This window comes from Nicotiana tabacum, chromosome 23, assembly GCF_000715075.1.
Source record: "Nicotiana tabacum cultivar K326 chromosome 23, ASM71507v2, whole genome shotgun sequence".
NCBI classification, from domain to species: Eukaryota; Viridiplantae; Streptophyta; class Magnoliopsida; order Solanales; family Solanaceae; genus Nicotiana; species Nicotiana tabacum.
The window spans coordinates 74932990-75005078 of NC_134102.1; the positions used below are offsets into that span (position 1 = coordinate 74932990).

At 38.2% G+C, this 72089-nt stretch overlaps 1 protein-coding gene and 1 long non-coding RNA gene across 2 annotated transcripts; one reads left to right on the forward strand and one right to left on the reverse strand.

The window, feature by feature from the left end:
• Positions 1 to 44064: 44064 nt before the first annotated feature.
• Positions 44065 to 46710, forward strand: LOC142177539 (uncharacterized). Its single transcript, XR_012706058.1, has 2 exons — positions 44065 to 44168; positions 44310 to 46710. It is a non-coding gene; the product is annotated as an uncharacterized LOC142177539 (long non-coding RNA).
• Positions 44967 to 51485, reverse strand: LOC107772444 (long-chain-alcohol oxidase FAO4A). Its single transcript, XM_016591952.2, has 3 exons — positions 51197 to 51485; positions 50647 to 50916; positions 44967 to 47099 (listed from the first exon to the last, which is right to left on the reverse strand). Exons 1-3 carry the CDS (start codon positions 51431 to 51433, stop codon positions 45285 to 45287), a joined length of 2322 nt encoding a protein of 773 aa, XP_016447438.2. The 5' UTR covers positions 51434 to 51485; the 3' UTR covers positions 44967 to 45284.
• Between the last annotated feature and the right edge of the window lie 20604 nt (positions 51486 to 72089).

Sequence of the window (72089 nt, forward strand, 5' to 3'; positions counted from 1 at the left end):
ATATTGTTGGATCTTTGGAAAGGTTGTGGCCTATGGGCACTTGTTTTATGAGTTGATACGTCATGTTGTTGTGATGTTAGCATTTGTGAATTGTTGTGTGGTATTGGTTATTGTTATGCGGAGTATAAGGGTGGCATTTCACAGTTGTTGTTATGCAGAGTATAAGGGTGGCAGTTCACCATTTTTGTTATGCACAGCATAAGGGTGGCATTTCACCGTTGTTGAATGTACGGAGTAATAAGGGTATCTATTGTGTTATTTTCCGGGCGGAGTGATAAGGGTGGCTATTATACGGAGTGATACATGTGGCTATCAGAGAGATAAGGGTGGAAAGTTTCATTGTCAGGGCGAGGTGATAAGGGTGGCTATTGCACGAATTGATACGGGTGGCTATCGGAGAGATAAGGGTGGCAATGTCAGGGATAATGTGTGATGGCTTGGGGACATTGTGTTGGTGATTTTCGTGTGTTAGTGTGTTATTCCTTGTGTCTTCCATACGCCTTACGTGACTTGTTTTGTTGCATCGATGAGCTACTCGTTGTCCTTGATATTACTTGTTGACTGGGCCTGCAGTACTACACTCGCACAAGCATACACCGTAGCATGACACTTATACTAGCTCAGGAGTATGAAACTTGACATTTATTGATCATGCCCATGTATTCTTTTATTATCTGTCTTTATGTTGCTATTGACCCTGTGACCATACTAGGTGGATTGTGATTGTAAGCATGTGACCATGCCGGGCGGATTGTGATTGTGACCTTGTGACCATGCCGGGCGAAATGTACCTCGTCACAACTCCACCGAAGTTAGTCTTGATACTTACTGGGTATCGATAGTGGTGTACTCATACTACACTTCTACACATTTTGGTGCAGAGCCAGGTTTTGGATATTTCTGAATCGGGCGGAGTCAGCTTGTTGATCGTGAGGATTCAAGGTAGAGATGATTAGTCGTCGTAGTCCCTTGGAGTACTTTCCTTATATTGTATTGTCGGTTGTTATTTGAACAATATTTTATTTAGATCCTTAAGATCATTCCATGTATTCAACTGAAGTTCGTGACTCTGTATTACCAAATCTTGGGAGGTTGTTATGATCATTGTCGCATAGGCTTATTCCTCTTTTGTTTTCGTATTTATTTTAAACTATGTTTAAAATTATCATTTTTAAAACTGGCTTAATCGTTGTTAGTAATTAGCTTACCTTGTCTTAGAGACTAGGTGCCATTACGATGCCTGCGGTTGGTTTTTGGGTCATGTCAAGTTGGTATTAGAGTTCTAGGTTTATAGGTTCTAGGAGTCACAAGCAAGTTTAGTATAGTCTTGCGGATCGGTACAGAGACGTCTGTACTTATCTTCGAGAGGCTACAAAACTATTAGGAAAATTTTACTTCTTTCATTTCTGTCGTGTGGATTTGTTGATTTCGAATTTTAAGCCTTTGTACCTCTATTCTCTCACAGATGGTGAAGACACGCGCTATCGAATCAGCTGACAAGATACCAGTGCCCCTGCTAGAGACGCGAGAGGCCAGGTCCAAGGTAGAGGCCGAGGAGGGACACGTGCCGTAGCTAGAGCACCTGTTAGAGAAGTAGTTGAGGAGCCGCCAGTAGCTCCGGTTGGGGGACAGGCACCAGAGCCGCTTGTTGTTACCCCCGTACTTTAAGATACTTTAGCACAGTTCCTGAGCATGTTTGGTACATTGGCGGCTCAGTAAGGATTGATCTCCGTTACACCATCTATTTCGTAGATTGGGGGAGGAGCTCAGGCTCCCACCGCCTGTAATCCAGAGCAGTGGGCTCACATTGGTTAGGTTTCAGGTGTGGTGCCGGTATAGCTTGAGGTCAGGCCGGAGGCATCAGAGGAGGAGCGAAAGAGGCTTGAGCGGTTCAAAAGGTATAGTCCACCTACTTTCAGTGGCACATCTATTGAGGATGTGCAGGGGTTTCTAGAGAAATGTCACCGTATTCTCCGCACCATGGGTATTGTGGAGATGAGCGGAGTTGCTTTTACTACATTTCAGCTGTCGGGAGCAGCGTATCAGTGGTGGTAGGTTTATGAGGAGGGACAGTTTTTAGAGATGTGTTTAAGGGAGTTTGTTCCCCATACCCTCTGGGATGAGTGGCTTGCATAGTTTGAGCAGCTGCGTCAGGGCACCATGACGGTGTTAGAGTATGCCATCGAGTTCAGTGAGTTATCCCATCATGCACCTACTTTGGTTCCTACAGTCAGAGAGTGAGTCCGCAAATTTATTAAGGGGTTCAGTTATGGTCTTAGATTCAGCATGGCTAGGGAGTTGGAGACTGACACTCCATTTCAGCAGGTTCTAGAGATTGCCAAGAGGTTAGAGCGTATCCGGGGTGAGGGGAGGGAAGATAAGGAGACCAAGAGGTCTCGAAATTTTGGAGGATTCAGTGGATTCTACTCTTCAGCTATGACCCATCATGGCGGAGGCTCGGGTAGTCGGCCAATCCAGTCCACACTTCAGACTACTCGTGGTGCTCCAGTTAGTCAGGATACTCATGTGGGGCAGTCATCATTTAGTGCACCACCAGCACGGGGTTCCTACAGTGGTTATTTCAGTTATCCGGCACAAACTCAGTATGAGCAGCCACATCTGCAGAGAGGTTGTTATGAGTGTGGCGATACTAGACATATCATGAGAGATTGTCCTAGAGTCGGAAGAGGTAGATTTCATCAGAGCACTCAGGCTATGGGCTCCATTCCATTTGCTACTCCACTTGCACAACCAGCTAGGGGTGGAAGACAGGCGTGTAGAGGGCGCCCTAGAGGGGGAGGCCCAGCCCATTGATATGCTTTCCGTGGTATGGCTAAGGCTGCTGCACCATATGGTGTCATTACATGTATGGTTTCGATAGTTATAGAGGATCATCATTCTTATTTTTATTCGATTCTACTTATCGGGGTGAGTCCTCCTATCTTGCTTCACATACGGGTGAGTTTCGTGATTTTGTACTCGGCTTATCTTTTTACCCCTATTGGGAGATTCTATACTGGTAGTCGTGACTATCGTTTCATCTTGATTCACTATTGAGATCTATGTATTACACCCTATATTTTCGTGCGTGAAAGTACATAGTAAATAAATTGATATAAGCTCGAAAATGAGATCAGCTTTGAAAGTACATAAAGTAAGTTAATCATGTTAACTTTGAAGTTACAAATTTCTAAGATCATGAACTTCAAGTCCAAGAGGGTTGGAAGGCTTAGAAGCTAAACAAATTGAAGAAAATAAGTTTCGTCGAAAGTCGACAAGTTGGGAAAGTTATAACATGTACTTTTGGGGTGAGACTAGGGTGCTCAAAATTATACGTAGGTTATATTATGAGTTAGTTTAGTCTTATAATAGTCATGTGTTATATTATGAAATCAAGCGAGTTGTGGAATAAAAGTTGGCAAAGATTATCACAAGTTATATTCATAAATATGCTGAAACTTAGGTCAAATGTAGCTGAGCATTTCTCCTAATGTGCTTGGAATTACGGGATGATCTACCTACAAAATTGAAGATCTACGAGTCTAGTTTTCAACAGATTAAACCGTTCATTGATACAATATTGGAGTAGATAGATATTCATGTTTTTGCGAGATAGCGCAGACTGGTAGGTGACAAGTAGGTGCATCGCCTACTTGCTAAAAGGAGAGGCCTCAGTTAAAAGCTCCTAAAGTCGGCCAAGAGGAGAATTTTAAGGACTTATTAACTCATTTCTCAGACAAACAAAATCAGATTGAAGCCCGGCAACTCCTCCCTAAAAATCCCACACAAACCCTTGGTACTTTCGGGTGATACGATGTGATTCTAGTGGCGAAAACCCTGGACAACTTGCTAATTTCTCTTTATCCTTCTTGTAGTTGCGTTGAGGGACTGATTTTGGATGAATAATGACTATATTTCGTGGGCTATACTCAGTCCAAGGTAAATTATGCTTCTCCTTCCATTATCTATGCTTGTACGAGCTGTACTCGATCGTAAAGACTAGACATAGCGAGTTCCGAAAGAGTGGTATGCTATTTGTTATTGCGTCACTGTTGGCTATTTGTGAATTTATTTTTAAGTTGAATTCATGGCTGGTTCATAGGATAAGAGGCTTAATTATGTACTGTTGGTTGTGTTGCTCAATTTGAAAGAAAAGACAAGTAGAAACGTGTTTTAGTAAACTGAAAGATCAGTTTTGAGTTGCTGAACTTGTGGGACTGTTTTGTGGGCTGTTTCGTGTTGCTGTTGGGTTGTCTCTTTTGATACTATTTTGATGGAGTTTGGGAGGAGAAAGGGTGTGGATAAACACCACATAATGGCAGGGTGATTGGTTGGTCGTTCGTCGTTATATTTTCGGGTTGTTTGACAATACTAGGGTTGTCGTTTTGTGTATGAACTGATTGGAGTGTGTGGGCTGTTTTGTGGTATTTTGTAATGGATATAAGGTTTGAAAATGACGTATACATATTGTTATTTTTGTGTTCTTGTTGTTGTTGGTGTTATGTCGAATTGGGAGGAAGTAAAGATTATAGGGGAGATGCTGCCCTTTTTATTATAGAATAAGCTTATCGTTCGTTGTGCGATAGTTGTACCGTCCATAACTTGATGATAGTATTGTCATCGTTGTTGTAGATTAAGGTGCAACGAGACGGGTTTAACGTGGTTATTGGGCAGATTGTGATAAGGTATGTTAAGGCTAATTATATTCAGTTAAGTAATGACTTCTTCCAGTCAAGAGAGCAGAGGGTATATATATATATATATATATATACAGTATTTTCACCACCATCGAGCTATTGGCCACCGATTATAGCTCGATGGTGGTGAAAATACTGTATGTATATATATATATATATACCCTCTGCTCTCTTGACTAGAAGAAGTCATTACTTAACTGAATATAATTAGCCTTAACATATCTTATCACAATCTGTCCAATAACCACGTTAATCTCGTCTCGTTGCACCTTAATCTACAACAACGATGACAATACTATCATCAAGTTATGGACGGTACAACTATCGCACAACGAACGACAAGCTTATTCTATAATAAAAAGGGTAGCATCTCCCCTATAATCTTTACTTCCTCCCAATTCGACATAACACCAACAACAACAAGAATACAACAATAACAACATGTATACGTCATTTTCAAACCTTATATCCATCACAAAATACCACAAAACAGCCCACACACTCCAATCAGTTCATACACAAAATGACAACCCTAGTAGTGTCAAACAACCCAAAAATATAACGACGAACGACCAACCAATCACCCTGCCATTATGTGGTGTTTATCCATACCTTTTCAAAATATGGCCTCATCAGCCTTACGTTAAGAGTGACCCCTCCAGAGTTCACGGTTACATAGCGGTATGCTCGGGCCGAGTATGGCACTGGGTGTCGGTCACAACTCTTTAGGTTTGGGGCGTGACACTATGAGACTAGAAGTGACTTTCTTTTATTCATTACGGTAGGTTTTGATGTGATTTCTGGATGGTTTGGTTACGATTTTTAATTTAGATACTCTACCGGTATGGGGAGTCCGTTATGTGATGTGATTTTGTTTGCAAAATTGAGTTTGTGGAAGTTTTCGATTGGTGTGATGTGTATTCTACTTGTGATTTAGAGCTGAGGATGGGATCCTCACGTGTTCATGTGGTTTGAGTGTTTGAACTGGGCTACGTGCCGCGGTGGAGTTATATTAGGTTGATATCCTTATGATTAGTTCATGTGTTTTGATTCTCCCTAGTGAAATTGATTCGTAGCATGGTACTAATAGGGAGTTGTGCCTATCGAGCTTGTTTGATAGTTCTCTCGTGTGTTTCTCTTTGCATATTCAGTCATATTCATGATGTGCTTATTGGGTTTTAGCTTGCGAGGTGTGTGCCTGGGGGGGTAGATGTGACTTGTTGATTTAAGTGAATGGTCATGGGATTTTTGTGTTTCTTGCATCGTCGTCAGTGTTGTGAAGGTTTGGAACAGGGTTCTAGCTGATATGAGGTTAATTGCCGGTGTTGGATTGATTATGGGCAACTATGTTGGTCAGAGATGTTGTTATGGGCATATGTGTGATGTGTTACGTCGGGGGTTGTATCTCGTGGGTGTAGGAATGAATTGTTGCAGCTGGTTGAGGCTGATACCATGTGTTGAAGTGGGAATCGAGTATTTGGGAAATGATCAGATGGTGAAAATTTTGGTTATAAGGTTTATTAGTGTGGGTAGAAGGAATAGTTTTTAGTTAAGATGGTGTTGTCAGGCCTATGTGGATTAGGGTGACGTGGGATCACTCGCGAGTACATGTATGGTGAGTACATTCATTGATTTGATGACTTTGGAAGGGTTCTTGGCACGTTCGAGGACGGACGTTTGTTTAAGAGGGGGAGAATGTAACGGCCCGACCGGTAGTTTTGAGAATCAGCATCTCGTTCGGTGGATTAAGGTCTCGAGTAGCTTCGTGTTATGTATTATTACTTGTGTGTGTGGTCGAGTTTGACTTTTCGGATGATTCGGGATTGATTTGGAAGAACAATTCTTGTTTTAGAAGTTTAAGTGAAAAAAGTTAACCGGAGTTTGACTTTTGTGAAGATGACTCTAGAATGGTCTTTTGATTATTCCAATAGCTTCGTATGGTGATTTTGGATTTAGGCATATGTCTGGATTTGGATTCGGAGGTCAGTAGGTTGATTTGATGCATTTTGGAAAAAATTGGGAAGTTGATGGTTTGGAAGGTTGAGAGGTTTGATCAGAAGTTGACTTTGTTGATATCAGGTCCGGATTTCGATTCCAGCAGTTGGTATAGCTCCATTGTGTCATTTACAACTTGCATGCAAAATTTGACTTCATTCCGGGTTGATTTGATATGATTCGGCGCGAGTTGTAGAAGTTGAAAGTTCACTAAGTTCGATTTGAGATGTGATTCGTAGTTTTGATGTTGTTTGATGTGATTTTAGGCCTAGAGTAGCTCCACATTATGTTTTTGGACTTATTGGTACGTTCGGACGGGGTCACGAGGGGCTAGGGTGAATTTCGAATAGGTTTGGGTTGTGTTGCGCTCGTTTTTTATGTTTCGACTTTGTTTCTTCACACATAAATGGTACCACATTAAGAAAATGAGCTCTAATTTCTGTTTTGATTGAAGCATTAGATCTTTATCGTTATTACGGAGCCATAGCAAAAAGAATCGCCGAAGTTGGACATCGCATGAGGGAGTTATTCTCATTTTAGTGTCGGAGAAGAGAACTGGTGCTGGTGCTTCATAGATGCGAAGTTGGGTCCGAATCTCCGACCCCGCATGTGCAAGAAATGGTCCGCAAAAATGGAAATGACAGCTAGAAATGCGCAGGTGTGGATTTTTTGTCACAAAAGCGAAAATCCACGTGTATAAAAAATCAGACCGCGTTCTTTTGGTATTTTGAGCATATCTTATGTTCTAGAGCTCCGATTTAGGTGATTTTTGCAGCGTTCTTCTCGTCTTTTAATATGATTACAGAAGTTCATTTTTGAATTAATCCATGTTTTGATTGGAGAATTGGGAGTTTTTATAAGAAAAAACCTTTCTAAAGAGAATAATTGAGTTTTGAACATCGATTCAGAGTAAGAATTGGATGAAATTAGTATGGTTGGACTCGTAATTGAATGGGTTGTCAAAGTTTGTGCGTTTTATCAGGTTCCGAGGTGCAGTCCCAGGGTTGACATTTTGGATTCACTTTTTAGTTTTCATTAAAGATCGAAACTTTATTATCCGGAGTTGTTTCTTATGGTTTTTATTTGTGATATTAAGTTATTTTGGCTAGATTTGTGCCGTCCGGAGGTTGTTTCATACGAGAAGGTCATTTTAGAGTATCAGTTTAGCTTCTTTGAGGTAATTATCTTGTCTAACTTTGTGTAGAGGAACTACCCCTTAGGATTCGAGTCGTTTGTGCTATTTGTGTCATGTGAAAGCCGTGTACGCAAGGTAACGAGTACGTACTCGGGCTTATATATGGAAATTGATTGGTTTAGACTCTTAGGCTTCTTTCATGTATCATTTGGAATTGTTAGCACATGTTGCATCTTTTATTCATCATGTCTATTATCACATGCTTTATTTGATGTTGTCGTTACATATCACATTCTTTACTTGTAGAGTTTTCTCTTATATGCTTTATATAAAGTTGTTATCACCTTTATCATTATGTGATTTCTTTTATTATGGAGTTATTCTTAGATGAAGTTATTGTACATGATATCCCTTTTGTTTCTGGGTTATTCTCATGCATTTAGACATAGTACTAGTTCGTGCCATCTCTTTCATTGTTATCCTAATTTAGACACTAGGAGCCGAAGTTTTTCATTTCATGGAAATACTTTCATTATTGAGTTTATCCTTAAACAATTAATTAGAATTGAGGTTATCGAAAGTTACTAATTGATTTTAATTGAAATTGTGTAAAAGGGGGGTGTCGTTCTTTGTTGAGTTACTTTCCCATTCTTGTTGTTATTATTGAGATTTTTATACACATTGTGTTTGAGCTGTGGGCTATTTGTTGTTGAAATATTGATTTTGTTGTATCTTTGGAAAGGTTGTGGCCTATGGGAACTTGTGTTACGAGTTTATATGCCGTGTTGTTGTGATGTTAGCATTTGTGAATTGTTGTGTGGTTTTGGTTGTTGTTATGCGGAGTATAAGGGTGGAATTTCACCGTTGTTGTTATGCAGAGTATAAGGGTGGCATTTCACCGTTGTTGTTATGTGGAGCATAAGGGTGGCATTTCATTGTTGCTTAATGTACGAAGTGATAAGAGTGGCTATTGTGTTATTGTTCCGGCGGAGTGATAAGGGTAGCTATTATACGGAGTGATACGGGTGGCTTTCGAACAGATAAGGGTGGCAAATGTTATTGTCAGGGTAGAGTGATAAGGGTGGCTATTACACAGAGTTATACAGGTGGTATCAGAGAAATAAGGGTGGAAATGTCACGGATGATGTATGATGGCTTGGGGACATTGTGTTGGTGATTTTCGTGTGATGGTGTGCTTTTCCTTGTGTCTGTCATACACCTTACGTGACTTGTTTTTTTGCTTCGATGAGCTACTCGCTGTCCTTGATATTACTTATTGACTGGGCCTGTAGTAGTACACTCACACAAGCATACACCATAGCATTCCACTTATAATAGCTTAGGAGTATGAAACTTGACATTTATTGATCATGCCCATGTGTTCTTGTATTATCCATCTTTATGTTGCTATTGAGCCTGTGACCATACCGAGTGGATTGTGATTGTGAGCCTGTGACCATGCCGGGCGGACTATGATTGTGAGCCTGTGTCATGACCCCATTTTTCCCTCTGTAGGATATCGTGATAGCACCTAGCCTCTAGTACTAGGTATGCCCAACAATTTGAAGAATCTATGAATAATAAACTGAACTCTAATCTCAACACGTGAATTATAAATATAAAACTTCCATTCAATAATTACAACTCCTAAAACCTGGTGGAAACAAGTTACAAGATTTTAAGAGCAAATACTAAGTGTTTCTATACATCAGAGTCTAAAGAAAAATAAGGAAAACAACATAGTAAGGATAGAGGGGGACTCTGAGGTCTGCGGACGCTGGGAGATATTCCTTGAAGTCTCCACGTGCGGTCCAACTCATCGGTATCTGGTCTAGTGGGAAGAACATGGATCTGCACAAAAAGATGTGCAGAAGTGTAGTATGAGTACACCACAACGGTATCCAGTATGTGTCAAGCCTAACCTCAGTAGGGTAGTAACGAGGTCAAGTCAGGACCCTGCTGGTTTAAAAGAAAAGTAAGGAAGAAGATATAATAATATTTTGAAATAACTGAGAGTTTAAACAATACGAAATTTCAGAAAATATCAGCATAGTAAATAGAGGTAAACAACAGGGGCACTCCCGAGGTACCACCTCATAGTCCCAAATGTAAATATGCACGACAGGGGGATCTCCCGAGGTACCGCCTCGCAGTCCCAAAGTAAATATGCAAGACAGGGGGATCTCCCGAGTAAACGCCTCGTAGTTCCAAAGTAAATATGCAGTACAAGGGGATCCCAGGTAAACGCCTCGTAGTCCCAAAGTAAATATACAGTACAGGGGGATCTCCCGAGGAACCGCCTCATAGTCCCAAAATAAATATGCAGCATGTAATCAAAGGAAACACGAATTTATAGCAAGGATCTTATAGTTAAAGACTTAATTCAAATCAAGGAAAATCAGGTAATTCAGCTAAGCATGTTGCACAAATTGCAAGGAAGAGTTAAGGCATGTAGACATGCGATACTAGGCTAAATATGATCACTACATATGCTAAGGCAACTCAGGTTAATGAATTTTAAAAGAAGACAACTTATTTAAGGAATTCAAAAGATGACAGATCAGCAAGAACCGAATTCTTTCATAATCAACCCATGTACGCACTCGTCACCTCGCGTACACGGCGCTCACATATCACAAATTTTTACAACAGTAACAAATCCTAAGGGGATTTCCCCCACACAAGGTTAGACAAGTCACTTAGCTCAAATCTCACTCAATCAATCGGTAAGAATGCTTTTCCCTCTATTTTCCGACTCCGAATGGCCCAAATCTAGCCCAAAGAAATTATATCTCATGAATAAAACTACAAGGAACTAATTTAAATAATAAATTTACCATTTTAGCAATGAATCAAAAAATCGGCCCAAAGGTCGACCCGGGCCCACATCTCAGAATCGGGTAAAAAATACAAAATACGAACACCCACACGACCACGAGTTCACCCATACCAAAATTACCAAAATCTGATACCAAATCGCCACTCAATTCCTCAAATCAACTCTCCAAATCCCTAACCTCAAACTCCCAATTTCCACCTTAAATACACACTAAGTAGGTGGAAAATCAATGGGGAAACAAGATTATTGATAAAAAATAAGCATAAGATACTTACCTCAAGAAATGCCTTGAAAATGCTCTCAAGAATTTCCAAAACCCGAGCTCAAAATGTCCAACAATGATAAAAGCCCCGAGCCCTTGAATTAATAGAGTCTTCCCAGTGTTTTCGCTTATGCGGATAACTTGACCGCATCTGCAGTCCCACTTTTCCCAAAAATGCACCGCATCTACGGTTTTACCGAGGCTGCCTTACCTCCACTTCTGCGATTTCCTATCCACTTCTGCGGACACGCTTTTGTGCCTCCAGCGCACCTGCGACCTCCTTGTCCGCATCTACGGTCTCGCAGATGCGAAATTTTCCTCGCATCTCCCCACACTGCTCCAGCATGCTTCTGTGCACAAATTCCCTCTTCTGCGGGCTTGCACCTGCAGTCAATCTTGCGCATGTGCGATTACATAGAGCTGGTGCCTTTTTCCTTTCTCCCATGTCCAAATTTGATCTGTTAACCATCCGGAATCTACCTGAGGCCCCCGGGACCTCAACCTAACTTACCAACAAGTCCTAAAACATCATACAGACTTAGTCGAGCCTTTAAATCACATCAAACAACACTAAAAATATGAATTGTACATCGATTCAAGCCTAATGAACTTTAAAACTTCAAACTTCTACATACGACACCGAAACCTATCAAATCAAGTCTGATTGACCTCAAATTTTGCACACAAGTCATAATTGACATTACGGACTTATTCCAACTTTTGGAATCTGAATCCGACCCTAATATCAAAAAGTCCAGTCCCTGTCAAACTTCCCAAAATTTATCAAATTTCCAATTTTATCCAATTCACGCTAAAATGACCTACGGACCTCCAATTCAGCATCCGAACACGCTCCTAAGACCAAAATCACCCTATGGAGCTATAGGAACCGTCAAAACTCTATTCCAGAGTCGTCTTCACACAGTTCAAACTATGGTCAATTCATATGGCTTAAACCTCCATTTTAGGAACTATGTTCCCATTTCAATCCAAAACCAAAAACAAATCCTCCCGGCAAGTTACATAACCACTAACTGAAGTAGAGGGAGCAATAAATAGGGGTTCGGGTCTAATTCACTCAAAACGACCGGCTGGATCGTTACAGCCTGTGACCATGCCGTGCGGATTACGATTGTGAGCTTGTGACCACGCTGAACGGATTGTGAATGTGAGCCTGCGAACATGCTAAAAGGATTTAGATATTGGCACGTGAGTTGTCCATGCATTTTTGATTCGCGATGCGGGCACGAGGTGTCGTTATTGATACCCAATTTTTTCTTCATATTTTTCGAATAAGTATATATATTTTCAAATGTCCTTTTGCATCATTACTTATTTTACAAGAGTTATACAAGTATTTTCTATACTTTTCCATATTATTTAGAGCTTTAAATATGATTTCTTTGCATCTAAATTACTTGATTATTTATTAATTACCCTTTCAAATTATTTTGTAAAGACTTAATAATCCAAATTTATTATTTACACCCACATACATATTTTAAAATATTTTTACTTCATTTCATATAATTATATTTTGCAATAATAGCCTATATTCGACAAATAATTGCATTTATTATATTACTTATGCCAAAGTAGTATTTTATATTTTTATAATGTTGAGTTATTATTTTCAAGTATTTTTTAGAGAATAAATATTTTTTTACCATTTATTAGACGTTTTAATAATTTATTTTTTAATTAATTTTAGAGGGTTTCACGAGCTGGCCCAAAACATTAAGCCCATGTCATCTCACCTCTCAGCAGCCCAAACCAAACTCCCCTTTACATAACCCGGTCGCGACCCGTCAAATAACCCGCCCCGATTCCCTTTCGATCATGGCCATTGATCTTAAATGATCAACGGCCCATAATAAACCCTTCCATTCTCTTTATATCCCATAACCCAAACCCTATACCCCATTCCCTATCTTCGCCGCCTTCGAACACCCCAGTTAACCTCTTAAACCTAAACCCTAGCGGCCGAAACTGTCTCACCCTTTCTTTGCATATTTCCTTCGAATCAAGAGTTTTCTTGCCTTTTCTGAACACTCACCACTCTGATATGGTAATACTGAGTACCGTTCCATATATGGAAGGTGTATCTCGTGTAAATCGGGTCCAAATGGGCACGATCTTGAAGATATTATGGGATTCCGGACAGATACCTCAAATAACATGGAATATCTCTCCGATTTGGGCATGTTTCCATCAAATCCGGTTTAATTAGGGTTTGCCTTGCTCTTTTCCCTAATTCCGATTTTGAAATTGGTTTGCATGAGGTCTTTTCCTTATTCTGTATGATTGATTTCCTTTTCCTTATTCTGTATGATTGATTTCCTTTCCTTATTCTGTGTGATTAGTCTTCTTTCCATGTTCGTTCTTTCAATTCCTACTACTATATAAACCTCTCCCAAATGTCCCCTTTGCGGGAGACTCCAATCGCTAAAAACTACTCCTGTCTTTCTTATTTTTTCTTGTCTTACACTATTTTGAGGCTCAAATTTTTGCCGGCTGAAAGCCAAGGCCACCGAAACTCGATTCTCTAATCTTTCTCAGTGTGAGCACTGCCCGAGATTCCTTTGAAACCTTTTTGAACTCTGACAGACTGAGATTCCTGGGTTCTACTGTTCGTTTGCTATTAACACTGAAGTGTTGCTGAAATCACTCTTCTTGTTTACTTGTTCTTCTATAACTGGTAATGTATCTATGAATCTTGCAATTTCATTTTCTTTATGTTTGAGTTCTTGTTCTGATCTATGTATTTGAGATTTTTATGAACCAACATGTTATTGTATGCTCTGAAGCTCTTCTTGAGGCTCTATACCTTCTAGTCATCGAATTTTCCTATTTGTTCCCTTGATTCTATTTTCCTAAGCATGCTTGCTCTAATGTGTGTATTCGAATGCTTATTATCGTTGCTTATTCTGAGTTTAGCTTCTTTCCTTATACTGTACTCTTGTGCAGAGTCAAATCATGCCCAGAACCTGTTCTAATTATTGTTGAGTCATTCATGTGCAACTTAATGCTTTCCTAGAGTTAATTCTTGATCATGTTATTATCCAAACATACTTCCTCCTACTTAACGTGTGCTCCCTTATTTGTTCACTCCTGTGCTCGTTATTATTTCCTAACACTTCTAGGATGAGATTCAATATCTACCTCTTCCCCTATATGTGGTTTAAGACCTAGTGCTTGCATGTCCTGTTAATCTAGAGTTGGAATATGTTCCCTTATCATGAGTTCTGGTATTATTTTTGAACCTTTATATTATGATTGATACTCAATATGCTAAGTCTCATGTTCAACTAAGTGATATGCTTCCAACTGTTGTAAGATATGCCCACTAGCCTGTTGCTATGCTATTTGTAACCACATTCTCCTTAGGCTCTTGCGTTAAAAAAAAACTTTCATGTGAAAACTGCCATCCATTTGTTCTTGTCTATGACTTTGCTAGATTCTCATGTTGATTGTCTGAACTCCTAGAGGCTCATTATGGACTGTGTTTTGCTTTGAAATTCTATCTGACGTAGTTTGCTAGCTTATGATGTTCAAACCCGTCATTGGGAACTTGTTTTTGTTTATACCATATGTCCCTATAAGGGATTTTGTGTAACCTTTATTTGTGTGTCTTTGTTTGGAAATCCCTGCTCTCTCTGTTAGCTATAGTATTAAGGGATGAAACTCCTAAGTCTTAAAGTTTGTTTGGCTAGCCTAGTACCAAGCTTGTCACTTGTGTTGTTATGGATATTTAGTATTCCATGGGTAAGCAAGGTAGCCGTCTTAAGGTTTGGGCCTAGTTGTTGGGCCAGTTTGGTACTCAAAACCGAAGCGTATTAATAGTTGCCTGGAGTGTGGGCATGTTTATCACCTAAGGTTCCATGCACAGTTGAAGACCTAGAAGCAGCCTTGGGTATCTTGTATTTGCTGTATTTGGTCCTGTAGCCACCCTATTAAGTCTGTAAATGTTTTATTATCCTATTTGGGCCTATAATAATCTGTAATAACGAGTAATAGGGAGATTAATGAAAATGGGTTGGGATATTCTAATATTTGCATGAAAGGGTAGAAAACATGGCTATAGGGTCTGTGTGTTATATTTGCTATTTCGTTCAGCATGCCTTGTTTGTTATTTTGTTTGGTATGTTGAACTAATAGAAACCATGCCTATAGGAATCATGCACACCTCACGTGTACACTGTTCAAACACATTAGTCTAAATATTTACCATACTCATTTCTCTGTTACTACTTTACATTAACACAGCATTCCTATAGGATGCATAACTGTCACGACCCAAAATCCCACCACAGGCGTCGTGATGGCACCTAGTCTCTAAGACTAGGTAAGCCGATTTCAATTACATTTTGAAGCCATTTTTTTTAAGTAATTAAAACTAACAATGCAAATAATTACGATATACAACCTCCTAAGACTGGTAGTACTGAGTCACGAACTCTAACTGAATACATGGAATGAGCACGAGGACCGAATATACAATATTGTTTGATTACAAATTAATAGTACAATGAAATGTAAAGACTCCAAGGGACTGCGACGACCAAGCAGCTCTACCGTGAATCCTTACGATCCCGCTTTAACTCTGTTCAAGTCCGATATCTCCAATACCTGGCTCTGCACAAAAATATACAGAAGTGTAGTATGAGTACACCACGGTCGGTACCCAGTAAGTATCAAGACTAACCTCAATGGAATAGAGACGAGGTACAGTCAAGACACTCACTAGTCTAATAACCTGTGCAATATAATATACAAAATAATAGGAAACAAATAATAATAATAATAATAATAATAATAAGGGCAGGATAAAACAACCAGTGATATGCACAACAGATAACAAGAATACCATTAATATCAACCAGTTATATGCACAACAGGCAACAAATACCATTAATATCACTCAAAAAATAATAAACACAATTACACCCAATTAAATCATGTCCTTCAAATAAATGTCTTTCACATATAATTCTTCCAGATAACTCTCTTTTAAATATAATTTTCTCAAATAATTATTTTTCAAATATATTTCTTTCAATAAATCTTTTCAAATATAATTTCCTCAAATAAATATCTTTCAAAAACAATTCTTTCATATAATACTTTAAAAGTAAAAATCCTTCCAAATAAATATTTTGAATATAATTCTTTCAATTAAAAAGTCACCATGTGACACCTCATTTCATAATCATAAAAATACGGGTCTCAGTCCATTTTCATATTTTTCTTAAACATGGGTCTCAACCCATTTTCATATTTCCAAGGCACCTCAGGCCCATAATTAAATCATCATATTTTCCCGACACCTTGTGCCCTCATTTCATATCACAATTGCATGGACAATTCACGTGCCAATTATCATTATCATTTCATCACAGCGCCTCGTGCCCACATTTCATATCACAACTGCACGGACAATTCACGTGCCAAATATCCTCATTATTTACTCACGGCACCTCGTGCCCAGATTTCATTTTATAATCCGCCTGACAATAGCCACAGGCTCTTAATTTCAACATAAAACAGATTGTTATCAATTTACTATCAACAAGACCAATTGCACAACGCATAAAATTAAACACAAGAAAAATCACAACATCACATAAAAATTATCAACACCACAACCCCACATCATCGCATATCGTCCCTGACAATAGCCACCTTTATCGCTCCTATAGCCACCCTTATCGCTCCGCCCAGACAATATTCCAACAAACACAACAACAGTGAAATGCCACCCTTATACCCACATAATATCAACGGTGAAATGTCACCCTTATCTCCCCAAAATAATAACTCACACAACACAACAATTTACACAGGAAATTAACATGGCAACATAATAAAATCAATTCATATCACAATTTGCCTAACAATGATAAGCCAAACTGCTTCATTACGTTCTCACACATTTTCATAAGCCAAACTGACTTCTTTCTTTTGTCTTTCTTTTCTTTTCTCTTCTTTCCATGTTCACTTTTGCTATTTTATTTACTGCTTTTTACACGCAAATACTTGGCAATATGTTATTATTTCTGCATAAAGCATGCTCCGTATCATACTCCACTCGTGCCAATTATCAACATAGCGGTGCTTGATGAATGTTTGCGATTTCCTAAAAATCACCTTTTTTAAATCGGAAGGCTTATTTGCGGTAGACTAGTCGATCAGCGGTGCAATCGACAGTCCCGTGCCTTTCCCTCTCAAGTTCTCCACTTGGGATTACCAGTCTAGACACTCATAGAAACCCTACTCAAATTTAAATGTACATGCATCATGCTAAACTTAGTACGGGCTGAAGAATTATCAACGTAACAACCTGCTAAGATGAACCTTGTCCAAAGTCCGATGGGATTTCCATAATCTCAATGGACACTATCATATTATGTGCATTACTTGGAGAAAATGTACTAACATGTTGATCATTATTGCGTAAGTAGTCAAATGTGGAGGGGGAAAGGGCTAACCTTTATTTGTTTGTAGAAAATGAAGCATGAAATCCCCAGGTTTGGTATGGTCCAAAACATCCCACCTTTGCTACTTGACTGGTGGAAAGACCTTTTACCTCGCGACAGAAATCATGTGAGGGGAGTACTTGGTGACCTGTCATCCTTGATGAACATTCGACCAAATAGGGAGTTGATCGAGGCCGCCATCATGTTCTGGGACGAGAAAAGAGTAGTTTCCGATTTGGAAATATAGAAATGACTCCTCTTTTAGAAGAAATAGGAGGTTTTTCCAAGTTGCCATCTGATAGTCCGGGATTACTGGTACCATAGAATCGCATTCCCCGCGGGTTTTTGAAAATGTTGGGTTTTAAGAAGAATGATGAGCTGCTCTATCTAAAGAAATCATGCATCCCTTTTTTGATTTCATTACTAGCGTTATGGGCATAGCAAGTCGTATCGTATTCACCATGATGAACTAGACTTTACTTTATTGGGATGGGTGCACCACCGGGTTTATGTGTTCGTCGTCTGCTTCTTGGGGCTGTTGATATTTCCAATGAAAGGGGGAAGGATTCATACTCGCTTAGCCATGGTCGCCATAACCTTGATGGATGGCATCGAGGGACAAACTTATAACATTATCCCTATGATCTTAGCTGAGATGTACTGTGCTCTAGATCAGTGCAAGTAGGGGTTTGGACACTTTGAGGGTTGTAATCTATTGCTACAAGTCTTGCTACTGGAACACTTTCTGAGAGGAGAGTACTGTCAAGATCTTTTGCGAAGGCCAATGAATGACTACATAGCCAACCATCACCCAAAGAAAATGACGTTTATTCCGGACAGGTTTGCATAACCTAGAAATGCTGTAAGTTAGGAGCGTTTCTTCAATAATTTGACAGACAAGCAGGTGCATTGGATGTTTGAATGGTTTCCTAGTAGTGAGTTTATTATTAGGTCAAGAGGGAATACTCATTTAGTACTGATCGGGTTGCGAGGCATCTATCCTTACGCTCCTATAAGGGTAATGCGACAAGATGGGAGGAAACAAGTCATACCTCAGGTTTCCAACATGGTCCAGTACAAGGTAGATTTCAAAGGAGATTTCATTCTGTTTAAGTTCGAGGCTCAACATATGTGGAACCAAAAGATCATTGTGAAAAAAGAAACCATTGAGCCAGACAGGTATCACACCGGCCATATGTACTACTATCTATCATGGCTGGAAGATGACGTAGCAGGGGGACGTCAAGCAGGTGTCAATCTGAAGGACAGGATCATAGAGAAAGTGGTTGAGGCACAGGTTAAGTATAAGAGGCTACGCAAAAGGGTGTTCGAGTCTGAAGCTAAACATCTAGAACAAATCAAAGTGAACATGGAGGCGATAAGAGAATGGAAGGAGATTGCCACTAAGTAAACAGAAAGATTGGAATACTTGGAATAAGGATTGATGGATATAAAGGGGAAGATAATAAAGAGACTCTCGAATTGCCAAGGGATGGATGACGGTGAATGAGGACATCTAGCAAAAGCTTACTTACCGTTGGATATGCGCGATCTGGGGAACCTAATTGATGGGGTCAAAAGAGCCAAGCATGGAGAAGGCCCCTCGGGGACCAAGTAGACTAAGAGATGATATTTTTTACTGCTTTCTAGCTTAGATTTAGATTTTGATGTAATAAGGCTAAATGCCATTAGTAACATTATTATTATTGTCGATTTAGTAAAAGTTTGTTTTGACTCATTTTTCGTATTAATGAAATGAAGCAAATGTTGGCATTAATTTTCTCCAAGTCTATGTGTCGTTTAGGCCTACCTCAGGCACAATGAGGTCCCCACATTAGGACGCAAATTATTGCATGAATTTGTGAAACATGTTTAAATATTACGAACACTCTTTCATTTCACCTTACTAACTTGATTACCTTTTGCTTTTTCTTTTCTTTTTGATTATTCCCATTCCCAAAGGTTGGTTCGTGCATACTGGTATCATCAGCATACAACACTAGATCAAGAATTCCTCCACCTCCTCCTCCACCAAGCGACCCCAAAGGCAAAGGCAAAGGCAAAGGAAAAGGGAAAATGGATGATTTAAGTGGTATCATGAAAGGCAATACTACTAAGGCGAAAAATGTTTAAACTTCGGATGGTCGGAGTACTCCGGGACAGAATGAGTTGGTCTTACGTTTAGAGCAGGAATTCCTGGAAATACAGAGTGAGCTTGAGCAGGTCCGATATTTGGCAAACCTCTCGCTTACTCTCAATGTTCCAGACATCAACAAGCAAAACCTGACTACCCAGAACCAAACCCCACCACAAAACAAACAAAACTAGAACCCACCACCAAATCCTCCTGCACCACACCAGTATCTCGCACCTCCCCAGAACCTTACCCCGCCACCAGTACCAACTCCTCAACAACACCACTATCATACAACCTAATACCCACAAACCACTACTTATAACACTCCCCAAAGTGCACCGCAACCTACTCCTGATCCGCAAAACTCGACAAATGACCACCACATACCCAAGTTCCATGAATCCATCAAAGCAATCCGATATAAGTGGAAACCTTACCCCACACCCTGCAGCAAACCCTATACATACCTGAATCGGCTGAGAAGGACCTGCTCATTAAAATCTTAGTGGAGGAACTCAAGAAGCTCATTGGTAGAGTTCATAGTGTTGAAGGTGGTAAAAGCGTTGAAGGTCTAAACTACGAGGACCTATGTATTCAGCCAGATATGGAACTACCGGAGGGTTACAAACCTCCCAAGTTCGAAATGTTAGATGGTATTCGTGATCCGGAGGTGCATCTGAGAACATACTGCGACAAACTTGTAGGAGTGGGCAAGAATGAACAAATCCGCATGAAACTGTTCATGCGAATCCTTACAAGAGACATCTTGTCTTGGTATAATAGTCAAAACCCAAAGAAGTGGGTCAGTTCGATGAGTATAGCGTTAGATTTCATAGATAGATTCAGGTTCAACACATAAAATGCACCAGACATTTTCTACATTCAAAAGCTCAAGAAGAAGCCGACAGAAACCTTCCGTATGTATGCTACTCGTTGGAGATCAGAGGCCGCAAAGGTAAGGCCAGCATTTGAAGAAGAACAAATGAATAAGTTCTTTGTTAGAGCTCAAGATCCGCAATATTACGAAAGGTTGATAGTCATTAAAAATCACAAGTTCTCCGACATCATAAAGCTTGGAGAAAAAATAGAAGAAGGAATTAAGAATGGGATAATGACCAATTTCGAGGCACTGCAAGCCACGAATAAATCATTGCAATCAGGAGGCTTTTCGAAGAAGAAAGAAATGGGTGTCGTGATGGTAGCCCAGGGCCCTAAGTCTCCCCTCACATACCAAACACCTGCACCCATATATCAACCCTCATCCTCAATATACCAACACCCTGGTGCCACCTACCATACCTATAATACTCAACCTACATATTACCATTCACCTCCACTCGCGTGCCAAAACTACCCGAAGCCACATCCAAATTTTGACCGCAGACCTTCTAGACAATACATCCCAATTGCTGAACCCATAGACCAACTGTATTAGAGATTGAGGGCTGATGGTTATGTTACTCCTATCCCGATTGTTGTTGTGGAAAATTCCTCCCAATGGATCAACCCCAATAAATCATGTGCCTATCATTCAAGCATGAATGGTCATACCATTGAGGAGTGTCGCACGTTGAAAGACAAGATTCAAAGGTTGATCGACACTAAGGTCATACAGGCAAAGGAAGTTGAACCAAATTTTCATAATAACCCTCTCCTAGATCACAGAGGTGAGGGAGTGAATGTGATAGAAACGGACGAAGAATTGGATCAAGAGGGGTCCATCGGACTAATTCGAGAGGAAAACTCTCCTAAAACATCTCCGGTCACCCTCACGCTAATTATGACTCCATTCGCTTTATACTTGATAGTCTATTTTATACGATGATAACAGAAAAGAATATAGGATATATGCGTTTTCACAACAGTTTGGCCGTCTGCATGCTATCAAGCAATATTTATTAAGAGTGTTGGGCTCGTGCTATTCACTGTGTTCTCGCTTTTTTGGTGCTACTTTAATTTATCATTCTACTCCATTATCTAAGCTACTTAGTTTATCAGGTGAGCGTTGATCTGTATTCACTCTTCTCTGTCAACCAAGAAGAACCAATAGAGAAACAGAGGACACAAATTATTTCAGAAGCTTCTGAGCATAGTTGTACGTCATTCATTGATATTTTTTAATGCTTCTTCATTTTATGTCATTTATGTACTTATTAATATTATGAATTAAAGTGTTTAACGCTTTAATTTTCAGGTATTAAAGAAGTACATCAATATCAACTTCGACTATAGGTAGTTTTCCTGTCTATTGCGAAAAGTTTCTTTGTTTCTACTATAAATATAAAATGGGCTGGTTAATATCATACATGGATTAATTTACAAATGTTATTATGAAAAGTTATTCTATATTTTGGTTAGTTAAAATAACAGATTCATACTTTGAAGGGTAAATATATGTATGTGTATTTCTTTTGTATGTAGAAGTCGTCGTTGTTAGAGATTTCACGTGAAGGTTCTATAAATTGCTAAACTTTCATATGTCCATGGATTAAACAAATTGATATCGTAACTTTTTAATTAATTACTATAATTTATCTGGTAGATAGTTCAAGTTGTGAAGGAATTTGAAGATTTTTCGTGAATGTAACTTGGCCTTGATTAGCTTTTGAAAAATGGAGTTTGCCAATTGATGCCGTGGATTTATTTAATTACAAATACATAGTGCATTTTATTTACTATAGAACCTCATCTAATTGAGTGTGACCGAGATATACATAGGTTTTGTAAATAAAGCATGAAATACATCAAATTTGACATTTCCTCTCATGTTGCTTGTGGTTCTACTGGAAATTCGCAACTCTTTTGTTCTTCATTGTATGTTTCTCCTTCACTTGATTTGTCTTCTCTAGATTCAGTTACTCTGTATTTTGTTCTTCAAATTGGTTGGCTGATTCCAAGTTTGGATTTTATGTAATAGTTTGCATGTCAACTATTACTTCAGTTTGTAATTATTCTTTAACCTTCTTTCCAGGCAAGTGCATTAGCAACACTGGATTTGAAGAATATTCAATATTTTTCTTTTTTGCACTTTATTAGTGACACAACAATAGTAGTACAGTCTTATCATGTAGTGAAAGCAGTCCTATGTAACTTTTACCTGCTTTTATCATTTTATTAACATTCCCTCTCCTTTAGCAGGTACATACAGATGAGAGACCAACCAAAGATATTCTGACACGGAAGCAGAGCAACTAGTAGCGGCTTTTATGGTTCATTGCTCATTCTCCTATTATCCACTTAGTTTCTTACGTACTCATTTTACGAACAGATTCCTTACCTCAATTATGTTTGAACCTTTGCCCTTGATAACGATAAAATTGCAGATGTTATACCTCCATCATTATGCTAGCTACATTTTAACTTATAGAGATGTGCAATAGTAAAGTTGTAAATCATGGCTTTGAAATTTCTCAGAAGAAAATGAAAGGAGGCTCTAAATTTGCCAACTTCAAAACTGAGAGAAGATGAATGTGAAATATGCTTAGAGCCTTGTAACAAAATGGTCTTACCGAATTGCTGCCATTCAATGTGCATTAATTGTTACCGTGATTAGTAATGTACCTACATTTTCTCGAGAATAAAGAATCATACCTCCATTCTCTCAATTCATCTCTTTCACTATTTTGGGAACTTGGCTGAGAACAGTCTTGCTTTATCAACCTTAAAGGAATACAAGATCAGAGTCCTGCCTTTTTGCTATGATAATTTGAAGAGCACCTTACTTAGAATTTCGCATCAAGTACATCAATTATATCACCTTCTATGAATGGTTAGTGCATAACCTTTACTTCTTATTGATGACAAATTATATGTTCTTTTATGTACACCTTCTGTTAAATCTATAGAAGGATGTGCTATGTAAAATTTACATGCTTCCTACAATTTTGTGTTTTAGCAGTGCAAGATAATTACCTCCTCATGATTTCACTCAAATTTCACAGCCTGGTGCAGAGTTGAAGCTACTGCCCCGGTGGCATGTATCCATGGTCATCCCAATAATAGATTGTAAGTAGAAGATATATATATCACTTAGAACTCGACATCAAACCAAGTCGGACCCATCTGTAGACTGAGGTTGATTTCTCCAATGGTGTCTCTCTAAGACCCATCGAACTCCTTCACATTCATGCTTCCCATTCGTATCTCGTACAAGCCTTTACCTAGTCTCTTTAGAGTGGTCAGTGGACATATGTTTAGACTCAAACCTCCATCTATAATGACCCTGGCGTTTAACTTATCTTCAAATTGCACGGTGATGTGCAACGCCATATTGTGACTCAGTCCTTCTGGTGGAACTCATCTTCGTGAAAAGTGATTTTGTGGTTTTCTAATACCTGTCCGACCATGTTAGCCATCTCTCCACTAGTGATGTTGGTGGGAACATAAGCTTCACTTAACACCTTCATCAAAGCATTCCTATGCGGGTCTGAGTTTTGCAGCAGTGATAAGATGGATATCTGAGCAGGATATTTGTTCAGGTGGTCAACAACAGAGTACTCTCTTGCTTGTATCTTCCTCCAAAGATCGTTAGTGCCAGTCTCATCAATAGGCGGCTTAGGTGTAGCTTCCTTGCTTGTTCCTCTCAGATTCTCAAGTGTATAAACTCTACCATTTCTAGTCATACCTTGGGAGGCACATGTTTTTTCCATTTTGGCTTTTCCCTTCCTTCTTGCTTCCGTAACATAATCCCACAGGACGACATCAGACTGGTAAGATGGTGTGGGGGCTACCATCATAGTGAAGGGTGTAGCTATCTCAACTTCAAATGCCGCTTGAGTAAACTGATTGAATAATTTTATCAAACACCTAGAGAACAAAATTGATTAAAATATTACACTCTCTCTGTGGGAATTCACTCTCACTCGCTACTCAGGGGAAAACACAAACACCTAGCATATCGCCAAGGACTGAACTAAATTAATACAATAATACCCAGTAGAAAATGACAATGGACAGAGCGGAGGAGTGAGAGAGCAGAAGCATATCAAGAGAAGAGGTGTTTGCACGTTGAGCATTTCACGAAGTGTTGAGAGAAATCAAATGGTCACTTAACAGCTGTCAAAATTGGGCTACACGTGTTGGGCTGCAAATAGAAGCCGTAAGATAATAATGGGCCAGTCAGACATCTTGACCATGAGCTGCCTGGTTATCCCCATTTATAGTATAGGATTTTTCGTACATGTTATTTGTGAGTGACTTTCCATAGCCTCGTCACTACTTCATGGAGGTTAGGCTCGGCATTTACAGAGTACATGGGGTCGTTTGTACTCACACTACACTTCTTCACTTCTTCGGCAGATCCTGATATTGGTCCCAACGGTGCATAGCGAGACTGCTCGGATTCTGTTACCTTCGGAGACTTAAGGTAGAGTTGTTGGCGTTCGCAATCCCTGAAGTCCCTTTCTATCATGTGTTTACTGTTCATTTAGTTTCAAACAATTGTACTTATTTCATACCATATTTGTAATTATGATGACCCAAAAGGTCTTCTTATATTTTAGAACTCGAATCTAAGCTCTTAAGCCTTACAAATCTCATTTTTACCCTCCTCGATTTGCGTGCATAGTCCGGGCAAGTTTTCTTTCGCATTTTCGAAGGGAGTCGGGGAAGGGTAGTGATCGCAAATGCGATCATTTAGTCGCATTTGCGAAGATCAAGGTCGCATTTGTGAACTTATCTTCGTATTTACGAAGGCAACAGAAGTGTGAAGGGCTTCGCATTTGCGAGCTTCGCATTTGCAAAGCTCAGGTCGCAAATGCGACATCTGCAACTGATCAAAATGACTTTTGGACGGGAATTTTCATTCATTTCCCAAATTTTCAAGACCAAAAACACAAGAGGCGATTTTTCCAAAGACCATTTCTTCCTAAATCATAGGTAAGTGATTCTAAACTGGTTTCTTTCAATCTTAACTATATTTTACAAGATTTCAACCTAAAATCTAAGGTTTTCATGGTAGAATTAGGGGTTTTGGGTAGAAACTCGGGATTTCGAAAATTTGAGGATTTAGACCTCAATTTGAGGTCGGATTCCAAAACTAATTACATATTCTGGCTCGGGGGAGAATGGGTAAAAGGATTTTGGTCCGAACCTCGGGTTTTGACCAAACGGGCCCGGGGTCGATTTTTCAACCTTTTGGAGGAAAATTTGGGAAATTTAATTTATGAAATATAATTGATTCCTTTAGCAATATTTGATATTATTGAGTCATTTTTGAATAGATACGAGTGGTTTGGAGGTGAATTTCAAAGGAAAAGCTGTGATTGAGAATTTAGTGGTCTTCGGAGCAAGGTAAGTGTTCTGTCTAACTTTGGCTTGACGGAATAGGTATTGTGTGAGTAATTGCTACGTGTTTTGTTGTTGAATACGATGTATAGTTGAGGTGACAAGCATCTATGCATTGTGGTCGGGTCATAGCATGCGAGTGAAATTCCATTCTTGCAAATTTGTTGTCTTAAATCTTGTTATCCATGCTTATTGTTGTTGTTGAAATGTTGAGAGACTTGTATCCGGTTCCACCAAGGTTGATAAAATTGTGAATATTGATTCAAGGTTGAGATGTATAATTATGAAAGTAATCATTGATTAAATATTGATTTCTTTGTGAAACTTCTCTCTATCCGTTGTTATTAATTCTGTGAATTGTAAGGAAGAGTGTAAAGCACGAAGGGTGATGTCGTGCGTGATTAATTTATATTGTGAGAAAGAGTGTAAAGCATGAAGGGTGATGGTGTGTATGTTATGAGAGGTTTAAAGCACGGAGGGTGATGACGTGTAAATTATGAGAGGTTTAAAGCACGAAGGGTGATGCTGTGTATATTATGAGAGATTTAAAGCACGAAGGGTGATGCCGTGTATATTATGAGAGGTTTAATGCACGAAGGGTGATGCCGTGCCGTTCTATTTATTTATTTGGTTAGCTTGAGAGTAAAAGCATGAAGGGTGATGCCGTGCCGTTCTATTTATTTATTTGGTTAGGTTGAGAGTAAAAGCACGAAGGGTGATGCTGTGCAGTTTTCCTTGCTGTTTTAATTGCTCAATTGGTTTAAGGATTTTCGGTTTAATTCTGTCATTTCATTATTCTCAATCTTTATGTTGTATTCCCCCACTGTATGTTCCCTTCCCATTATTACTGCGTTATTTTTTTATTTACTGTTGTTGCCACTAGCATGATTATACTGTTCAGGTTATATGTGGGTGTCTTGTCCTAGCCTCATCACTACTTCGCCGAGGTTAGGCTCGACACTTACTAGTACATGGGGTCAATTGTACTGATGCTGCACTTTGCACTTTTTGTGCAAACTTTGATACCTGCTCAGGTTGATCGAGATTTTGCTATTGGTCCGCTGTCCAGAGACTCAAGGTAGATCTGTCGGCGCTCACAGGCCTTGAAGTCCCCTTCTACTTTTTATGTCACTGTTGTTTTCTTTCATTCAGACAGTTGTGTTTCTTTCAGACTATTACTTGTAGTAAATTCTAGAATGCTCATGAATCGTGACTCCAGATCCGGGTGGTAGTAATTAATACAGTTTTATAAAATTCTGCACCTCTTATATTTCATCTTAGTTAATCATTGTTATTTACTGAATGGAAATAAGGAATTGGTTTAACGATTTTCTAACGTTGGCTTGCCTAGCAAGTGAAATGTTAGGCGCCATCACGGTCTCGTCGGTGGGAAATTTTGGATCGTGAAAATTGGTATCAGAGCACTAGGTTGCCTAGGTCTCACGAGTCACGAGCAAGCTTAGTAGAGTCTGAAGGATCGGTACAGAGACGTCTGTACTTATCTCTCAGAGGCTATGGAGTTTAGGAACAATATCACCTCTTTTATTCCTTATCGTGCGGCATTGATTTTGCTTGAAAGCTATATCTCACATTCCTTTGTATCTACTCGTGTATGACATTGCGCACTCGGTATCAGTTGTGCGTCGACGATTTGTGATGCCACAGATGAACTACGAGGGAGCCAAAAATGCGCAAACATTGCCTCAACATGTGATTCCAACTGAAGATACAGACATATAAAGAGATCACCCAGTGAATAATGTGGGGAGGGGGGGTGCAACGTACCTTGGCATCTGGTTGATTTATACGAGTTATGAAGGTTATTATTGTGGACCATCGGACGTGGTGAACTATGACTTCGCGCCTAGTGGGGGAGTCCACTATCAATGACTGGATTGCGATTCATGTGTTATATGAGTTTTGGCCTGCAATGTATATATGTGGTATTGAAAGGTTTTCCCAAAAGCTTACATATGTTTAAGGCCTGATATTTTGTAGAGGATAAGGTTGGGACTTGCGGTATGTCCGCCTCCATAATAATCTTATACTTCAGTACCAAAGGAGTTAGAGAAAACACATTAAATTTACATAAGGTCTACTGAGCGTGGACGTCACGGTTGCAGATTTTGGGGTGCTTCTGAGGAAGTACAGTGGTTGACGAGATTCTGGACTAAGAATTGCCTGTATGGAGCTCTACATTTGTGATCATTGTATATAAATAGGGGTAAAGTTTACCCCAAGGAAGAATCGAAGAGTATGTTAAGAAATGGTTAGCTCAACAATGTTGAGTCAGCATAACAAAAGAAGAAATTGGCCTTGGGAGAGATAATTCTCCACAGGTGTCTGTGGCAAGCCTATGAAGAGGGTAGACCAGCCAATACAACATCGTCCACTTGGCTCGGTTCTCAGAAATACTTTTGAAAGAGTTTGTTTCCCGGACTCTCCATAATGTATGGCACATAGGTTTGAATGGTTGCGTCGAGTCACCATGACGGTGTCATAATATGCCATCAGGTTCAATAAGTTAGCCTGTCATATTCCTACTTTGCTTCCTATAGCCAGAAAGCGAGTCCACAGACTCATTAAAGGACTTAATTATGATCGTAAAATTTTGTATGACTCTGGAGCTACAGGTTAATACTTCATTTCCGCTAGTGGTAGAAATTTCCAAGATATTAGAACATGTTCGGGAAGGAAACTAAGGAGACTAAGACGTCTCGAGGTTCTAAGGGATTCAGTGGATTCTACTCTGCGAGTATAAATCATTATGGCGGGGGCTCAGGTAGTCGGCCAGACCAGTTCGCACATCGGATTAATCGAGGTGCTCCAGTAAGTTCTTTTAATGCACCACTGACATGAGTTTCCTACAATGGTTATTCCAGTTATCTGGCACAGACTCAATATGAGCAGCCAAACCCGTAAAGGGGTTGTTATGAATACGGCGATACTAGGCACATCATGAGAAAATTGTCCCAAACTTGGGAGAGGCATATTTCATCAAAGCACTCAGGCTACGTGCCCCATTGCAGTTACTAAACCACCCACACGATCGGTTAAGGGTGGAGGACAGGCGAGTAGAAGGCGTCCTAGAGGTGGAGACCCCAGCCGTTGTTATATTTGTTTTATGGTATGGTGGAGGTCGTTACATCAGATGGTGTCGTTATAGGTACGACCTCGATTTAAAATAAAGGAATAATTTCCTTAACTTGATTCGGTTCTGAGTATCAAGACGAGTCCTCCTATTGTGCTCCACTTATGAGTGAACTTCGTAATTCTATAATCTACTTATGTGTTTACTTTTGTTGGGATGTTTTATGGAGATAACTACACCTATCATTCCATGATGGACTCTAATAAGATCTGTGAGGCTAAAGGTGCCTTTCTGGTACTTATTTCAGTATGTTTTGATGTATTTTCGGATAATTGATTACAAATTGTGAATTATATGCCCTACCGGTGTGGGGTTCATTATGTGTTGTAATTTTGTTTAATGAAAGTTATTTAAAAGGAGAAAATGGAAAGTTTTGATTGGCAAGATGTGCATATTACTCGTGATTCAGAACTGAGGCCAGGGCCTCGTATTTTAAAATAAATAGATATATTTAAACCGAGCTATGAGTTGCGGTGGAAGTTATATAAGGAGATCATTGTGATAAAAACAATCTTGTGTTTAAATTTTCCCTTGTGAAAATTAAAATTGTACTATAGTACTAATAGGGAGTCATGCCTGCTAGGCTTATTTGAAAAAACTTTTGCATGAAATTCTCTGTGCATACTTGCCAAATTAGTGTTGTAATATTAAGTTGTAACCTACGAGGTAGGTACCCGCCCAGGTGGCGTTAAATGTGACTCGTTAATTCGGGTAAATAATTATGAGATCTTCATGCCTCGCATCTCATTATTAGTATTGTGAAGGTTTAAAACGAGACTTTTGTTAACATGAAGTTAATTGACGATTCTGTAATTGATTATGAACAACTATTAATACCAGATTGACCTAGAAGGGTGCCCCATTTAGATGGTCAGACGAGTGTGAGTTACGCTTTCAGAAGCTCAAGACTGCTTTGACTACAACGCTAGTGTTGGTATTACCCACAGGTTCAAGATCATATACGGTATATTGTGACGCCTCTCACATTGGGCTTGGTGCAGTATTAATGCAATATGGCAAGGTAATTGCATATGCATCGTGGTAATTGAAAGTTCACGAGAAGAATTATCCAATTTATGACTTAAAATCGGCAGTCATTGTTCATGCGCTAAAGATTTTGAGGCATTACCTCTACGATGTCTCGTGTGAGGTATGTACTGATAATCATAGCCTTCAGTATCTGTTCAAACAAAAGGATCTTAATTTGAGGCAGAGAAGATGGTTGGAGTTGTTGAAAGACTATGATATCACCATTTTGTATCACCCCAGAAAGGCCAATATGGTGGCCGATGCTTTGAGTAGAAAGGCTGTGAGTATGGGCAGTCTTGCGTATATTCCGGTTGGTGAGAGGCCATTAACTGCATATGTTCAGACTTTGGCTAATCAGTTCGTGAGGTTAGATGTTTCAGAACCTAGCCGGGTTCTGGCTTGCACAATCGCTTGGTCTTCTTTGTATGAGCGCATCAGGGAGAGGCAGTTTGATGATCCTTATTTACTTGTCCTTAAGGACACGGTATGGCACAGTGATGCCAAACAAGTTGTTGTGGGGGAAGATGGAGTTCTACGAATGCAAGGATTTGACTTACGAGGAGGAGCCGGTGGCAATTCTAGCCCGGCAAGTTTGCCAGTTAAGATCAAAGAGTTACCCTTCACTTTGAGTGCAGTGGAGAGGTCAGCCTATTGAGGCAGCTACTTGGGAGTCTGAGTCCGATATGCGGAGTAGATATCCCCACCTTTTCACCAGCCCAAGAACTTTTCTATGTCCGTTCGAGGACAACATGTTGTTTTAGATATGGAGAATGTGATGATCCAAAAGATCATCTTATGTTTTAGAACTCGAATCTGAGCTCTTAAGCCTTACAAATCTCATTTTTACCCTTCTCGATTTGCGTGCGCAGTCCGGGTAGGTTTCTGGAAAGCGTTTACGTTGAAAACTAATGTAAATAAGAATTTTTGCCTTAAAAGTTAATTTTTGTTGACTTTGATCAATAATTTTGGTAAACGGGCCCTGATCCGTGCTTTGATGGCCCCGGTAGGTCCGTATCAAATTATGGGACCTTGGCATATGCCCATAATTGAATTCGGAGGTCCCTAGCTTGAGTTATGAATTTTTGATGAACATTAAAAGTCTGAAAATTATTTATTTTTAAGAATTGATTGATATTTGGCATTGTTAGTATCTGGTCCGTATTTTGGTTTCGAAACCTGATATAGGTTCATTATGATATTTAAAACTTGTCTGTGAAATTTAGTAAGAAACGGAGTTGATTTGACGTGATTCGGACGTCCAATTGAGAAGATATGAATTTTAAAGTGTTCTTGAGAATTTCATTTGATTTGGTACTAAATTCATAGTTATAGGTGTTATTTTGGCGATTTGATCGCGCGAGCAAGTTTGTATGATGTTTTTAGACTTGTGTGCATGTTTGGTTTGGAGCCCAAAGGGCGCGGGTGAGTTTCGGATAGGCTACGGAGTGAGATTTGGCTTGGAAAACACTGATGGGCATCTGATATTGTTGCAGGCCTCTCATCTCGCATTTGCGAGATTAGGCATCGCAATTGCGACCTGTGAGAGGTTCGCATTTGTGAGCTTCTCATCGCAAATGCGAAGAGAAGCTGGGCCAATAGTTTTCGCATTTGCGGAGGGAGTCGGGGAAGGGCAGTGATCGCAAATGCGATCATTTAGTCGCATTTGCGAAGATCAAGGTCGCATTTGCGAACTTATCTTCACATTTGTGAAGGCAGAAGAAGTGTGAAGGGCTTCGCATTTGTGATGACTCCTTCGTATTTGCAAAGCTAAGATCGCAAATGCGACATCTGCAACTGATCAAAATGACTTTTGGACGGGAATTTTCATTCATTTCCCAAATTTTCAAGACCTAAAACACAAGAGGCGATTTTTCCAAAGACCATTTCTTCCCCAAATCATAGGTAAGTGATTCTAAACTGGTTTCTTTCAATCTTTCACGACATTTTACAGGATTTCAACCTAAAATCTAAGGTTTTCATGGTAGAATTAGGAGTTTTGGGTAGAAACTAGGGATTTCGGAAATTTGAGGATTTAGACCTCAAATTGAGGTCGGATTCCAAAACTAATTACATATTCGGGCTCGGGGTGAATGGGTAAAAGGATTTTGGTCCGAACCTCGGGTTTTGACCAAGCGGGCCCGGGGTCGATTTTTCAATCTTTTGGAGGAAAATTTGGGAAATTTAATTTATGAAATATAATTGATTACTTTAGCAATATTTGATGTTATTGAGTCATTTTTGAATAGATACGAGTGGTTTGGATGTGAATTCCAAAGAAAAAGTTGTGATTAAGAATTTAGTGGTCTTCGGAGCAAGGTAAGTGTTGTGTCTAACTTTGGCTTGAGGGAATAGGTATTGTGTGAGTAATTGGTACGTGTTTTGTTGTTGAATACGATGTATAGTTGAGGTGACGAGCATCTATGCGTTGTGGTCGAGTCATAGCATGCGAGTGAAATTCCATTCTTGCAAATTTGTAGTCTTAAATCTTGTTATCCATGCTTATTGTTGTTGTTGAAATGTTGGGAGACTTGTATCCGGTTCCACCAGAGTTGATAAAATTGTGAATATTGATTCGAGGTTGAGATGTTAAATTGTGAAAGTAATCATTGATGAAATATTGATTTCTTTGTGAAACTTCTCTCTATCCATTGTTATTAATTTTGTGAATTGTGAGGAAGAGTGTAAAGCACGAAGGGTGATGCCGTGCGTGATTTATTTATATTGTGAGGAAGAGTGTAAAGCACGAAGGGTGATACCGTGTATATTATGAGAGGTTTAAAGAACGAAGGGTGATGCCATGTATATTATGAGACATTTAAAGCACGAAGGGTGATGCCGTATATATTATGAGAGGTTTAAAGCACGAAGGGTGATGCCGTGTATATTATGAGAGGTTTAATGCACGAAGGGTGATGTCCAGACGTTCTATTTATTTATTTGGTTAGGTTGAGAGTAAAAGCACGAAGGGTGATGCCGTGTATATTATGAGAGGTTTAATGCACGAAGGGTGATGTCCAGACATTCTATTTATTTATTTGGTTAGGTTGAGAGTAAAAGCACGAAGGGTGATGTTGTGCAGTTTTCCTTGCTATTTTAATTGCTCAATTGGTTTAAGGATTTTAGATTTAATTCTGTCATTCCATTATTCTCACTCTTTATGTTGTATTCCCCCACTGTATGTTCCCTTCCCATTATTTTTGCGTTATTTATTTATTTATTATTGTTACCACTAGCATGATTATACTGTTCAGGTTATATGTGGGTGTCTTGTCCTGGCCTCGTCACTACTTCGCCGAGGTTAGGCTCGACACTTACTAGTACATGGGGTCGATTGTACTGATGCTACACTTTGCACTTTCTCTATAGACTTTGATACCGGCTCAGGTTGATCAAGATTTTGCTATTGGTCCGCTGTCCGGAGACTCAAGGTAGATATGTCAGCGCTCACAGACCTTGAAGTCCCCGTCTACCTTTTATGTCACTGTTGTTTTCTTTCATTCAGACAGTTGTATTTCTTTCAGACTATTACTTGTAGTAAATTCTAGAATGCTCGTGAATCGTGACTCCATATCTGGGTGGTAGTAATTAATACAGTTTTATAAAATTCCTCACCTCTTATATTTCATCTTAGTTAATCATTGTTATTTACTGAATGGAAATAAGGAATTAGTTTATCGATTTTCTAACGTTGGCTTGCCTAGCAAGTGAAATGTTAGGCGCCATCACGGTCCCGTCGGTGGGAAATTTCGGGTCGTGATAGTAATATTCTTAGCTGCTCATGTACTTGTGACTCCAAATTTCTGTGAGTAGTCTAGCACCACGTTATTTAGATTAATGTTGTGTTCATTTCAGAGTGTATTCATTATTAATTATCATTAACTGGTTATCATTGTTAAAATTGGTTAATTAATTATCTAATGTTGGCTTGCTTAGAAAGTAGATGTTAGGCGCCATCAAGACCCCGATGTTGGGATTTTTGGATCGTGAAAAATTAGTATTAGAGCACTAGGTTGCCTAGGTGTCACGAGTCATGAGCAAGCTTAGTAGAATCTGGAGGATTGGTACAGAGACGTATGTACTTATCTTCTAGAGGCTACATAGCCTTTAGGAAAATTTCACTTCTTTCTTTCTATATCGTGCGACTTTATTCTATTACTGAAGTTTGAACCAATCTATTCTTGTTCTCTCACAGATGGTGAGAACATGCACAACATCTACAGTCGGGCAGGAGCAGGGCCTCCTATTACACCCACTACCAAGGGTAGGGGCCGGGGCCGAGGTAGGGGCCGAGATAGAGGTAGAGCTCAGCCTAGAGCACGTGCAGTAACACACATTGCAGAGCCTCAGATCGAGCATGAGGAGGAGATCCATGTTCGGACCGCACAAGTCGTACTCGCTCAGGTCCTGAAGGGATTCATTGTTACTTTTGTACTTCAAGACGCCCTATTCCACTTAGTGTTCCTTATAGAGAGTGTGGCCTAGGCCGAAGTATTTCCTATGGCACCAACTGTCTCTCGGGTTAGGGGAGGAGCTCAGACTCCCGCCACTCACACCCTGGAGCAGATGGCTCCCTTGTACCAAACTCTAGTGCTTCCAACAGTTTTAGTAGTTCAGCCTACTATTGCTACATAGTCCGGGGAGAGGCACGCGATATCTTCCGAGGGATTGATGAGATTGGATAAGTTCACAAAGATCTTTCCTATCCATTTTGGTGGTACACCTTCTGAGGACCCACATGATTATTTGGATCATTGCCACGAGGTGTTGCACAACATGGGTATGTGGATTCCATTGGTGTTGACTTCATAGTGTTTCAGATAACTGGGTCTGCCAAGAGATGGTGGTAGGATTATGATCGAGCCAGACTAGCAGGTTCACTTCCACTCACTTGGGATTAGTTTTTGCAGCTATTTTTGGAGAAGTTCATTCCTTTTACTTTGAGAGAGGAGTACAATGGGTAGTTTGAGTGCCTCTAGCAGGGTAGCATGACTGTTGCCTAGTACGAGACTCAATATGTAGATTTATCTCGCCATGCAGTTGTGTTGCTCCCTACTGAAAGGGAGAGGTTGAGGAGATTAATTGATGGTCTTGCTTTTAGTATCTGGCTATAGATGTCCAAGGAGACTGGGGATGATATTTCTTTTCAGCGGCCAGTAGAGATTGCTAGATGGATCGAGATGATTTGTGGTGAGGGTAGGGAGGTGGTATCTGAGAAGAGGCCTCATCATTTTGGCAATTTCAATGGTGCCTCATCTGGAGGCAGAGGTTCATTTGGTAAGGTCCATCCTCACAAGTCGATTCAGTGTGGTTCTTATGGGTCTCGTCCTGAGTAGCTAGCCTATAGTGCACCTTCAGCTCCCATCAGTTCACCACTGATTCATAGCATTCACAGTGGTTATCTGGGATGTTAGGCTCAGTCTCAGCTTCGGCAGTCGAGAGAGTACTTTGAGTGTGGAGGTACGGGTCATATCAGGAGGTACGGGTTATATCAGGAGGTACTGTACCAGGCTTTAGAGAAGTGTGCCTCAGTAGGGTTCTCGTGCCATGGTTCCTGCACCGGTTGCCCTACCATTACTCAGCCAGCTAGAGGGGGGTCAGGCAACTAGATGGGGTGGCCAGGCCATTAGAGGTGGAGGCCAGCTAGTTAGAGGTCGTCCGAGAGGCAAAGGTCAGAGTGGTAAGGCCTAGTCCCATTTTTACGCATTTCCAGTTAAACTGAGATAGAGTCATCTGATGCTGTCATCACAGGTATTGTTCCGGTTTGCCATAGGGATGCCTCAGTTTTATTTGATTCGGGCTCTACTTATTCATACGTGTCATCCTATTTTTCTTTATATCTGGTTATGCCTCGTGATTCTTTGAGTGCTCCTGTCTATGTGTCCACTCCTGTAAAAGATTCTATTGTAGTAGATCGTGTTTGTCGCTCGTGTGTGGTTTTTATTGGGAGCTATGAGACTAGGGTAGATCCTCTACTTCTTGATGTGGTGGACTTTGATGTTATATTGGTTGTGACCTTATCACACTATTATAGACTATCACGCCAAGACTGACATTAGCTATGTCGGGGTTTCCTCGATTAAAGTAGAGGGGAACCTTGGCCATTCTACTAGCAGGGTTATATCTTAATGTGAAGGCTCGGTGTATGGTTGAGAAGGGATGTCTAGAATATTTGGCCTATATCTGTGATCCTAGTACGGAGGTTCCTTCCATGGATTCAGTACAAGTTGTGTGCGAGTTTCTAGAGGTGTTTCCTACAGATTTGAAGGGGATTCCACCTGATTGAGATATTGACCTTTGCATTGAATTGGTTCCGGGCACTAAGGCCATTTCTACTGCACCATATCGTATGGCCCCAGTTGAGTTGAAGGAATTGAAGGAGCATTTGCAGGATTTTCTTGATAAGGGATTCATTAGACCTAGTGTCTTGCCTTAGGGTGCACTGGTGTTGTTTGTAAAGAAGAAAGATGGAATTATAAGGATGTGTATAGATTATCGACAGTTGAACAAGGTCACTATCAAGAACAAGTATCCTTTAACGAAGATTGATGACTTATTTGATCAGCTTCAGGGTGCCAAGTTATTTTCCAAGATTGACTTGAGGTCTGGCTACCATCAGTTGAAGATTAGGGCATCAGATGTCCCTAAGACAGCTTTTCAGACTCGATATGGTCACTATGAGTTCTTAGTGATGTCATTTGGTTTGACTAATTCCCCAAAAATGTTTATGGATTTGATAAACCGGGTGTTCAAGTCCTATTTATATTATTTTGTGATCATCTTCATTGATGATATTTTGGTTTACTCCCGCAGTCGAGATGAGCATGAGCAGCATCTTTGGATCGTACTTTAGACTTTGAGGGATCGTCAGTTATATACCAAGTTTTCTAAGTGTGAATTCTGGTTGGATTTGGTTGCCTTTTTGGGACATGTTGTATCTTCTGAGGGCATTAAAGTGGATCCTTAGAAGATTAGGGAAGTTCAGAACTGGCCTAGACCTACTTTAGCTACATAGATTCAGAGTTTCTTGGGTTTGGCGGGTTATTATCGCCGGTTCGTGGAGGGGTTTTCATCTATCTCATCCCCATTGACCAAGTTGACCTAAAAAGGATGCTCTTTTCAGATGGTCCGACGAGTGTGAGTTGAGCTTTCAGAATCTCAAGACTATATTAACTACAGCTCCAATGTTAATGTTGCCTACAGGTTTAGGATTTTATACCGTGTATCGTGATGTATCGCGTATTGGGCTTGGCGCGGTATTTATGCATGATGATAGGGTGATTGCCTATGTGTCTCGATAGTTAAATGTTCATGAGAATAATTACCGTATTCATGACTTAGAGTTGGTAACTATTGTTCGCGCACTGAAGATTTGGAAGCACTATTTGTACGTCGTTCATTGTGAGGTCTATACCGACCATCAGAGTCTCCAGCACCTGCTCAAGCATACATTAATTTGCGGCAGCGGAGAAGGTTAGAGTTGCTAAAAGACTATGATATCACCATATTATATCATCCGGGTAAGGCCAATGTAGTGGCCGATGCATTGAGAAGAAAGAGCGAGAGCATGGGCAATTTGGCATATTTACCGGTAGAAGAGAGGCCACTAGCCAGGGATGTTTAGGCTTTGGCCAATCGGTTTATGAGATTGGATATTTCGGAGCCCGGCTGTGTTCTAGCTTGTGTTGTAACATAATCATCATTTTTGGAACGTATCAAGGCTCGTCAGTTTGATGATTATCACTTGTTGGTGTTGAAGGATACGGTGCAGCGGGATGGTGCTAAGGAAGTTGTGATTGGTGATGATGGTGTCATGCGGATTCAAGGACACATTTGTGTTCCAAATATTGATGGGTTGAGAGAGTTGATCCTAGATGGGCCTCACAGTTCGTGCTATTCCATTCACCCAGGTGTCACAAAGATGTACCATAACTTGAAACATCACTATTGGTGGCGAAGAATGATGAAAGAAATTGTTGCTTATGTATCTCGGTGTTTGAATTATCAACAGGTGAAGTATGAACATCAGAAACCGGGTGGATTGACTCAGATATTGGAGATACTGGAGTGGAAGTGGAAGCGCATCACTATGGATTTTGTGGTAGGCTTACCACAAACTTTGAAGAAGTATGATGCAATCTGGGTTATTGTGGACCAGTTGACTAAGTCTGCGCACTTCATTCCGGTGGTGACTTCCTATTCTTCAGAGTGGTTGGCTCAGGTTTACATTCAGGAGATTATCCGCCTGCACGTTGTCCCCATTTCTATCATTTTTGATCGAGGCACACAGTTCACATCGCATTTTTGGAGAGCCGTGCAACGTGAGTTAGGCACGTGGGTTGAGCTGAGCACTATGTTTCATCCACAGACGGACGGACAGTCCGAGCGCCCCATTCAGATCTTGGAGGACATATTACGTGCTTGTGTTATGGATTTCGGAGGTTCATGGGACCAATTTTTACCTCTAGTAGAGTTCACCTACAATAATAGTTATCAGTCAAGTATTCAGATGGTGCCGTATGAGGCCTTATATGGGAGGGAAGTCGTTCACCGATTGGTTGGTTTGAGCCCTGAGAGGCTAGGTTGTTGGGCACTGATTTGGTCCGTGATGCTATGGAAAAGGTTAAGGTGATTCGGGAATGACTTCATACAACTCAGTCTAGACAGAAGAGTTATGCGGACCGGAAGGTTCGGGATGTAGCTTATATGGTGGGTGAGAAGGTTCTTCTCCGAGTGTCGCATAAAAAGGGCGTGATGCAGTTTGGGAAGAAAGGCAAGTTGAGCTCGAGGTTTATTGGGCCATTTGAGATCTTAGAGATAGTTGGGGAGGTTTCCTTCAGGCTTGTATTGGCCCCTAGCCTATCAGGAGTACATCCAATATTCCATGTTTTCATGCTTCGGAAGTACCATGAGGACAACTCACATGTTCTAGACTTCATCACGGTTCAACTTGATGAATATTTGGCCTATGAGGAGGAGCCGGTGACTATTCTAGCCTGACAGGTTCGAAAGTTGAGATCTAAGAATTTTCCTTATGTGAAAGTGCAATGGAGAGGTCAGTCGATCGAGGCAGCTACGTGGAAGTCCGAGTCTGATATGCGGATTAGATACCCATACCTTTTTACGAGTCCAGGTACCTTTTTATGTTAGTTCGAGGACAAACGTTTTTTTAGAGGTAGAGAATGTGATGACTCACTAGGTCATTTTGAGTACTAGCCTTAATTTTCATGATCTGAAACCTCCCATAGCTTTATTTAATGTTTCTTGGTTTGCATGCGTGGTGAGTGTCGCTTTTTGAAAAGCTTTTATATGAAATTTTGAAGAAAATGAAAATTTTGACTAAAAATGAGGCTAGAGTTCACAACGGTCAATATTTTAGGTGAATGACACCGGATCGGTATTTTGACGATTTTGGTAGGTTCGTATTGTGATTTTGCACTTGGACGTATGCCCAAAATTAATTTCAGATGTCCCTAGGGTGATTTGACTTGTTTTGCCGAAAATTAGCAATTTGAATGTTTGGAAATTTTTTAAGTTTAACCGTAGGTTGACTTTATTGATATCAGGTTCAAATTTTAGTTTTGGGACTTGGAATAGGTTCATGTTGCTCTTTGAAACTTGTCTCTAAAATTTGGTGCAATTCGGAGTTGGTTTGATAGGATTCGGGCGCTTGGTTGTGATTCTAGAGGTTCTTGAGTTTTCTTTTGAATTTCATGCATTTTGATGTCTGATTCATAGTTCTAGACATTATTTTGGTGTTTTGATCATGCGATCGAGTTCGTATGATATTTTTAGACTTCTCTAGATGTTTGGTTTGGAGCCTCGAGGGCTCATGTGAGTTTTAGACGTGTTTCGGAATAGTTTTGAGTTGGATCAGGTTTGTTGGTGTGTTGATGTCTCAAGTGTCGCAAATTCAACTACCAACATCGCAACTGCGATCTTAGCAGGGGGTCTCAGGTGGCGCATTTGCAATACCTGGATCGTAATTGCGAAGTAGTACTTGAGTTGGGTAGTTTCGCATTTGCGACTATTTGGCCTCATTTGTGATGGGAACAGGCTTCGCAAATGCAAAGCCAATGTCATATTTGCGACATCCCCTTTAGGATGTCAGGGCCACAATTGCAAGTCCTTATTAGCAATTGCAAACCCAGTGTCACAATTGCGAACCCAGTTTCATTTTTACGACATTTGCACCTGAACAAAAGGCCTGGGAAGTCGGGATTTAATCCCATTTCTCTCATTTTACAATCCTAGACTCGGTAGGAGGTGATTTGGAGAGGGGATTTGTAACTACAATCATTGGGTAAGTAATTTTGATCTATTTTTAATTATATTACTTGATTATACATGGGATTTAACATCAAATTCATGAGAATCTAAGAAAAGATTTTGGGGATTTTTGTCTATGTTTTGAAAAATATAAATATGGGATTTGAGAGTCGAATTGGACTCGAGTTTTGACCGGGCGGGCACGAGGTTGACTTTTGTTGACTTTTTTCAAATTCATTAAAGATTGAATTATCTGAATTATATTTGGTTAGACTTGACTGGTTTTGAGGCTAGTTCTAAAGGAAAGGCCGTGGTTGAGTGTTGATTTGATTACAAAAAGAGGTAATTTTGTGTCTAACCTTGACTTGAGAAAATTATGACCCGTTGAACTATTGTCTATGTGAATTATGTGGGAAAATAGGTTTTATGCAAGGTGGCGATTGTATATGCGCCATCGTTGAATTTAGCATGCGGGATTGGACAATTTATTTTCATATCTTCGTTATTCCATGTTGTCTCTTGTTATATGCTTAATTATTTCATGTTTCTACTTGACATCTATGTTTTACTTGTTAACTTGTTACTTAATTGTTATTTGCTTGATTTTGTTTATTTCTCACTCAATAATCTGCTTACCTGCTACTTGTTCCTACTTGCCTTTTTTGTATATTTTCATTGTCACATGTTTTACCTGCTTTTATTGTCCTTCTATTATTCGATATACTCTATTATGTTATTTCTCTTTCGTGAGCCATTTATCTATTTTTGTATTGATTAGTTGATAAGGTTTGGGAAATCGAGGTGTTGGATATTCTTCATTATATTGGTGGTCCTTAAATGTTCTGTATGCTTCATCTTCTTTTGTGTTGATATTTCGTAAATGTTAGTATTGAGTTATTTATGATAATAAATTAATATTGTTGAGATCGGGTTGGGCGTCGCAACGGTATTGAAATAAATTGATATTGTGGAATCTGGTTGTACGTTGTAATAGTATTAAAATGATATGATATGAAGAGATAAGGATGGAATATGATATGAACATATGATGATATGGTGGGATCGGGTTACGCGCCGCAACGAATTTGATGTGTTGTAGTTGTTTGTGGCTGTAGAGATTGTTCTCGGTATTGTGATATGAGATTCGAGATTATGTTATTCTAGGGCCCGCTGGTAGTTGACCTACGAGTCCAGTTATTTGAGTTTACTATTTTATTTTTATTCATGTTTCTGTTATTATTGTTTCGTACAGGTTATTTGTGAGTGACTTGCCATAACCTCGTCATTACTTCATCAAGATTAGGCTCGACACTTATAAAGTACATGGGGTCGTTTGTACTTATGCTACACTTTTGCACTTCTTGTGCAGATCCCGGTATTGGTCCTAGTGGCGCGTAGTGAGACTGCTCGAATTCAGCTGCCTTCGGAGACTTGAGGTAGAGTTGTTGGCGTTCGCTGTCCCTGAAGTCCCTTTCTATCATGTTTTACTGTTTATTTAGTTTCGAACATTGATACTTTATTTCAGACCATATTTGTAGTATTCTAGTTTCTCATATACTTGTAACTCCGGATTTCTGGGAGTAGTCTAGCACCACGTTATTTATATTAATGTTGTGTTCATTTCAGAGTTTATTCATTGTTAATCATCATCACCTGGTTATTATTGTTAAAATTGGTTAATTAATTATCTAAGGTTCGCTTGCCTAGCAAACAGATGTCAGGCGCCATCACGGCCCGATGTTGGGATTTTCAGGTCGTGATAGATTTGGACTCGAATTTAGGAACTAATTACATATTTAAATTCATTAGGCTATGGGTCAATGTTATCTGATCTTAGTCTCACGTTTTTGACCATATGAGCATGTGATTGACTTTTGCTGACTTTTGAGAGTTAATTAAAGATCAAAGTTTTATCATTTGGAGTTGATTCTTATTGCTTTATTTAAATGCGTTGAGTATTTTTTGCTACATTTTGAGCATTTGAAGCAAGAGATAATGAAAAAGGCATTTTGGAAGGTTGGAGTTTATTTCAGATAAGGTAAGTATCCTGGCTAACCTCGACCTGAGAGATTTTTCTTAAAAAATGGACCTATTTATTACATGCTACGTGTTTGAAGGTAGCATATATACGAGGTGATGAGCGTATATGCGGGCACTATAGTCTATTCATACCTAGAGTATTTCTTAGCTTTTTCTATGCCTTAATCAATTACATGACTCTACTTGTTGCATATTTCATCTGTTGTATAACTACTTAAACATCTTATCAATGCTAGGATAATGTTATAGGCATCCTTCATATACTAGTTTAATATTATGGATTTCATGTACTTATCTTACATGGTAGAACTGCATAGTCATATATTGTTGCCTTATATGCACCCACCATGCTAGCATATGAATTTAGTTCTCATTATTCATATGAGTCTATTTGGGCGTGTGGAATCAGGTTCCTGTATTGAGACATCTGAACACCAAAATCTCGCCGGCAGTATGCGCGCAAGGTTGTGGATACATGAATTATTATCCATTCAAATAGAAATGAATAGGGATGTGTCATCTTTGACATAAAATGATACACGTAGTTTACAGAAAGTAGTACATGTTACACACTTTTGGAAAAAAGAATAAAGTAGAGTTACGATTTTGTCCTTGTTCGTACATCCCAACTCTCATTTATTTATATACTGTAATTATAGAATAACTTCTGCAATTTATATTTTATTATTTCATTAGACTTTCATAAAAGTATATGTATATTATGCTTTGGTATAAAATATTTTTACGAATTAGAAATATTTGATACCATTTGAATAGATGGACATTGACTCGAGCCTAGATTTCATTTATTGGATTGGATGAAAAACTAACAAATGAATTCAACTTCTCACCACATTCAACTTCACGACACGTTATTGAGGGGTGTCAAAAGGACGACTCGGTGCACTAAGCTCCGTTATATACGCAAGGTTTGGGGAAGAGTCAGATCACAAGGATCTATCATACGCAGCCTTATCCTGCATTTCTGATTATGTTTTCACGTTATTGAGCGGTGATTTTCGCAAATATCCATTTTTAGGAATACTAACTGAATCTTCTTCTTCTCGGATTGTTCTGCACATGGTCAGGGGCGGCTCAATAGCATTTGAGGCCTAAGTCCAAAGTCAAATGTGAGGCCTAAGTATTTCAATTTTAAAAAAAAAAAACTTAAATAATATGTATGGAGTAAAATTAATGAAATACCAAATAAAAACAATACTAGAAAGATATTACCCGATTACTGATTCAGGAAATTTGAAGAATGAAGACTTTGAGTGCAAAATATCTAGTTGTTGCTTGTCTACTTCAAAATTTTTGCTGTAAATCTTGAAAACTATACTATATTTCTTATAAAGTAATAGAAGTATAGAACTATTGGAATCTTAAAAATATTATTGAACACTTGAATTAATAAATTTTTGGAGAAAGAAGGTGAAAAATAAAATTTTGGAGAAAGAAAAAATTATTGGAGAAAGAATACAAGAAGGTGAGCAAGAATAAAGAGAAAGGAAGAAGATATGTAGGTTCTGGAATATGAAGAGTAAAATTAAAACATTAGAAAAGAATGAGTAAAAAATGGAATTATTAAATCAACTCAAATTGAAAATTATTCATCTATCATTTTTAAGTAAGTCAAAATTTTACTTTATTTACTCTAAAAGATTTTCTTTCCATTTATATAAAAAACACAAAAGTACTACTGCATATTATTTTTTTAAATACCTAAGAAATATATATTATTTCAAAAAAATGGGATCCCTCAAAATTGGGGGCATAAGGCACATGTCTTACCCACCATATTGTTAGAGCCGGCCTAGCACATGGTTAAATTGAATTGGGTGTGAGCTGAATAAAAGGTGTGAATCTTTGTGCTTCTATGGGTCGTGTTCCGTAAATTCTTGAGTCTATTTTGGTTTGAGTCCTTGCTCTGATAGTGATACTGGATAAAAATCTTTTAATTGTCGTTAAGCTTACAGTCATCTCTCCTATATTTACAGAATTGCAAGAAGCAGTTATGGATGCCCAGAGTCTATTGGAAACAACCTCTCTATCTCATGGTAGGGGTAAGGTTTGCATACACACTACCCTCCCCAGACCCCACCAATGGGATTATACTGGGTTGTTGTTGCAAGAAGCAGTTATGGCTCCTGGTAATGATAAACTTGTCTAAAGAAAAATCAAATAGTGGTATGAATGGTTGGTGATGCAAAATCAAACTTTAGAAATATAACTGTCACTTTGTATAATTTTTAAATTTCCGAACTCGTCAAAACCGGAACACCCGCAATATAACTTACTCGAGCTTCGCCCATATAAGTGAACTTCAGGATACTTTTCGGAAGTTTCATTTACTTGTTTAAGTTTCGAACTCCAAGACATTGTCTTTTAAGTTTAACTTGTACATGTTTCGAACTCTAAGACACTGTCCTGGAGTTTGACCTGCAGTAGTTTGGACTCCAAAAGAATTTCTTTAAGTTTGTGTCACTATTATTCAATTATTTTCTGTATTTCTAAGCATTAGTTATTTTAAATGCTGATTCATATTCCTATTAGTAGTCCTAAAATGGCTACCTGGTATCATTTTTACCAGATTTGCCAACCTCCTCTGTTGCTCGTTAACTTGCTTCCCATCTTCTACATAGGAATCTCTGGCATTTTCAAAAGGAAAATATTAGTCACTGCAGATTTACTAGAATATAATTTTAACAATTACATTTGGCAAGATACATGGATCCCTCTTAATCAGAATGATTCGCGATTTGGGACTTGTTTATACACTTATTTTCTCCCTTACTCCTAAAGATCTTACCCCACACTGTTGCTTCAACCTCCAACTCATAATTAGCTGAAGGTAGAGACAATGCTAAGCCTACTCCACTCGTTTTACTCACACAAACCTCAATAAACATAAACTATTTTTTCAAGATTTCACAAAAACAAATCTTCATGCTTCCCTTTGTACGAGTGCCATTTTATCCCAGCTTTTGATTCTTAAGAAGTTGAAGAACAGATTGTGCAGTACAATAAGAAATGGCCTGAATTGTGACCATTGGATTCACTCCAATAGCAGTTGGAAACACACTTGAATCACCAAGAAACAAACCTTCTACTTCCCATATCTCCCCTTTAGAATTAACCACTGAAGTTGTTGGATCCACTCCCATTCTACAACTTCCCATTTGATGTGCTGAACATATAGGAACTGAATGATTCCCAATTTCTATTGAACTTTCTTCTTTCACAAATCTCTCAAACTCCTTCAAACTTGCATCTTTCACCTTCAAACTCCTCCCTTTTCCGTGTTGAGTTCCAATTTCTTCTGCACCAGCAGCTGCCAAGATTCTTAGCATTTTCTCTAGGCCTAATTTTAGATTTTCTTCATCAATTTGATCCATCTTATAAGTTACTGAATAAGGTGAGAATGCTTCCCCTGATCCCTTGTCTCTTGCCAACGCGAGAATATATGCGGTTCTTGAATATTTGCACATCCTCATCTTAATATCTAGGCCTGAAACCCATGGCATTAGTGCTGAAAACATGCCAGGGTGCAAACCTGGAGTTTGTATGATTGCACCATATCCTGATCCTTCGAAATTCGCCACGACTTTAGACATTGCTGTCATTATTCCTCCTTCGTAACTTTTCTTGTCCGCCTCAGGCCATAATACATTAGAATCAGATGGAGTATCTGGAAAGTATCCCCAGGCGATAACGACTGGATGGAGGTGTAAGTTTCTGCCGATATTTGGATTCTTTAAGCCACTTCTCTTAAGCAATGAAGGTGTGCTAAGAGCACCACAAGCTACAATTGTTACCTTTGATTTCACCATGCAAATTTCTCTCACCCCTTTTCCATTTTGAAATGCAAAAGCAACTCCAATGGCTTTACTTTTTCCTGAGTTGTCATTCTTTTTTACATGGATCACTTCCAATGCTTCACATTCAGGAAATATTGCACCATTGCCTGATTTGACCAAATCCACTAGCCATGTCTCAGCTGTGCCTTTTTTCTTCCCATCTTTGCATCCCATGCTACACCATCCACAGTAATGATCCGACTGCGCGTTCCTAGGGATTGTTTCCACTTGATATCCCAATTCTTGACACCCTTTTCTCAAAATCATGTTTTGGAAACCTTCATCCTCAATTTCAGACTGAACTCCCATTTTTTCACATACAACCTTCAAAGCCCCCTTGTAAAATTCACTTTGAAATAAATCAAGTTTGTACCTTTCGGACCACTCTTTTAGAACATGTTGTGGAGTCTGAATCGAAGCTGACCAATTAATTGTCGAGCCACCACCAACGGTTGATCCAGCAAGTAGCATAACATCCATATCCTTGCTTGTTAATAGTCCATTTCCAAGGTACATTTGATCCATAGAAGGACCTTCAAGAAGGGAAAGATTTGTTCTTGCAAGATAACTTCCTTTTTCTAGGACAAGTACTTTGTGTCCAGCTTTTGCAAGAATACCAGCTATAACTCCACCTCCAGAGCCTGAACCAACTACCACAGCATCACATTCAATTGTGAAATCAGGGCACTCTGTACTTCTCCTTGTGTTGTTGAAATTATGGGGTTTTGACACAGAAAATCCAATTTTTTGCAGCCTCTCGAATGTCTTTTTTTGTGATTGTTTTAGACTGATGATTCCTTGGTAAAGTGGTCCAAATAGTTCTTCTTCTTCTTCTTGATCTTGAGGTCCTTGATTTTGCTTCTTAAAATCAGGATCAGGTCCAGAGTAGCCAAGTGCTTTCCACGAAGGATTCTGGCTTTTCTCATTCACCTAAAAAGAAATTAAGATTCACACACATTTTCAGGAAAGATGAAAGAAGAATGAAACAGATTTTTATCAGGTTAAATATGAGTTTAAATATCAAGTTAAACTTGAGCTAGGTGGTGGAAGAATTGAACAGAAAAGAATCTTGAGTTCTAATGCAACCATTGTGCAATGCTGTTAGAAAATATAAAGTTATCATTTCTTATATATAAATCTATGATGAATATTATAAGTTTATGGGGGTCATTTACAACATGGATTAGTATAGCATATTTGCACAGTATATCATTTACTTGAATAGTAGATCTTATGTTTCGAGAATTATTTTGTTATATTTTTGTTTTCTAGTTAGAGTGCATCACGGCAAGTTCAGATTGTGAGCTTCTTTCAATTAAGTTCCAATGGAAATGTGATGTTAAGTGTGCATCTAAATCACTTAAAAATAACTAAATTTTCCTATGATGAATTAATCAAAAAGACAAAATGCCCGAAAACCCCATCAAACAACACCAGAAAGCCAAACAGGCAATCTAAATCAGCAAAAATGCCACGATGACCATGCCATGTCAACTCTGATAATTTCAGTTATTATCACTAAACTATATGGTTTATTGTAGTAAGATCATAAAACTAGATAATTATTTTTTTCACCAAATAAAAGTTACCTACCTGATAAAAAATTTACCTGGTGAAAAATAATATATCATGTAAGTGTTACGTGATAAATGGTATCGGTGAAATATTTTTACACATTACAATAATGCTTCTCGAATGATGACACGACATAGCCACATAAGTGAAGGAGAAATATGCGTCTCTAATAATCTCATGTTTTCTTGATTAAAAAAATAAGAAGCAAAACAAGAAAAAGATATACAAAAGGAATCTAATCGCATCTGATTATGAAAGAACACGTACCTAATTACATTGTTTTAATTAAAGTTCTTTATCATTTGTATGCTTTGCGTGTGTCATTGTAATCGTTATCTATCATGTATCAAAACTACATTCTTCCATATTAGTGTAAACCATAATAAAAGTACTAATTATTTGTTTCTTTCAAAGTTGTCCCAACTGAACTTGTGTCATCAGAGGGGGATGTAGTGCCCTATCTACGGGTTCAAATGAACCCATAACTTTCGAACCAGAGTAAAAATTTGTATGTAAAAATTTATTAAAATTGTAAAAATAGTAGATATGAACTCATAACTTTAAAAATATAGTGGGTTCAATATTAAAAACCTTAAAATTGAATTCATAGGATTTAAATCCTGAATCCGAATCTGTCAGTGTGATATAGATTAGTTTGGTATGCTACAACATCAACTATTTAAAGAACGTGAGGATTGAGTTAAATTTTTAGGAAAGTGCTCAATGCAGTAGCAACAACAACAACAACAACCCAGTATAATCCCATTAGTAGAGTCTGAGGAGGGTAATGTGTACGCAGACCTTACCCCTACCCTGGGGTAGAGAGGCTGTTTCCGATAGAAACTCGGCTCTCTCCCTCCAAGAACTCCCCACCTTGCTCTTGGGGTGACTCGAACTCACAACTTCTTTGTTGGAAGTGGAGGGTGCTTACCACTAGAACAACCCAATCTTGTCCTTATTTTTTTTTTAATAAGTGGAATTTTAATTGACAATATAGCCAATTTCTTGATGGTGATCTATAATCGAATTTTAATAAGTCGCCTTAGCCTTATTTATCGAATGTATATACTTTTTTTTTCTTAATTTTATACTTTTAGCTTTTGAGATGCAAATTAAGATGTTAATTGCATATCGTTTTTTATCGTTGTTATTACTAAGTATCTTTTTTGTAATAACTTCTTTTAATATTATTTTTTTAATTGACAATATAGCCAATTTATTTTAATCTTCTTGAGACCATGTTGATCTTAAGTAACATTTTAATTAGTTTTATTTTGAGAAACTTGTGTCAACTGAAGCAACTGTAACAAAAATTATTAACATTACTTTAATAAGCAATATAAGCATTTGAAAAAGAATCAAGTCATTTTATTTGATTAAATATATCAAATTAATGTATTATTATAGTATGTTATTTGTACAATTTCTCTTAGCACTATTGTAATCTTAAAAATAAATCATCAATATGGAGATAGTTAACTTGTTTGAGTGTGCACAATGCACATGGAGTTTGAAAGAAGAAATTGAACACAACACAGCTACAATTGTAAAAGAGATAGATTCAAGTTGGAGCCAAATTACGTGAAAATAGTAAACTTGATGGAGTGTGCACATATAGAGTTAGAAAGAAGAAACTGTACATAGCCATGTGTAAAAGAAATTGATTTCTAGATGGAGCAAAAAAACATGACATTTTCGTGCGTTCAACCAAATTCCTAAAAATAGCATCATTTGGAACTATGTGATTAATGAGTATTGTCGGCAAGCAGATAGCAAATCGATGAAAGGATTTACAGTACTTGTCATTAATTAATAATAAATACATGTAAGAAGAGTAAGTCTCTGGGGCCTCATATTTTTTGTGTCTAAAGCAAGAGGGACTGAGCCTCAATTTTTTACACCATCAAATCAGTAAAAAGAAATTTATAAGTAATAAACTTTCTTAAAATAATATGAGATTTGCAATCCTAAAAATAAGAATTGTGCAAGATACACTCTTGGGAACCAAAAACATCTAAAACTTGTGACACTAGCTAGCTTATTTTATCTTCCGTTCACTTGTAGGGTATCTTTGGTACTTCGTTATTCGGTATATTAATTATACATATAAAATACCATACCAAAGTAGTTCGATATGGTTCAATATTTTCTTGTATGGTTTCGGTAGGTTTCAGTATTATTATTAGTAATAACATTAAAGAAATAATACCTTCAAAGGTGAATAGTTTGCTTATAAATCTTGATTTCGTAGACTACCGTAGCCAAGATATTTGATTTTTCCCAACATCCATTTGAATTTGCTGTGTAAGAAAAGCATTGAATTTTTACATACTTTAATCTCACTTTAGTCCTTGTAATCACTGGCCCAGGGGACAGGGGTAATAAGTTGGATTTGGGCTCAAAATGGGAAATTCGGAAATTGGACGGGAAAGTGGTGGGAAGGCTTGCTTAAAATATTGGTATACCGAAATATTTAAAATTCAATATTGAGAACGGTACCGAAATATCGAACTACCGAAAAATTCATACCGAATAATCGATACCGAAATACCGAATTAATTCGAACCGGTCCAATTTTTCGAATTTTATGCCCACCTTACAACAAAGTTCCTAAGGAAAACGAAGGGGAATTAAAAAGAAGATCGAGAGAACCAAAAAAATAAAAAAATAAAAGAGAGAAGAAAATAAGGTTTGCAACTTTGCATGCATGCCAAATGTATTTTCTGTTTGAAAGCACTCGAATGAGTAAAAGCAATTTCAACCAACCCGCAATATGATTGGTGAATATTATTGGGAATACGTAGCTTCCACTATGGCCAAAAGTAGATAGAGCAAAAATAGAAGAGGGTAGCTCTACAATATTAAGAAAAACTAGACATTAATACAAATTAAAATTGGATACCTGAGTGAAGAATACTAGGAGAACCAGAATTTTTATGGCAGAAAAGAGAATCCTTAGGAGTTTGAAACAGCTAGTTGACCATGATAGGACTATCTCTTCTCTCTTGTTAGGTGAAATCCTAGAGAAGCTCTGCAAGTATGGAAATTGGCTTGACAAGCTTGCCTTACCACAAAGTATCAAAGTTCCTATCCTCGTTGATAATAGCCATAGTGCAATTTTGCACAAGTTGAGCTTAGGATGTTGCAATCTATTGCTTATCATCCATGCAATCTGATAATTAAAAAGAAATTTCATAATTAGATGAAAAAATAACAAAATCTTTTAGAAGGCCGGGAATGTGTAAATATATACTACTAGTACGTTATAATGTATTAAAAATTATAGTATTTTGCTTGTAATGAGCAATATCCTCGTGTGAATTGGAAAAAAAAATAGAAAATAGAACAAATAACACGATCTAAGAAATGTAGCCAAAAATGGCGCCTCAAAAAGAAAAAAGAAAAAAACACAAAGGGAAAAAGGTAAAGCATAAGCAAAAAAAAGCTCTTACATGTTGAGGAGTTCCGGTCATGGATGCTGAAGTTTGGAGGAAGTTAGTGAAAGGATCATCAATGGCTTCTTGATGATAAAAGGAATTAGCATCAATGGAAGGTAAAATAGTGTCACAAATAGCAGTAAGAGAGTCCATCTGGTTAGAGGAAAGTGTCCCTAACTCAACATTTTTTTCTGCTTCTGGAACAACAATACTGCTGCCTTTGCGAAAAATGCAACCATTTTTTTGACCCATTTTTAATTTCTCAATGTTGTTTCTTGTGAGACTGCATATTAACTACATTTAACTAGGCATATATAGAGAGAGAACTCAATGCATATATTAAAGAGGTACCCCACCCCGGCCCCTACGTCTCTGACGCCACACAATTAGGTTGGTGTGGGGTGGGGTGGGGTGGAGAGGGAGGTAGGTTTAATAACTAAGAGAGGCCTACGAATTGGACCTTGTGTTTCTGGTGGGGGTCAATTACTCAATGCATAAAGTAGTCATTTCCAATCTCCTTCTATAATTGTCTCGATCAAAATTTACTCTTCGAACTAACTCTTTACTTGCTACGAAACAATTTAATGCACAACATGCCGGGTAACGGTACTAAATTATTTTGCGCCAAAAAGAAAAAGAGTTACCGATCGTTTGGTACAATGGAAAAAAATATCTCAGCATATCCCATGGGTAGGATATCCCATAGAATTAGTTATCATACTTTTTATATGAGATAGTTAATTTCACCATTTTAGTGTAAAGGTTATCCCGTGATTAGTTAATACCTCAAATCAAACATGGGATAACATTAATTCCAAAAAAAATTTCCGTGATTATTATTATTATTCCATGTACCAAACGCTAAAAATACTAAAGGATTTAACTTTTAGCCAATGAGCATTTTAAAATAATTTTACATTATCATTGTGTTGTTATCAGTTATAGCAGGTTAGTTAGTTTAATTTCTATGTTACCAACTTAGAATTACCGTAGAAAATTTCTTGTGCACATGTGTTAAACTCACAAGTAGGTAGGTAATAAATGAGCAAAAATGTATTTAAGAGCAACGGTATGCAACAACTTTCCCGTTGTTGGCAAAAGTACTTTTCGCAATAATATTCAATATATGGCAACAAATAAATTTGTTGCAAATTTCATGCTTTCTTGTAGTATATGCAAGGCATTACCAATTTAACTTTATCCATCACTAAATATATATCTTAATGAATAATATGTATAACGTTCTTTGACTGTACTCTCTGAAATTATTACATATTTTTTAGGTTACGATGTTAGATAATTAATTCGCAATCATAGTAGAGATTAAGACACAATCATACAGATATAAAATCATAATATTGAGTTAGAGTTTAAGGAAGTTTATTGTTCAACTCCATCAATTCAACACCGACAGCAAACGACGATTAAGCGTGAGACCAACTTCCACAATCCACTAGCCCACTCTTACGGCCCCGAGAACTTGACTGATTGGATGTCTATCATTATCACATATTCAAGAGAAGGAATACGCTAGGGTTTTCTAATAGCTAGGGAAAAGGAGGTTGGCCTCTATTTATAAAAAGTGTTTACCCATCACAGGCCAATTGTTATTGGGTCTCACTTATCCACACACATAGTATTTAATATTAGGCCTTTTATTTATCCGCCACTTGGGCCACGTCACTCTCCTTTCAGGCTATAACTAATTAACGTAAGTCCAAATTCTAATTTTCTCCCGCTTAGACGTTAACGTTAATTGAGGACAAGAAAATAATTTTAAAACTTTTGAGTTTTAAAAAAATATTTTGAAAAAGATTTTAGACTCTATAATGGCCAGAGTACTCACATAGCCAAGGGTAGAATGACCCATATAAAAATTCATCCAGTCTCAATGGAGAACACTAACAATAAATCGTAGCAGGTATCACACCATTTCAAGGTATAAATTCTATCTATGATCATATGTGCTAGAATTTTTAATAACATGGATCAAACATGTGTGCTAAGTATATTATCTTTCTAATCAAGGTGAACAGAGCCATATCTCTTAGAAAAAAATAATCCTCCAAGTGATATAATAACCATATCACCTCAGGAGCCTCCAAGTGACACAAAAATCATATCATCTCAGGAGGTTTCTCTTGTGTCTTACCCGAGATAATCAAGGCAAAAAGTAGCAATATCTAATTGAAAATAAAAAATAAATAAATTATCACATTAGTTAATAAGTATAACAAATATAAAATAACACAAACTTGCATAGAAATAGAATTTATTAAAAGTGATATCGCAGTCAGCAATTATAAAGTAACTCCCAATGACTAAAGCACATCAAAAGACTCTAAATACCCTTGTATTGCATGTCTACCATTTCACCACCAAGGCATCTTGAAAGTGAATCGTATTCCATGAATATGACATCTATCATCTTTAGTCAAAGGATCATCCAACATAGATGTGTTAATATATTCAATACATATATCATCTTCTTTTACCATATCTCTAACCTTAAGATACTTAAGTCTAACACGCTTAGAGCCTCTTGTCCTCCTAGTATTCTTACAGAAGAATACAGCTGCACTATTTTCACATAAAATAGTCACCGACTTAGATATAAATCCCCACAATTTGTAATTTAGTAAGAAAATTCTTCATCCAGACAGCAGGTGAAGCAATCTCAAAATAAGCAATAAACTCAGCTTTCATTGTGGATGTAGCAGTGATACTCTATTTCTCACTTTTTCAAGAAAAAGTACCTCCAGCTAACATAAAGATATACTCACAAGTTAATTTTATAGTGTCTTGACAACCTGCAAAATCAGAATTTGAATATACCAGTAGGTTTAGATCATCAACTTTTTTGTACCCAAGCATGAAGTCTTAGGTGCGTTCTAGATATCTCATCACTTTTTTGCAGCCACTCAATGTGCCAACCCAGGATTAGAAGAAATCTTTCCTACATATTAACAACAAATGATATATCAGGCCTTGTATAAACCTGTATATACATCAAGCTGTCAACAACACTTGCATATGGTACATCTTTTACGGTTCTCCTTTCAACTTCATTTTTGGGACATTGGTCTTTACTAAGTTTATTCCCTTTCACAAAAGGTGCAACACCAGGTCTATAGACTTGCATATTGAAAGTTTTAAGAACACTCTTAATATAGGAACACGGATAAACCGAACAAACCATGTGACCTATCTCTTTTAATTTCAATCCCAAGAACAAAAGAGGCTTCATTAAGATCTTTCATATCAAAAGACCTAGACAAAAATTATTTGGTCTCATTCATCAAACCCAAATCATTTGTGGCAAGTAGAATGTCATCAATATAGAGAACCACAATTTAAATTTCCATTAGCTATTTTGAGATAAACACATTCATCAAGCTTATTTTCCACAAATCTGAATTTTGTAATGATTTCATCGAATTTCAAGTACCACTGCTTGGAGGCTTGTTTATATATATATATATATGTGTGTGTGTGTGTGTGTGTGTGTGTGTGTGTGTGTGTGTGTGTGTGTTAATCTTGCACACTAGATGTTCTTTATCATCTTCTTTAAACCCTTCAGGTTGAACCACGTAAACTTTTTCAAGCAGACTCCCATCCAAGACAACAGTTTTAACATCTATCTGGTGCAACTCTAGATCAAAATGGGCTACAAGAGCCATCACAACTCTAAATGTATCCTTAGATGAAACATGAAAGAATATTTCTTTATAATTAATGTCTTCTTTATGAGTGTAATCCTTAGAAACCAACCTTGCTTTGTAACGGTCTATGTTTCCCTTGGAGTCTTTTTTAGTTTTAAATACTCATTTGCAACCAATAAGCCTAAAACCTACAGGCAATTCAACTAACTTCCACACAATATTATGTTCCATAAAGTGCATTTCATCTTTCATTTCCTCACGCCATTTATCAACATATGGAGAGGAAATAGTTTGAGCAAATTATAAAGGATCAGTCAACTCTCCGGTATCAGTAATAGTTTTAGTCACACACACGATAAAATTATCAGAGATGGCAGATGTTTTTTTTCCTTGTGACTTATGGATTGGTTCATTGTGTTCACTTTGCTCAGGGTTCATGGGATCTTCGTTGTTGTTCCCTCGATTCTCCCCCTCATGAATAGGTTAGTTTATCACCTTTTCATGTACAACAGTTTCACGATCCAATTTCCATCATAGGTTGTGATGGCGCCCAATGGTGTCGTTAGGCAAGCCAACGGTGAACCTCCCACTTAGTTATCCATTTTTAACTTTTAAACACAGGAAATTTCATTAAGCAAAATGAATTTAATTTATAAAACCATGGGAAACATACATTCCTCCTTACCAAGTCATAGAGTATAAATGAAACATAAGTGAAGTAATAATAATAACATTAGGTACAACTGTGAACATCCACTACATCCTCCAAAATCCGGTGTCACAAGTGCATGAGAAATCTAGTAAAATATACAAAATCGCTATAGCTACTATCTGAAATAAAATAGACAGAAAAAATAAACATGACAAGAAGGAAATTCCGGTTGCTACAGATCGAAACATGGAGAGCAACTCACAATTAAATCTCCAGGTAGTGCGTCTACACGCCCGAATGACCGCCTGAAGTACTTATCTCAGTATCTGCACAATTAAATATCTAAAATAGCAAGTCTGATATTTTACGCAAGTCTAGTCTCGGGCTAAAATATAAATTAAGGCATTTAAATAGGCAAGAATAACTCAAGTAGTACATTAAAATATAGTGTGAGCCTAAGTCTACTCGGACATGATCAAGAATCTAGCATACGCATGGACACTCATCACCTCGTATGTGCATAGCTCCCATAACATGTAGCATATAACAAATATAGTACCTACGGATAAATTTCCTCTTACAAGGTTAGATAGGAGACTTACCACACTCTGAAATTTAATAACCGGCTCTAACGCCTCTCTAACATTGCAAACCAATGCCAAACTATCTAAAACTAGTCAAAGAACATGTAAACCAATAAAAATACAAAGACTCGTAATTTAACAATTAGAAACAATTCTCAACTCCGCACAAAAGGTCAACAAAGTCAACTCTCGGGCCTACGTGCTTGGATTCTGAAAACTCTTGAAGATAAATATTACCCATAGCGCCATAATTTCAAATATATAATTTATTCTCAATTCCATATCCAAATTCATGGTCAAAACTCAAAAATACCATTTTTAAGTTTTCCTCCATACTCCCATAAAATTTACCAATTTTCATGTTAAAATTATATATATAATCTAATGTATTTAGCTCAAAATGAGTAGTAATCACTTAACTTGTGATGGATGATTAAAAATTCCCTTCAAAATCGCCCCAAAATCGGCTCCAATGAGAAAAATGAGATAAAAATGAGCCAAGTCCCGATTTGCATTCTTATACACTGCCCAGGAATCCTTCTTCGCGATCGCAGAAGCTCCCTTACAATCACGGAAGCCAAATCTACCACTTCCCAAACTCCTCCATAGCGATCGCGGACATCTACTCACGATCGTGGAGCATCACCCTCCAAACCTACACATTCGCGTACGGCCAACCGCATTTGCGATGGCCAAAAGTCTTCTGCCATGAACCCCTCTTTCGCGTTCACAGTCTCCTTTCCGTGTTCACGTAGGGAAATCTACCCAGCCCCTTATTCCTTGTGTTCACGTTCGCGTATGGAAAAATATTTGGCCCCCAGTTCCATCTCCGTGCACGACTCCCTTGTCGTGATCGCGATGCACAATGTAGAATCCCCCAATTCCTTCATCGCGAACGCCTAACTCCCACCGCGTTCGTGAAGCACAACACCAGCATCAACAACTAGCAGCAGCAAAACACACCAACTGGGTCTGAAACCACCCTGAAACACACCCGGAGCCCCTAGGACCCGTCTAATCATACCATCAAGTCCGCATACCTTATCCAAAGGCTCGAAATACCACGGATAATATCAAAACTATGAATCGTCAATCAAAATTCTTCTTTTAACCTTCAAACTTCATTGAACTCTTCCTAATCACATTTAGATATTGCGGATCACAACCAAACTTCACATACAAGTTTCAATCAAAAAAATAATCCAAGGTCCCGGAACACCGCCCGTAGTCCGATTACACCAATGTACGCTGTAGGTCAAACTTAGTAAATTCAAAAACCTTCAAAATGCTGACTTTTGATAATAAGTGTTGAATCACTCGCGGACTATCCGATGCTCAACCTGTACATACGTTCAAGTCCGAAATCACCTTACAAACCTATAGGAACCTTCCAATCCCGATTCCGAGGTCGTTTACTCTAAAATCAAAACCGACTACATGTGCAAGTCATAATACATAAAATAAAGTTACTCAATGCCTCAAACCGCCAAATGACATGCTAGAGCTCAAAATGATCGGTCTGGTCGTTACATTCTCCTCTACATAAATATACGTTCGTCCTCGAACATGCCAAGGACCGTTCCAAAGTTGCCAAAATCACCGAATAACTCCTCGTGCACCTACCCGTTCCACCATAATCCATATGAGTGCATTAGCTCAACCCTGACTGAAGATCCTTCCTACTACCTTAGCCCACCAGCCTTATAACCAAATTCCAATATTCGAAATTTCCTATAAGGTCCGATTCTTGCATACATACACTGCATCAATCTCCACAAGTTGTACAAAAACATACATATAACCCAAGTCCTAACCACACGATGTACCGCATCACTCATATGACCATAGTAATATCATCCAACCACAATAGCTGCAAGTTTCTGAATCTGGTACTGGTAATATACCTCCTGACACATGAAGGCCATGTTCCAACCCTTGCAACTTTGCAACAATGAAAGAGATATACAAAGTCTCTTAACCACCTGTCAAATCAATAAATCATGGAGTTCTCCCATTCGTTATAAACCATTGCCGCATTTTGAACTAATTAGCGACATTTCCCCTCCAAACATACATTATACCATTCCGATTATACTAATTCCAGGTCCAACAACCTTGTCTCACCCAGTACAAGATGCTCAGCCGACAAGCCACATCAGACACCATCTAAAATCTCAGATGATGTGATCTGTGCGCCAAACAAGCCACAACTCGAATATGACCAATAAGGAAAGGAAACCCAACTACAAGAACTACTAGCACACATAATAGATATAACAACCAAACAAAATGCAATGAATTTACCCCACAAAGGGGAAGTAAAACACACAAGATGAGTATAAGGAATCGTACCAAACATCTCACCATTGCGTTGTGCCGCCCGATCCAAATATGATACCCGTGGCGGCATGCCACCCGATCCAAACATCACAATCTGCATGGGAATGCCCATCGAGCCAAAATGTTCATACTCACTAGACATACATATATCAACCACATGCATGCCAAGTGCATAAAAATAACCCTGGGGAGACAGATATCTTAATGTGCTATGAAAGAGGCCAAGCACAACTAAGATGCACTAAACAACCAGCATCTCGAGAGCCATCTCGCTCATGTAATACCACAGAGCCTATATAGGACCACAACACGCATGTGAATAATCAAGCCACCTCACAACCCACATAGCATAAAAGAGTAACACATGAAATAAATGACGACAAGAATAACATCCACCATGCCCCAAGACTTCTCCATAGACAAATGCCCTGCTGAATAAACATATCCGATCTAGAGTAGAATGTACATTCACATCAGGCCCACCAATGGACCTCTAAACCGATTCTGAACATTTCAAAATAGGTAAGTATCCTTTCAAGATCCAAAATGACCCTATCCATGAAACATACAATCAACCGTCAAATCTTGAACAAACTTTCACAGCTCGTAACCAAAGGAATAGTGCGCCCCTCAACCATAAACTCTCCATTCTGCGACAGTACTAGAATCTCCATACCTAATCTCAATCTCTACTACTTAAATGACTGACATGACACACCTACACAAACATCCCATGGGAGATACTCCCACAATCTTCCGCACCAAGTAACAAAATCTAAACATCAATAGCTACCGACCATGTTAAACATCAAGAATCTGTAAATCAATACACAAATGCCTCTTTCATAAAATAACCATTTTCAGGAGACACAAAAATAACACCAGCATATACTGAACATCTGAAATCTTTTCCGCTCCTTCGAGTTCATGACATCCCTGTCAAAATAGAACCGCAACCTTGACCCTACCATTTCTACACCGCTCACTACACCTACCATGCTATTACGCGAGAGTATAAGAATTTTATCATAACTCCTGAACCACCAGTAGAGTAAACACTTCATTGTCTAGAAACCTTTAACTTAACTCATTTCAGAAGAAGAATCGCAACACGCAACCAACTTCCCATAACCGCAGAAGACACAAACCTCAAATCATGGTCGAAACTGTAATTAATTCTTCGGGACCCATCTGCACATAACCAAGGCAGTGAAACTGAGTCTTCTAAATCAACCGATTCACGCAGACTGCCAAGCCGGCAAGTTCTTGCCACCACACCTATATAATCTCAATATACCAAAGGAACCGAGCATTTCCCTTACCATGCTAATCCAAGCCACTACTAAACTGACCTAACTTATTCAGATTTCTCTTAACAAACCCTCAAAATGACACCTCTCTTTCCCAACACATAATGGATCTCAATCAACACTCATCTCGAGTGACCCCAAATCACAAAACCACATCGCCTCAATACCCATAAGCCATTTTAGACTCCTATCATGCTCTCAATAGCGCCTTCAACTGATACGCCCATTCCGAAGAGACCTTATGCTAACCCAAAGCTATTTTTTCCATCTCTGTAACTCCGCACCGCAGACCTAGTGATACATAGAAATACTGCGAGCCTCTTTCACACTCCATTGCAAAACTCAACCCTTGGCCATACTACAAACTCGAAAATCCTTAGGCACCACACTTAAATTCTTGAACCCACTAGGACCATTATTAAGAGTCACCCACTCTAAGCTAGTCCAAATTACATAACTAATCAACTAGTACTCCATTAGCACCTGAATACTCCAAGGAAGCAATCGATTGAATCATTTCCCTTGCACATCATATTCATAAAGAAGTATCAAATATGAGGCATCCCACAACTTCACATGAATCAATAAGGCGAAATGTAGCACACATCCATCAATTCCTTGCTCGAATTACCCCTGATGTTATCTTCCTAAGTCATAACTAATCCACCAATATACTGATAACCAGAAACTGCGAAGTCACATAACCACGTGACCCAATCATCAATAGTGGGCTCCACCTCTTTGCTTTAAGCCACATTCACATAAACTAAGATTACACAATGGCTACTCCTTCTCAGTTACCATAATCCCGCACTGTTACCCAGCTGAATTTCTCATAAGTTCCTATTGCACTAATCATAACACAACCCAAATTATCAGTCCCAATGCACACTCAACTTCATGACGATCGCGCCATCTTCCTTAGGTAATCCGGACTCACATCATAGTACACACATCTCGAAACGACAATCGAGCATCCCCATTCCTCTACATTCCAAGAAAACTCTTTACGTCACATTTGAACTTCCTAATTATAGAAGCCACCATCTCAAACGAAATACACAAACTTAGTTATTTGTCCACCAATGATACCGCCCCAAGTCACGATCCATCTTCGTAGCACTCAAAAAAAATAGAATTCCATCAACTTTAAACCTTTTCCAGGATCATCTCCCTCGAACCATCAACCCTGGAAACACCGATCCGACCCTGAATTTGCCATACACCGTCATCTCCGATAATGGCTTCTAAGGTACCACTTCCCAACATCGTGCCCATAAACGCAAAAAAATGAAGACCATCATACTGACGAGACTTAATACATTCAAACAAGGACAATGACACCACCACACAAATAAGAATCCTACCAAGTTCAGAAATATCCAATCTCGCAACTCCGTTAACCAAAGACTGAACATCCATAGTCCAATTACCTCTCCCGTGATGGAATTAAATACTGAATCTTACAATCACAAATCGAATAATCCTCCTCCTGAAGCATTCACTTCCGCAACACATAAGTAAACACCCTACCCTATACACGAACATTGCACGATAACAACACTAGAAACATCACAATGCACTATTTAGAGCCCCAAAATCATGAACAACACCAACACTGGCTGAAAAGATCGAACACCCTTCCACGAGGCAATGATAGTAGTCTTCCCTCATAATGCAGGGAAAATATCCTGCACCACATCTATAGCACCGCCAAAACTCCTCGATGCCCAACTAATATCAAGTGCTCAACATCGTATTCGAATGAGTAGGAAGGAACTGAAATCAAGTTGCGCGTAAGGAATCAAGAAAGGGAAGTTCTCCTAACAGCCATGTAACCTCTCGAAGATAAGTGCAGACGTCTCCTACTGATCCTCCAGACTCTACTAGACTTTCTCATGACTCGTGAGACCTAAGTGAACCTAATGCTCTGATACCAAGTTATCACGACCCAATTCCCACCATAGGTTGTGATGGCGCCCAACGATGCCATTAGGCAAGCCAATAATAAACCTCTAACTTTATTATCCATATTTGAACTTTTAAAATCAGGAATTACATTAAGTATATGGAATTAAATTTGGAAACCATGGAAATACATGTGCTTCCTTATCAAGTCACAGAGTATAAATAAAACATGAAGAAAAATGATAAAAACATTAGGTACAACCATGAATATCTACTAAAAATACCCAAAACCCCGTGTCACAAATGATGAGCATCTACTAGGAAGTACAATACTAATACAACATCTGTCTGGAATATAAAATAGACAGGATATAGTAATGAATGAAATGAGGACTTCGTGTGCTGCGGATTGTAACATGGAATGCAAATCACCTACAAAGTCCTTTCAGCAGCTACGCCTATGCGCCAAGATGACCACCAAATATACCTGTCCAGTACCTGCACAATTAGTTCAGAAGTGTAGTATGAGTACATAAATCAACTCGTACCCAGTAAGTATCTAGCCTAACCTAGAAGAAGTAGTGACGAGGGGTCAATATCGACGCTTACTAGTAATCGAATAATCAAAGTACAATAAAAGTAGACAGGTATAAGGCATAGCAGGTAAAAGCAACAAAACAGATATACATGCATAACACGATCCTCAACAAAAGAGTAAATACGAAGTCCTTAAATGCCGGATACTACCTTGAATAAAATACATAATGGACAACACTAGATAAAATGTCACATCTCAAGTCAGAAGGACTCATAAGTACGCTGACTCCGTATCTAATATTACACACTATTCTGCCGAGGCGAACATCTCGATCCCATAAGAGAGTTTCATAGAACTGCCGAGGCGAATGACTCAATCCCACAATATGTTACATGATATTGCCGAGGCTAACGACTCGATCCCATAAGAATACTGCTGAGGTGTTCATCCGATCCTATAAGAATATGAAACTTTGACGGGTCACTGGCCCCACTCACAAATATACGTATGTGTTATGAAATTCAAAAAACTTTCGGACGAATACGCACAATGCGGGAGGATTCCGTAAAAGGGAGTATAAGGAGCCAAGAATAACTCAAGTAGTACAATTAAAACATGGTGTGATCCTAAGTCTACCCGGACATGATCAAGAATCTAGCATACGCACGTAAGAAATATAGCACCTACAAGGTAAATTCTCTCTTACAAGGTTAGACAGGAGACTTACCTCGCTCTGAAATCCGATAACCGGCTCCAACGCCTCTCTAACACTGCAAACCAATGCCAAACGATCTAAAACTAGTCCAAAAATGTGCAAACCAATCAAAAAATACTCAAAGACTCGTAATTTAACAATTAAAATAATTTTCAACTCCACACGAAAAGTCAACAAAGTCAACCCCGGGCCCACGTGCCGAAATTCCAAAAATTCTTAAAGATAAATATTACCCATAGCACCACGATCTCAGATTTATAATTTATTCTCAATTCCATCTCTAAATTCGTGGTCAAAACTCAAAAGTACTATTTCTAGATTTTTCTCCAAAATCTCACAATTTCATGTTAGTGAAGTTTTCTTGTGTGTGAAGTTTTCATGTTAAAGTCCATTTATAATCCATGTATTTAGTTAACAATGAGTAGGAATCACTTACCTTATGATGGATGATGATAGGAATCACTTACCTTATGATGGATGATGAAAAAGCTCCTTCAAAATCGCCCCAAAATTGGCTCTAATGAGAGAAATGGGATAAAAATGACCCAAATTCCGATTTGCATTCTTATACACTGCCCAGGCATCCTTCTTCGCAATCACGGAGCATTACCCTCCAAACCTGCGCATTTGCGTACGGCCAACCGTGTTTGCGATGGCCAAAAGTCCTCTGCCATGAACCCCTTGTTCGCATACACGGTCTCCTTTCCGCGTTCACGTAGGGAAATCCGCCCAACCCCTTATTCCTCGTGTTCGCGTCCTCCATGTCGTATTCGCGTAAGGAAAAAATCTCTGGCCCCCAAGTTCCTTCTCTGCATTCGCGACTCCCCTATCGCGATCGTGATGCTCAAAGTAGCAGCCCCCAATTCCTTCATCACGAAGGCGTGACTCTCATAGCGTTCGCGAAGCAAAACACCAGCACCAGAAACCAGAAACATCAAAACACACCAACTTGGTCCAACACTACCTCGAAATACACCCGGGCCCCCGATACCCCGTCCAATCATACCAACCAGTCCACATACCTTATTTAAACTTATCCAAAGGCTCGAAATACCATGAATAACATCAAAACCATGAATCATCGATCAAAATCCTTCTGTTAACTTTCAAACCTTCAAACTTCACCAAACGTATCCGAATCACATTTAGACATTTCGGATCACGACCAAACTTCACACACAAGTTCCAATCAATAAAATAAACCTATCCAAGGTCCCAAGACACCGCCCAGAGTCCAATAACACCAAGGTCTACTCCAAGTCAGACTTAGTAAATTTGAAAACCTTCAAAATGCAAATTTTCGATAATAAGCGCCAAATCACTCTCGGACAAACCGATGCTCAACCCGGAACCCAAATCTGAAATCACTTTACGAACCTATAGGAACCTCCAAATCCCGATTCCAAGGTCGTTTACTCAGAAGTCAAACTTTGATAAACTCTTCCAACTTAAAGCTTTCGAATTGAGAATTATTCTTCCACATCAAGACTGAACTTCTCGAAAGTTAAAACCGACTACACGCACAAGTCATAATATATAAAGTGAAGCTACTCAAGGTCTCAAACCGCCGAATGACATGCTAGAACTCAAAACGATCGGTCGGGTCGTTATATATACAATATTCAAAAAGACATAGGCAAAAAAAGATTATTTTCAATGGATAATGTTGCGATTCGTTGAAAACACATAGATGAGGCAATATACAAATTCTGAAGGTGAGTTAAACTAGTTTGGCGTCAAAATTCATTACCAATAATTTATAATATTAAAAAAATTAGGCAATTTTATTTTAATGGGTATGATTGGAATTTGTTAAAAATATATATATGAGGCAATATACAAATTTTAAGGAAGATTGAAGGTAATTTTGACTAGTTTGGTATCAAAATTTCATAGTTAAAATCTAGTTTAAATTTTTTTCTGCGATACATGTATCACTCAGATGTACATGGATATACATGTGATACATATTATATATATATATATATATATATATATATATATATATATATATATATATATATATGTATGTATGTATGTGATATACATATTATCTTTTTTCATGCTCATCTTCTACTTCGAATTTTCAATTCAAACTACCTCAAAACTCAATCAAATCATCCTAAAAATGAGATTTAAACTCTTTAAGATGTACCCAATCTATTCCAATAATACCCACTCAAAAGAAAGCAAAAATTTGACCTTATTTTGGCTACAAATAGCTAATTAGCTAATATTGGTAGCATTTGACTAATATTAGTAATACTAGTCTTAGGATACACGCGTTGTACGTGTACCCCATCTTAATGAGTAAAATATTATATTTAAGTTCTAAAACTAAAATTTAAACTCTTGAAATTGATAAATATTGATTCTAAATAACTAACTCGATAAAGGAAGAAACTCACTCTGTATAAGTTTGCAATAACCATTCAATATTTTTAACCTAACTTAACTTTAATTCTAGTTCTATAATTTCATTACTTTAACTTCACAAGCTATCATGTTTGCTTTTTGGTTTCAGCAAACACACATAGCCTTTAAAGGTTTAAGAGCTTTTATGAAAAAAACAAATTTGAAAGTTATTTTCAAGTCATTTTAGAAGACACAAACATGGTCAACTAACTGATTGAAGATAAAAAAATTTCTTTCTCGCAAGTGAATGTAGTTCTATTTTTTTAATTAATAAGAAATATATATATTATTTTTGATAGATTAAAAATGATCCTATCACAATCTACTATATTTTCATTTTGGAGAGAATTTTCTTTCTCTTTCTATGGCATGCATACACATAACCGTATATGTAAGGATTACCTTGTGTATAGATTGCAAATACCATATGTCCTGTGTAGTAGCAACTAAGTGACATGTCCTATTTATTAGACATCCTAGCTAAGAGTATTAAGACTATACTATTATACTATATTTCTCTTCTTGTAATTAGGCTGAGTCAGCATTAGTTAAGTGACATTAGTTAGTGTTAGTTTACAATTTAATTAGTTAGTGGATGTCACATGTATATATCTAACAGTACCTAATACATTGAATCAGAGTTTTCATTTTATAAATTAGAAAGACTGTGAGCAGTTCTCTTTCTCTCTCTACGAGCTCCACCTTCTAGAAGCTACTGAATCCTCCATTGGGGGAGATATAGAGCTCGATCCATATATGTGATCTTAACATGGTATAAGAGTGGAGGTTCTATCATCGACCACGCCCTTTCTTATTTTGTTGTTTCTAGCCACCGAACAATCTAGGATTTTTCCTACATCAATTAGAGTTTAGGGAAAACTTGGATCGGACACATACAGTGATGATTTGTCGACAAATAGAAGAAATCTCAGTCACATGAAGATCGATTCAACTATCTTCACATAATTTCGATGGCAATCATAGAGCAGACTAAAGAGACAACCACAACGGCGACAACACAGACGGTGATCGACGCAACTAGCCCTCTTTACATACATCCTTCTGATAGTCTTGGTTCTACACTAGTTCCGGTTCCATTTGATGGAATTGGATATCGTTCCTGGAGAAGAAGCGTATTGAGAGCCCTTTCAGTGAAAAACAAATTAGGTTTTATTAATAGGGATAGTAAGAGACCGATGTAACATCTCCATATTCTTGTCAGTGGGAAAGGTATGACGATATGGTCACCTCGTAGATCTTAAATTCTTTGTCGAAGGACATCACTGACAATGTTGAATATGTAAATGACTCTGTTGAGCTGTGGAAGGAACTGGAGGATCGATATGATCAAACAAATGGAGCTAAACTGTATCAAATTCAGAAAGAAATCAATGATTTGAGTCAGGGAGTGCTTGATATCAGTGGCTACTATACAAAAATGAAGAAGCTCTAGGAATAATTGAACACTCTCAGCATCAAAACTCATTGCAGTTGTGTGTGTACTTGTGGGGCGAAGGAAAGCATGCATAAGGCAGAGCAAGATAGAAAGTTGATACAATTTCTAATGGGACTTAATAAAGTCTATACGGTTGTTCGAGGAAGCATACTCATGATGAATCCTTTTCCGTCCATGGCCTAGGCATTTGCCCTTCTGATACAGGAGGAAAAGCAGAGGGAGTTTAGGCTAAGAAATCAACTAAATGTTGACTCCACGACATTGAATGTCAATCTAGGAGGAAGAACCTTCAAGTCAAACTACTCAGCTGGAACTGGAAATCAAATTGCAAATAGCAGACCTCGACCTTTTTGTGACTATTGCAAACGACAAGGTCAACCAAAGACAAGTGCTACAAGCTGCATGGATATCCTCAGAGTTTTAATCAAGAGTCACAACAGTACAAGTAGAGTTCTCAAGGATACAATAACAACACAAGGTTCAACAAAGGAAAAAGTGCCATGGCAAATGCAGTCACAAACGTAGAAAGAGGAGAGGAGGTGGAACACCAAGGAGAAAATCAAAGCATGAGCCTTTCAAAGGAGCAATATGGACAAATTGTCACCTTACTACAGCATTTTCAGATGGGAAACACTGGAGAGAATTCAGTCAGTGCAAACATGTCTAGTGGAGCATCTGTCAACTTTGCAGGTATGATTGTTTGCACTTTCTCAATTGATTTTGATAATCCATCATGCAAATGTTTTAGTGCAAAAGCTGACTTATGGATATTAGATTTTGGGACATCACACCATATGACTTTTAACAAAACTCGCCTACAAAACATAGTAAGCCTACCATATCCTCTGTTAGTTAAACTTCCAAATGGTTACAAAGTTAAAGTAACTGAAATTGGAGATGTATCCCTAATACCTAAAATTGTTCTGTACAATGTCTTGTTCATTCCATCCTTTAAGTTAATCTAGTGTCTATCAGTTCCCTAGCAGTACATCTCAAATGCATTGCATCCTTCTCTGACACTTCCTGTCTAGTGCAGGCCCCTTCACTGTAGAGGCATCTGGAGATTGGTAAGTTGTATGATGGGTTGTACTTCCTCTATTCTAAGTGCCTGAAGAAAGGTAGTCTTAAACTGAAAAAAATTGTGATCTTCCTTGTTTTTCTGTTCATGCTGATAATGTGAATACTTTACACTGTCTATCCCATTCCTACAATCCATTTTCTATTGTAAATAATTCCAATTGCAATAATAAAGAGAGTGTTTCTGGTTTGTCATCTAGTTCATCTCTTAGTGATAATGTAGATCTGTTGTGGCATTTCAAACTTGGTCATGTACCCTTCAACAAAATAAAAGGGATTCCTATTATACCTACAACTTTTTCTGCCAAGCAACCTTTTATGTGCAACATTTGCTCTATGGCTAGACAATCTAGGCTTCCTTTTCCCCAGAGAACAACTGACACTACTAAAAGTTTTGAAATACTCCATGTGGATCTGTGGGGTCCGTATCATGTGGCCACACATAATAACTTCAAATACTTCCTTACCCTGGTAGATAATTATAGTAGGTCCACTTGGACACATCTCTTGAGTTGCAAAAGCAATGCCCTACAAGTCATAAAGGCTTTTGTAAGTATGGTAGAAAACCAATCATAAGCCACTATCAAATATATAAGGTCTCACAATGGTCTAGAATTTACTAGCAATGAGGCAACCTCCTTTCTTCAATCAAAGGGAATAAACCACCAGAAGACATTTCCCTACACACCACAACAAAATGGAGCAGTGGAAAGAAAACATAAATATCTCCTTGAAGTGGCCAGGGCACTGCTTTTTCAATCTAAGTTACTATTAAAATATTGGGGAGAATGTATACTTATAGCAACCTTCCTCATTAATAGACTCCCAACTACTCCTCTAAAGAACAAATGCCCTTTTGAACTCTTGTATAAAAAGAAGCCCAACTACTCTCATTTGAGGAGTTTTGGGTGTTTGTGTTACCCTACTATACCAAAGTCTCTCAGAGATAAACTTTAACCGAGAACTACCCCACATGTGTTTGTAGGATATCCTTTTGGCACAAAAGGGCATAAGGTGCTAAGTCTGGACACTAAGAAAATACATATCTCTAGAGATGTTTCCTTTTATGAGTCAATTTTTTCTTTCACTTTCAATCCTACTGTAAACAATATTCCACCTACTTTCCACAATGCACCACTCACTGATAATCCACTTGATCACACTAATACCTGTATATCTCACAACATTAGTGATCAGGAGAACACCAATTTCCCAAATTCTTATGCATCACCTGTCACCTTCTCACCTATATCTTCCTCATATAAGACACAGGTTCCAGTTGAACATTTTCAGGACATGACTTCACCTCAACAACCAATAGAGGAACCACTAGGTTTCAGAAGATCTCATAGAGAACACAAACTCCTTTCACATCTGAATGATTATGTTTGCAATATACCAAACCTAAAATCTAACTCTAACTTCTCCCTACATGCCATGTTTTCCCATAATAATCATATTACTTATGATGCCCTACATCCTGATAGTCAGTAGATTGTAAAGAACATCTGTAATGATAGAGAACCAACTTCATATGAAGAAGCATCTATGTATCCTGCTTGGCAAAGTGCCATGAAACAGGAGTTTGAAGCCTTGTATGCTAATAACACATGGGATCTAGTCCCCTTACCTAAAGGAAACAGGCCATTGGATATAGATGGGTGTATAAAATAAAACATAGAGCAGATAGCAGTATAGAAAGATACAAAGCAAGATTAGTTGTTAAGGGGTATACTCAACAAGTTGGTATAGATTACACAGAGACCTTTCCCCAGTAGTCAAGATGACCACTGTCAGGTCCCTCATTGCCATAGCAGCAAAGAAAAAATAGGAAATCTCACAACTAGATGTGAACAATGCATTTCTCCATGGAGATTTGCATGAGGAGGTGTATATGCAAGCTCCTCCAGGTCTTGAAATACACTCTCCAGGGTTGGTTTGCAGAATGAACAAGTCCCTTTATGGACTGAAACAGGTAAGTAGACAATGGTATGATAAGTTGACTGAAGTCCTGTACTCAAGGGGGTACACACATTCCATGTATGACTATTCTTTATTCTACAGAAAACAAGGTTCCTCCATTGTCTTTGTAGCAATATATGTAGATGATGTGCTGCTTACAGGGACTGATTCTGAAGAAATCAACCAGCGCAAGGCTTTCCTACATGACAAGTTCAAAATTAAGTACTTGGGGCAGTTACATTACTTCCTAGGACTGGAAATTCTTTACAAATCAGATGGTATTATCATTTCATAAAGAATTTTTTTTTGGACTTGTTGAAGGAATATGAGTGTCTCCATTCTCCATCCTTGACTTCTCCCCTTGATCCTACAGTAAAGCTGAAAGCAAAAGAAGGGGCTCCATTGTCTGATCCTACCTTCTACAGAAAATTAGTTGGAAAACTGAACTTCCTTACTAATACTAGACTAGACATAGCATATGGGGTCCAACATCTCAGCCAATTTATTCAAGATCCTAGGGATCCCCACTTACAGGCAGCCTATCATATGCTGAGGTATCTGAAGAAGGATCCTACTCCGGGTCTATATTTCAGCAATGCAGATAATTTTTTACTAGTTGCTTATTGTGACTCTGATTGGGCAGCCTGCCCTGATTCTAGAAGGTCAGTATCTGGTTATATTGTGTTCTTAGGTGGCAGCCCCATTAGCTAGAAGTCCAAGAAACAGGAAACCATATCCCTCTCCTCAACAGAAGCAGAATACAGAGCCCTCATAAAAGTTGTTGGTGAACTTGTTTGGCTATCAAGACTACTTGAAGAACTCACTGTGCCAGTTTGTTTGCCAATACATGTGCCCTGTGATAGCCTCTCTGCTCTGCATATTGCTAGGAACCCTGTGTTCTATGAAAGGACTAAGCATATTGAAGTAGACTTCCATTTCGTGCGTACCAAGCTTCAGGACAGTCTCATCTCTTTGCACCACATTGGCACTGGACAGCAGCTTGCAGATGTGCTTACTAAAGCTCTCACTGGGATTAAGCATTGCTCTGAGGGTGTGATCCCCTCACATCCAACTTGAGGGGTAACGTCGTGGTTTCTATTAAGACTATAATGTATTTATCTTTTCTTGTAAATAGGCTGAGTCAGCATTAGTTAGGTGACATTAGTTAGTGTTAGTTTACAATTTAATTAGTTAGTGGATGTCACATGTATATATCTAACAGTACCCAATATATTGAATAAGAGTTTTCATTTCACAAATTAGAAGGACTCTCAACAGTTCTCTTTTTCTCTCTACGAGCTCCACCTTCTAGAAGCTATTGAATCCTCCATTGGAGGAGATACAGAGCTCGATCCATATCTGTGATCTTAACAAAGAGCATAACTTTGAACGTGACACAATTTACCAAATCAAACTTCACTTATGATGCCAGTATGGCACAACTGTATGAAGATACTATATCTTAGCCATGATACTACAGAGGAAAAACCCTTTGCTTAAAAAATACCACATGAGTGTCAATCTACAAATGCTTTGAACGAACTAAAAACAATTTAGACTTACATATAAGTTTTACATACAATAACATTTATAGCAAAATTTTCCAGAAATTTGCTCATCTATATTATATCAAAAGGAGGATAGTATGCATTGTGGTTAAACTAAGTGACAAGCTAAAATGAAATCACTTGGCAATTTTAGGACAACATTAATAATTAGAAATTATAAATAAAAATATAATTAATGGAAGTAGTTTAATGAATCTTATACATAATCTAAATAGATATTAGACAAATCTAATCTATATATCTATATTTATATGTATATTTGTATCTATATCTATATCTATATCTATATATAGATCCACTCATAGATTTTCTTCTATATTAGCTAAAAATATGGAAGTGAAAGATTAATTAAAAAACTATAATAGAAAAAAATAAAAATCATAGAAAGACGTAAATTGAGATAACTTATTACTATTTATACTTTGGAGTAAGTTAAAATATAAAATAAAACTATAACTTACTTAAGATATTAAAGATTTATTGAGTTTAAAAATTAAATAAATTCAAGTAGCAAAATAAGATCTTACATAAAGTATACAAATTATTTATAAGGTAAGAAAAAAATTAAAAAATCAGTACAAAATATTTTAATAACAAGAATAATAAAGTCATATTAATATTGATAAATCGGGCAAACAAATATTTTATATGTAAATATTACTACAACATTTAGATATAATGTGTTCAAACAATTAAAAAAATATTTTTATATGATTAATAT

Coding starts and splice junctions, on each gene's coding strand:
- LOC107772444 (XM_016591952.2), bottom strand. CDS start 51,433: ATGGGTCAAAAAAATGGTTGCATTTTTCGCAAAGGCAGCAGTATTGTT. Junction 50,917..51,196: donor TGACCGGAACTCCTCAACAT/GTAAGAGCTTTT, acceptor TTTAATTATCAG/ATTGCATGGATGATAAGCAA. Junction 47,100..50,646: donor TCCTAGTATTCTTCACTCAG/GTATCCAATTTT, acceptor ATTTCTTTTTAG/GTGAATGAGAAAAGCCAGAA.